General features: G+C 45.9%; 4 protein-coding genes, 1 non-coding gene and 1 pseudogene across 5 annotated transcripts; 3 read left to right on the plus strand and 3 right to left on the minus strand.

The window, feature by feature from the left end:
• Positions 1–2,545: 2,545 nt before the first annotated feature.
• LOC133892063 (anthocyanidin 3-O-glucosyltransferase 2-like) lies at positions 2,546–4,203 on the minus strand. Its single transcript, XM_062332810.1, has one exon. It carries the CDS (start codon positions 4,141–4,143, stop codon positions 2,716–2,718), a length of 1,428 nt encoding a protein of 475 aa, XP_062188794.1. The 5' UTR covers positions 4,144–4,203; the 3' UTR covers positions 2,546–2,715.
• A 7,402-nt stretch (positions 4,204–11,605) lies between these two features.
• Positions 11,606–18,068, minus strand: LOC133892122 (anthocyanidin 3-O-glucosyltransferase 2-like). The gene is made up of 4 exons (XM_062332855.1): positions 17,991–18,068; positions 16,806–17,718; positions 15,974–15,978; positions 11,606–12,163 (listed from the first exon to the last, which is right to left on the minus strand). The coding sequence occupies exons 1-4, from the start codon at positions 18,066–18,068 to the stop codon at positions 11,606–11,608; spliced, it is 1,554 nt and encodes a 517-aa protein (XP_062188839.1).
• On the plus strand, positions 12,951–13,088 carry LOC133894214 (small nucleolar RNA Z247). The gene has a single exon (XR_009905023.1). It is a non-coding gene; the product is annotated as a small nucleolar RNA Z247 (small nucleolar RNA).
• Positions 18,069–24,862: 6,794 nt separating the features above from the next.
• LOC133893489 (anthocyanidin 3-O-glucosyltransferase 2-like) lies at positions 24,863–29,481 on the minus strand (annotated as a pseudogene).
• A 3,489-nt stretch (positions 29,482–32,970) lies between these two features.
• Positions 32,971–34,705, plus strand: LOC133893522 (UDP-glycosyltransferase 88B1-like). The gene has a single exon (XM_062334551.1). The coding sequence runs from the start codon at positions 33,102–33,104 to the stop codon at positions 34,533–34,535; it is 1,434 nt and encodes a 477-aa protein (XP_062190535.1). The 5' UTR covers positions 32,971–33,101; the 3' UTR covers positions 34,536–34,705.
• Positions 34,706–36,855: 2,150 nt separating this feature from the next.
• Positions 36,856–40,285, plus strand: LOC133893394 (UDP-glycosyltransferase 88B1-like). The gene has a single exon (XM_062334403.1). It carries the CDS (start codon positions 37,268–37,270, stop codon positions 38,699–38,701), a length of 1,434 nt encoding a protein of 477 aa, XP_062190387.1. The 5' UTR covers positions 36,856–37,267; the 3' UTR covers positions 38,702–40,285.
• Positions 40,286–72,089: the final 31,804 nt, after the last annotated feature.

The raw sequence follows: 72,089 nt of genomic DNA on the forward strand, positions 1-72,089 counted from the left end.
TTTCTGTTTGGAAAGAGTTTCCGAGTCGTAGCCGTTTGTACATGAACCTAACGGGTCACACACTTAATGGGTTGGAACAAAACATGCAAATTGGATTCGTATATGGGTTTTGATTGGATTGTGATCCATGAGAAGTTAGAGTCCTAAAGGGCTTCCAACGTGGGAGCCCATTGGCGAGCTCTATATAAGGAGAGGCGTGGGTAGGGCGTTCAGAGGTTGAGCCACTCCGAAACCCTAGCCGTAGCCTTCCACACAATCTCCCAAAAACCCTAGCCACGCGTGCGGTGCTAGCACATTGGTGCTCGGCATTTCTGCCCAGTACATGTGGATACTGTAGAGGTGCTATTGCTATTGCGGCACTGATCTTCTCAACAAGTTGAACGTGACGTGGTCGAGGAGTTGGTCGAGGAGCACGACCACCTGCTCGGAGTTGGTCGAGGATCGTGACCACCTGCGTGGGGCTGGTTGCGGATCTGATCAAGAAGCTGCTCGAGGAGTTTGACGCGCACGACGTTGGATCGGTCTACTCCAACTCTTCTTCCGCTACACTGCGCGTGGAGTGGTAACAATCTATGATCTACTACTAGCATGATTTCCTAGGTGAATATGGTAGAATTTTTTTTTATTTTATTCTAGCGTAGCTTGCCCATTCTCAACAAAATTCAGTGCCATTCTTTGCATGATCTAAAAGGATGATCAATTATTCCAATCTTGAGATACGAAAGGTGTTGTCACCGGGGCACCAAAAATTGGTGGTAACTAAAGCAGAATACATCAGCATGGCAACTGGATGCAGAAGCATGTTTCTCACTTGCTCCTACTCCTACAATAATTTTATACCATCCCTTGCTTCACCTATATTCTACCAACGGTCCATGCCAATACCAAAATAGGGTTCACAATCCTAATGATATCCGATATGCATACCCAAACCGAAAAACAATAAATGATAAACAAAATCATGTCAAAAAGCCTATCTCATCTTCTTTCAGTGCAAAAATGGACACAACTATGAGGTCTTGCCAAGCTTATATGGACAATCATCTTATTCAGTACAAATGGTGAAATTATGTGCAACCATGACCATATGCTAGAATAATGATTCTTAGACATGTAGAGTTACAAGGCAACAAACACGCAAAAATATATGACCACTATCTTGATAAGCAATTAAGAATGAATAAATATCTCATATTTGAAACATCAGAAACTATGACTTTTCAATAAGGCTGCAATTATCATGTTCTTCCAATCTCCAAAACTTGGATCAATTGGTCTTGACTTTCAATCTCTAAAACTTGGATCAATTGGGGTTTGACCTTGTGACAACTTGACATGTATTTTAATTTGTCTTGACTTAAATTCCACAAAAAATCAAAACTGCCTTACACAAAAAACATCTAACATACTGTTGATGCATGGAAATACTAAAATTCGGCCATGTCAAAGTTTGTAACATAGCACCAAGGTTATGATACTAAAATTCGACAATATGTTAGAGATTTTAGGTGTTTCGAAACTGCATTACATAAAATTAAATATCTCTACCATGTTATTTGCTACTGCGGTCCAAGCTCCTAGTCCCCTTCGAACTTGACCTCATTATCGTCCCCTTTGTCAGCAAGGTGCGCGGTGGCGGCGGGGGTGGGGGCGTCGACCTCCCAACCATGGCTGCCTCATCGCTCGTCAAGATCGACGGTCGGCTCGGGAAGGCGGGGTCCAAGCTCAGAGCCTATGTCAGAGGTGTCGTGCAGTAGCTCACGCGGAGGGTGCCGCTACCATTCCTGGCGGAGGGCGTGCAGTGCTGGAAGTGCAAATGCCGCTAGCAAAGATGGAGGCACGGCGTCATCGTGTTTGCATGGCACAACATCGAGGGAGCAACAGGAAACTTATTTGGCAAGAGATGATGAAAAAAAAAGGAAAGATTGTCCATGATGAGGGAAGATAATCGGGGGCAAGGACAATATGTGGAAATAGATGGAAAGCAGTCGATATTATTTGATAGTATTTGGGGTGGGGGAGGCAAAGGGGGGTCGGGAGGGATTGGATGTGGTGCTCGACATCAAACGCATTCACATCTTTATAGTTTAGATAAGCATTTATTTGAGTTTGTACACACATGTCAAATTATTCGTAGACGTAGAACATTTTGGAACATGTCCATTTGCTGAAATTTGCACAGAACCATGATCGGCACTATCGAAGGGGAAAAAATCAAAAGGTCTGCACATGGCTTTAACATATAGGGAATTATTTGTCTTGCGCAAGTACATGAAACAACAGTTTCGCTATTTTCAAGTCCTTGAAACCAACTTATTTCTTAATTATTATACTAGGCCCTTAGAGCAACATCTGACTAATTATGGATTGAGGCCATGAAACAAACGTACGAATGCATACGGAACTAGGTGCAGATTTTGATTTGGAAACATTTCTAGCTATTACATCGCATTTCCTCGTTTGAATATTCTGTGGTGATTACTCTCCTTGTTATATTTAGTTCAAATCCCCATAATAAGAAGTGCAAATTTAGCTCTAGACCAGATAAACACATCAACGCAAACCCTTCAATTGCAGGGCAAAACAATCAAAAGCAGAGCTCCATGGAGCTCCGGATTGAACAGAGTAAATAACCGAACACGGAACACACGGATTACATCATTCCTTCGTCGATGCCGTGAAAGAATGCATCAAAGCCAATGAACTCTATCGGCGTCACTTCTTTGGGAGCACCGCGCCTTCGACGAGCGCCTCGCAGAGCCTCTGCAGCGAAACATACGACGATCCGCCCTCCTCGACGGCCTTCCGGCACGCGGCCTTCATCTCCATGGCCCTGTCCCTAACCTTCCTCGACTCCTTGCCACCGTCCATGAGAGTCCTGACCGCTCGCTCCAGCTCGGCCGCCTCCACGGAGTTGTTCCTCTTCCTGTCCACCTTCATCGCCACGGCGACCCCCATGTCAGCCACCAGCGTGAACGCATTGTAGTGCTGCTCGGCGGAGTACGGCCACCCCACCATCGGCACGCCGAACCACAGGCTCTCGAGGATCGAGTTCCAGCCGCAGTGCGTGAAGAAGCCCCCAACAGCGGCGTGGGACAGTATTTCCTTCTGTGGCGCCCTCTTGGGCCACACGAACCCTCTCTCCTTGGTCCTCTCCAAGAAACCTGCCGGTAGCAGCTCCTCGAGGTTCCCGTCCGTGGGCGCCTTCGTGCCGGGCTCCGGCAGCCCTCGCAGCACCCACAGGAAGCGGTGCCCGCTGCGCTCCAGGGCGTGTGCTATCTCGTGCGCCTGCGGCGCGGTGAAGAATCCTCCGCCACCGAAGCAGAGGAACACCACGGAGGCCGGAGGCTGCGAGTCGAGCCACCGCACGCACTCGTGCGCCTGCTCGGCGGGCGGGGTGAAAGGTACCACAGGGCCGATCGTGTACACAGTCGGGGGACGGATTCCAAGCGTGCACCGACAGCCGGCGATGGCCTCAACAACGCTTGGCTCGAGTTCGGCTATGGTGTTGATGATTATGCCCTTCGCTTCCATGTAGCGCCTACCATTGTACACGAACCACTTGTAAGTCGGGATCTTCCTGTTCTCCAGGCCCGTCGGGAGGCAGGACGGTGGCACCGGTGGGAGCCCGGGCACGTCCACGCCGCTTTCCATCTCCTCGAACTCGCCGGCCACCTCCTCGTCGAGCGCCGGGGAGCGCAGCAAGAGCGCGCACATCGCGGCGCTGGAGATCAGGTACACGTAGGCCGGCACGCCGAGCTCGTGGGTCGCGTCGAACAGCGTCGTGCAGAAGAGGTCGACGACGACTGCGGCCACCGGGCATGTCAGGCCGGCAATGGCCGCCTTGACGTTGGGCGCGTACAGCTGCACGTAGCGGGAGATGAACTCCTCGATGCCCGAGTGGTCGGTCGGGGGCTCGACGGCGGGGACGTGGAGGAAGCGCATGCCGAGTCCTGTGGCTTCCACCTTGCGTATGTGCTCGGCGATCTCGGATGCCACATTCGCGGTCGGCGCCGGCATGATGATCACCGTGATCGTGATGGGGCGGCCGCTGCGTGCGAGCAGTCGCTTGCCGACTTCGAGCATGGGCAGGAAGTGGCCGACGCCCCAGACGGGCACCAACACGACGGTTGGGTTCGCCATTTGGGGACCGGAGTACGTAAACGATTGGGACAATCTCTCTAGAGATACAATAAAGATGAGTCGAACGATACGAGCAAATTCATCGTTCATTCTTGTGTTTATAATCAGAGAGGGCAACCGAACATACAATCACAAGCTGCGGCTAACAATAGAGTTAGGTGAGATCGACGGACAGGTACAATTGTAGCTGTTGGACCACGGGACACCTAACTCACATGATCGGTCTGAGTATTAAAAATCCGTAAATGATGCGACTGTGATCATGCTGGTGATTGGTGGGAGATTCAACAGTGTAGAAGTATTACAGGCTCCGCATTGAGCATGGTGAGGCGCTTTTCTGCTGTTATAGAGGAAAACTGATCGCAATGCTATCACCCATGGAGGTGAGCGCTCTTCAGTAGGGCGCTCCGTCCGTGCTCTGGCTGGATTTCCATGGAGCTGTTTTGCTAGCTGGATTTCCATCTTGTATTGAGAGCTTAGTGCCAGACGAAGGCAGTGACCCTATGCGTAATCAGCAAAACACTCTTTACCATCGGGAGAAACAGATGACAGGGCCTTTCTAAAACGTTGTTTTGTGATCCACCGAACGCCCGAATCCAACCAGAAGCCTTCTCTTCTCTGTTGTTACTTGTCTCTCCGTTTCGCTTTGTTTGTCTATAGTAAGAGAGTATCCGTTTCAAAACATTTATCCACCTACCTTGCGGTGGCAGATCCAAAAATTATGGGATGAGTATTTGACCTTCGACGGTAGTATAAATTATTCAATGAAAAAATGAAAATATTCACAATATCGAACTCCATAATATAATATAAATTATTCATATTAAAGACAAACTCAAACAATTATGAGAAATTACACAATAACTAGTACGATCTAACTATACGCTCCTTCATTAGATTGGATGTGCGTTATAACGACCTCCTCCATGACGTGCCTAAAAAAAACTTGCACTCAATGAATGCAACCAAGCAACCATTCAACCACCGGTATTCTATTATATTTCTTAGCTTATTTATTACTAAAAATACCCTCTCAACACTAGCAGTTGTCACGAGAAGAACTAACATCAACATGAAAAGCTTCTAACATCAACTCGAGAAGCTTGTAAGACAAGCATGACCGAAAGCTCCTAAGACACTTCACCTTTCTAAATATTTTATATGTATATATATTTTTAATAAAGAGTCTAAGTTGGTAACTAAGAGATATCAAATATGTGCTTGAGAAGTTCATAGGATAAAACTGAGTAAATTTAAGCAATTGATCCTTGTGATACGCAGCAAATTGATGGGATATCTATACATATGCCACATATACATATATATACTTAATTTTTTGCCAAAAATTTTGGCATTCAGCTGAATGCCCTTGAATAAGGGAGGTCCGCCCCTGCTACTTCGTGACAATGATTGCTCTCTTGTTTCTAAGAGATCTAAATGCAAAGTGTGTCTTTTGGAGAGGAAAACCAATGCATCTAGATCGTTTAAGGTAGGTCTGCATGTTTCCAAGGGGTGAACACTTAAATGTGGCTTGATTTATCGCTTCTATTATATCAATTTTTTTTAGTCTTTTGGAGAGGAAAACCAATGCATCTAGAGCCAGGAGAGCTGTAGGAAGTAGTTGCATGATTTGACACGACTTTGTTCCCTCATCTGGTTTATGTTCTAATTAAGTCGATAACTACTGCACAGCGGCAAGACCTTTTTTGGAACATATTTCATTCTATTAATCAGATGACATAGCTAAATCGCTAGCCGAAAAACTCCAATCAAAGACACGAGCAGCGTCTACCCACACTCGGGTGCCCTGCTCTAAACCAACACCATGCTTGGCGAAAGCACGAGCAACATTATTGTACTCTCTACGACAAAACGTAAATTGTACTTCATCTAAAAACGGCATCCGACTCCAGCTGTCCAGCACACTACTTTACAATTCTCAGGCGCTGTCTCAGACTGATCCTGTGTATACGGCAGTCGCAGCAAAGACATGTCTTCGCCTCCAGGCTGTGTTGTGATATCTCCAATTGTTCCGACATTTACGTCGATTACCCAAAGGATGAAAGGATTGAAGGGGTTGTTGGCATCAGCCAATAAATAGATATGACGCCTGCCACATATCCTACCCTACCTACGTTCTGCAAGGCAGAGGGCCAGTCGGAGTCCGAAACGATATATATATTTTTATACTTAGAGTATTTCCTCTCACATATATATTTTATAACATAGAAAATATCTTATATAATAAATAGTATGTACATAGAACATACGAGTATAAAAAATTATCTAAGTGATATGTATATTTTTAGTGATTTGTACCTATTTTTTAGTATATTATATTTTATGTATAAATACGAAGATATTATCAAAATTTAATAAAGTTGATAGACTTTTTTTTCTATTTTTTTTTTATGTAGTTCACATTGGAGTATCTTAGAATGATTATATAAGTATATTTATAAATGATAAAGAAGTATATCCACTTTATTTATGTGGTATATCATAGTAAGAAATATGTACTTTCGGAGTACAGACTAGTTATCACTTAGAATAAGTATCTTAAGATACTCCAATGTAAACTACATAAAAAAATAAAAAGTCTATTAATTTTAATAAATTTTGATAATACTTTTGCATTTATACATAAAATATAATATACTCACATATATATGTATGTATATATATATATATATATATACATTATTGTTCTTGCTATTCTTTTGTGGTTGATCCTGTGTATACGATTGCCGTATTATTGATTGTTTGGTCGGCAGCACGTGAACCGACCAGCAACTGTATACATCATTTTTATTTTACCATTTGGTGTTTTCTTTTTATTTTCATCATTATTATAATATCTGCATGGCATGCATGATTGTCTGTACCGTGTAACCAAACCATCCTATTGTATCTACAAATAAGCTCCCTGTTAATAATCATACGGGAATTAAAATGCTAGTATCTTGGTTATTGTTGACATACTATGTACAGTTCTACTTGCTGCTATCCGTGTAGAGGCTCCTAGCAGTTAGCCCAAAAAATGCTATAAAAAGGTAGTGGCACTACTACATAATAGGTTGTCACTGTCGGTTTCAAATTGTAATCACTGCCGGTTTTTAAAATCGGTAGTGAATAAGCGACAGTGATAATTATAGATTATCACTATCAGCTCCAGAACTAGCAATGATACTTATCACTGTCAGTTCGTACCTAGAACCAGCAATACTAATCTATTCACATATGAAAAATAACTCTACCATAAACTTTTCAGCATAGAAATATATCTCAAGTTTGATCTCAAACTTGAGATAGAGACCTCATGCCGAAATGTTTGTGATAGAGTATTTTAAATCTAAATGAATGGCAAAATATCGGTTGGGCTTATGAACTGCAGTGATAATCTTTATCACGGCGAGCTATAACACGGATTAGCAGTGATGTAACAATGGGCAGTTATACTGGCTATCACTGTTAATTCTTAACAGCTCAATGTTAGACATGTCGGTTCAGCTTATTAACCAGCAGTGATGTTTATCACTGTTGGTTATTACTGAACTGGCAGTGAAAGGGGCTGGGATGACCCTTTCTGTAGTAGTGTGGACACATCTTTATTCTTGCTTGTGGTGTTATATTTATGCTAGATACACGCATTAGAATTACCAAGTGCACCGATGAATTCTAACCTTTCACTTAGAGTATTCCCAATTAATTTAATAATAATAATAATAATTGATAATGGGTAATATAAAACTACCGCATCTGGATCCCCTAGGATTTCCTATATTCTCAGGGTATATCTCTGTGCCTAAGAAGGGAATCCCTAGACATATGAAAACTGCCCAAAGGTACCTAGGAGATCTCGTAAAAATAGAAGTTTATCTCTAAGAATGATAAAGAAGGAGCCAGAGATCGCACGATGACCAATATATATATGGATCCAGGGGACACTTACAGAGGACAAGTCCATTCAAGTCCATTCAAGTCATTCAAGCCTATAGAAGTTTTGAGCTTTCAAGCCTTCTATATTCCAGATTTACATCAGCAACCCTCCACAACTACGTATGAGGAGCCCTTCGACTATGTTTAGATCTATCTAGGCTAACCAAGAACCTCCTTGTACATAGTCAGAGATAAATACAAGAGAAACAAGATGTGGGACAATTATTCTAAGGGAGGCTTGAACATGTATAAATCTCTATGTGTGATGTGTGATTCAACTCCTGGAAGTATCCCCTACTTCATTTAGAAGTTCAAAAGATCGGTGGTTTACAAATTGTTGATAGCTAGTGTCGTCTGTGGGGAATATGGCCAAAGACATCGAATCTTCTACAAACAATATGCTATCTGCTTCGCAAATCTGCATCAAGAACAGGCTTCTCGGACGAGGGGTTCTACAACAACTTAAACCTCTCCACCAAAAATGAGCCAGTGGTTGACCTGGTGGACCTCAACGATGACCTTACTGGCGACGAGATAAGTCATTTTATGGACCAATGAGCCAAAGATTATGGCATCGAGTTTGAACCACTCGGTGGCCAAGACGATCATGCAAGAAGCATTTGCCACAAGTTAGGATCATCCCCTGTGGCTTTTGACAACATGGATTGTCTAAGTACCTACCCAAAGATGTCCTCCGATGATAAATTCATGATGGATCTGGACTCCTCCTCCAATGGAGATTACCCCTGAGAAGTCTTCTCCATCGGACATGGGGACACTAGTTCGTCAAATCATGATTACAATGATCCCGCAAGTACACGAGACCCTACTGCTCTGGCACGGGAAACACCAACTAGCCTCCGCTGATGGCAACCCCTCCGATCCCGAATCGGACCAATCCTTACCGGGACGGCTCAGATAAAAAAGATTTAATCCCCATAACAAGAAAGTCCAGGATGATAACCAAGCGCCTAGCTACCGCAGGACCTCGCCGATCAGGATCCACCCAATAAATGATTTGCGCGAAGTCATTAAGAAATGGAGATGCTCGAGGACCCTCGAGGAACAATCGACTTCCCCTCAGTGGCCAAACCAAAGGTCATCCCAGCGTCGTTCGAGTAGAAGACGCGACCGATCTCTGATCCCGATGGGCAGAACCACCATGGGTCCTCGGATCAATGAGAGAGCCATCAACTACTGCTAAGCTTTCTATCCAGACCTATGGAGGGTGAACTGGCCGAACCAGATTCAGCTCTGTTCGATTGAGAAGTACAATAGGAGCACCAATCACATCGAGTTACTCCAGATCTACACTATAGGCATCCAAGCGGCTAGCAGGGATTAAAGGGTAATGGACAACTACATCCCCAAAGCCCTTGAAGGGTCGGCCAGGACTTGGCTGACCAATCTACTGCCAGTGATGATCTACTCGTGGGAGCAGCTCTGTGATTTATTTTGAGCCAACTTCCAAGGCACGTGCATTCACCCCGACAAGAAATGACCTTTTCTGTGTCCTGCAAACAGATAAGGAAATCTCGCATCAGTTCGTCTGCCACTTCAACAACTCCCGGAACACCATCCCAAAGATAAACTACTATAGCATCATCCAAGCGTTCACCCGAGGGATGAAGAGCCGACGTTGCATTGAGGACATCGCCAGGAAGGAGCTCGAGACAGTCAAAGAGCTCAAGAAGATTGTCGACAAGGTGACCAACGTCGAAGAGGCGCTCCTGTTCATCAAGAAAAGGGACCAGGGCATCAAGTGCCCTCAACCTGGACAAGATGATGACTCAGCAACAAGCAAGCACAAGAAGAACACCAAATGAGGTAAGGTCAAGAAAACTAGAACTGATTAAGTTTTGGCAAATCTTTTCGACACGTGTCCCGACAAGTGTCCCAGCTTGTCCCGGGGAAAGGGCCACCAGCCAGACATTGGCGAATGTGGGGGAAAACCCTGATGCAACTTCTACTAAATCGACGGCCACGACCTCCGTCAATGCAGCATCTAGTAGAAGCTGATCAAGGCCGAGGTCAACAAGGCCAAAGGAAAGAAGACCCAGGTCATGACACAGAGCAGGGACTCTAGCTCAAGTAGCAGCGACGATGACTCAGACCCAATATCATACCAGTCGAGGGAGAGAACCTGGACCACATGTTCGGTGACTCCGTGTCCTACAAGTCCATATGACAGTACAAGACGGTGACCCGAGAAGTCTTAGCAGTCGTCCCCAAGGGTCGCCAAGCCATCAAGAGGTCGAATGTCAAAATATCTTTCGGCCTAGATGACTTCCTAGAAAACTTCGTACGGCCAGGCTGCTTCCCAATAGTGGTCGAGACTACGATCAACAACTACAAGATCTCCCGAGTGCTTATTGATGGACAAAGTTCTCTAAACATCCTCATCTCAGGAGCACTCAATGTGATGCAGATCTTCCGATCTGTCATCAAGCTAGTTACTCAAGCATTCCACATCATAGTACCCAGATCATTGGCCACACCCATTGGCCAAATATCACTTCCTGTCACCTTTGGAAAGCTCAATAATTTTCGGACAGAGAGGATTATGTTCGTTGTGATCAATTTCGAGACTGCATATAATGTCATATTAAGATGACAAAGCCTAACCAAGTTCATGGGCATCATGCACTACGGTTACCACTGTGTGAAGATCCCAGGACCCGAGGCAATCATCACCATTCAGGGTTTCCCCAAGGCAGGCCTCCACTGCGACAAGCGGAGTCTCAATATGGCGGCTCAGCATCAACACGATAAGGAGACTAAGTGCTCAAGGTTGTATCCAATATGAAGTTGAAAATCGACATATGAAAGTGATCAAATATGAACTGAAAGTTGTATCCAAAGTTTTCGGTTCCAATTTGAAAGGTTTTAAATTCAAGTTGAAGGGTGAAGAAATAGCTAAATACAAATTAAAAGTCTCAAGTTTGATATTTTGGTGTAGTAAAAAAAACTTTTTCTAAATTCATTCGGAAGCTTTCAAATGTATTGGCCATATAATCAAAAGAAATTAAAAGCCAATTATATATTTAAAGGTTAGGAAGTTCAAACTGAAATTTCTTCCTAGTTGTCACAGAAAATATTCATCCTCCCATATATGTTATATTGAACAACTGAGTTTTTTTCTTCTTAACGTTGTTTGCTACCATTTGGCTCCACACAAAATAACAAACAATGCCCTATAAGGGCATGTGGAGTAAAAGTGTTCGTTGGTTTTAATATGTAGTGGGTACCTGCTTAGATTACATAAAAAAATCCGAGTACACATTTAATTAGTGCGAAGCAAGTAAATCATTAATTATAACATTTACTAACTGGAAAGACTCTTTTATAATTTAGGCAATTTTCCCAAAGATTTTGCATGGTCATTTTTGCACAACAGAGTGATTTCCCAAATTTACCACCGTTTGATCAAAGATGATTACAAGAGCACTTTATATCCAAAATAGAGTGATAGAACAAGGAAAAGAGCACCCAAGCAGGACCTTGCCCAAACACGATAACACTATCAGGTATCCAAGAACACAGAAGAGAGGGTGGAACTGCTCCTCGGCCTCACTTCTTCACCTCCACCGCCTCGCCTTCGTAGCTCCTCGGAGAGCCTCTCCAGCATAGCGTAAGACGAGCCACCATCCTCCACGGCCTTCCGGCATGCGGCCTTCATCTCCATGGCCTTCTCCCTTGCCTTTCTACCCTCCTCACCACCGCCCATCAGCGTCTTTACCGCTCGCTCCAGCTCCACCGCCTCCACGAAGTTTTTCCTTTTCCTATCCACCTTCATCGCCACCGCGACGCCTATGTAGGTCACTAGCCTGAACGCGTTCAGGTGCTGCTCGGCGTAGAGTGGCCACGGCGCCATCGGCACACCGAACCATAGGTTCTCGAGGACCGAGTTCCACCCGCCGTGCGTCACGAATCCCCCGACCGCGGCATGGGCAAGTATCTCCTTCTGCGGTGCCCTCGTCGGCCACACGAGGCCTTTATTCTTGGTCCTCTCGAGGAAACCCTTTGGAAGCAACACCGCGAGGTTCGCATCCATGGGTGCCGCCCGCCGAGTGGGGGTGGGCTGTAAATGTGGTGTAGTTATCCGGTTGTTATACTATTGTAATAGCAGTAGATATCAGCGAGAGTTTGTTTCAGTTTGTTGTAACAAATCAACCAATCACCGATGCTTTGCATCAAGTATATATAGAGAGCACGCCACAGCATTTGGCTGTGTGTGCATTAACCCTAATCACCTTGTCATCGTTAGTTTTCACATGGCATCAAAGCCTTTCGGAGATCCGCTCGCCATGACCTCTGTGAACGGTGCATCGCAGACCCCCCTAGCAGCAACGTCGCTCTCGCTAGGAACCATGATGGCTGGACTGATAGTGTTGTCCGCCTTTGCGCTCACTAGCATGCCGAACCTGGCGCAGTTCGTCAGCACCAAGTTGTCCTCGGACAACTGCATCCTGTGGAAGACACAGATCATCCCAATCCTCCGAGGTGCTGATCTGATGGGGTATCCTGATGGCTCCATCGCTTTCCCGGAGAAGTTCTTTGTCGTCGTCAATAATGAAGTCCACACACAAGTGCCCAATCCAGATTACGTCAAATGGGTGCAACAAGATCAAGCACTGATGGCTGGCATCCTGTCCACGCTCACCACCGAAGTTCTCGGGCAGGTGACTCTTCTTCCATCGGCACGTGCTGTGTGGATCACGCTGGAGCGCCTCTTCTCGTCTGCTACCACGTCCAAGGTAATGCAGCTTTGTATGCAGCTCACCCATCTACAGAAGGGAGAACTGTCAGCAGCCGCCTACTTCCAGAAGGTGAAGGGACTCACCGATGCCATGTCAGCAATCGGGAGACCGCTCGATGATGAGGAGGTGATCGCCTATTTGCTGTCCGGGCTTGATGCTAAATACGACTCCCTCGTCGACTCCATCACCGCACGTGCTGAGCCTCCATCGCTCAGCGATGTGTACGCGCTTTTTTCAGCCACGAGATGTGCGTCGAGATGCGCAACAGTGTTGTGCAGATCAATCTTGGCGCCCATGTTAACTTTTCTTCGCGTGGTGGCGGTGGCCACGGCAATAGTGGTGGTCGCGGTGGCGGCGGTGGTCGCTTCAACAGTGGGGGTGGAGGCACCCGCAATGGCAGCTCCAACAATTCCAATGGGTACAACTACAACAACCGTGGCTCCAACAATGGCGAATGGCGGCTCTAGTGGTCGCCCGACGTGTCAAATCTGCTCTCATCCGGGGCATACGGGATCGCTTCGATCAATCCTATCAGGCTGAGGACCCACGTGTTGTCAACTACACCGCCAACAACGCCGGCTACAACGTCGATAACAACTGGTACAGCAACACTGGGGCTACGGATCATATCACAAATGATCTCGATCGCCTTACTGTGCGTCAAAGGTATAATGGAAAGGAGCAGATTCAAACCGCCAACGGCTTGGGTATGTCTATTCTCCACATTGGTTGTACTCAACTGGATACACCTCATAAGAGCCTCAAATTAAACAATGTTCTTGATGCTCCAAACGCATCTAAACACCTTCTTTCCGTTCATCATTTTACCCGTGACAATGATGTCTTTTTTGAGTTTCATCCTGATTTTTTCCTCATAAAGGATCGTGCAACGAAGACGGTGCTACTTCGCGGCACATGTAGAGGTGGTCTCTACCCCCTAGCGTCTTCTCGGCGTGCTCTATTGATGAAGGCCATGCAAGCCAAGCTGTCCTCCGCCCAATGGCATCGTTGTCTAGGGCATCCATCATCGGTCGTAGTTCATCGAGTTCTACAAAATTATGGTCTTTCCTTTGTTTCGGATAGGAACAATTTTGTGTGTGATGCTTGTCAGATGGGCAAGACTCATCAAGTTCCATTTTTTGATTCCAATTATGTTGCTACAGCACCTCTTGAATTAATCCATTCCGATGTTTGGGGTCCGGTAATTGCTTCTGATGGAGGTTACAAATATTATGTGACCTTCATTGATTCTTATAGCAAATTCACATGGCTGTTTATGTTGAAACATAAATTCGATGTGACCAAAATTTTTATTCAGTTTCAGGCCCAAGTTGAGCGTGCCCTTAGCTGTACGATTCTTAATTTCCAAAGTGATTGGGGTGGCGAGTACCAAGGGCTTAATGCCTATCTCAGAAATTGTGGCATCCACCATCGTGTATCCTGTCCTCATACACATCAACAAAATGGCACTGCTGAGCGTAAGCATCGTCACATTATAGATATGGGTCTTGCACTTCATGCACACTCTTCATTGCCATTAAAATTATGGGACGAAGCCTTCCTCACATCGTGTTATCTCATCAATCGCTTGCCATCTCCTACCATAAAAAATTCTACTCCACTTGAAATTCTTTTTGGTACCAAACCAGATTATGATTTTCTTCGTACGTTTGGTTGCGTGTGTTGGCCAAATCTTCATCCTTATAACAATCACAAGCTGTCTTTTAGATCCCAACAGTGTGTGTTCATCGGGTATAGTCACATGCATAAGGGCTACAAGTGCTTGCACATTCCTTCTGGTCGTGTTTACATTTCCCAAGATGTCACATTTGATGAAAATTGTTTCCCCTTTGCTCTGCGTTCTGTATCACGTCCGCTGTCTGAAGTCACCGAAGTCGCCTTGCTTCCGCTATACTTCCCACTCAAACCACAGGAAACTACATCGCCCAATATGCCTGCACCTTTGCATCAACTTACTCCTCTGATGTCTCCATTTGCTCCGACCGCACATCCAGTTGAGGAAAGCCAGTCAGAGGATATGACTAACCCTAACGTTGTTGCTCCCGAGTATGTTGTTGACGTGTAGGTACCTGATCCCGCGGCAGCACCGGAGCTTGAACGTCGTGTTACACGGCTTCAGAACAACATTTGTGTTTCCCGAGAACTAATGGATGGGACGATCTTCTACGACCCACGGAAACGCGGTTTCGTCGCCAGCACAGCCTCCATCGACGAACTGGTCTCCCATGAGGACGCGCTTGCTCAGCCTGACTGGAGGCGCGCACCGCTATGCAACAGAACCGCACCTAGCAGCTGGTTCCTCATCGTCCGGGAGCCAACGTCATCGACTGCCGCTGGGTTTTCAAACTCAAGCGATGAGCTGATGGCACCATCGAGCGGCATAAAGCTTGCCTTGTTGCCAAGGGCTTCCGGCAACGTCACGGCATTGACTATGACGACACCTTCTCGCCGGTTGTCAAGCCGGACACAATTCGTTTTGTGCTCTCTGTCGCCGTCTCTCGTGGATAGCACATTCGTCAGGCCGATGTCAAAAATGCCTTCTTACATGGCGTTCTTCATGAGACGGTGTATATGACTCAGCCACCCGGCTTTGAAGATAATCATCGTCGTGATTTTGTATGCAAGCTTGAGAAGGCCATATATGGCCTGAAACAAGCTCCGCGGGCATGGTTTGCCCAGCTCAGCTCCAAGCTCCAAGATCTTGGCTTCCATTCTTCGTCCTCCGATAACTCATTGTTTGTTTGTAAGGCTCCAGACACCACTACCTACGTGCTTGTGTACGTTGATGATCTCATCATTGCAAGTTCCTCCACTTTGGCCATTAATGTACTCCTGCAGCAACTTCATCGTGCTTTCGCCATCAAGGATCTGGGCTCTCTTAACTACTTCTTAGGCATTGAGGTTACCGCAGATCCAGGGGGGATTACTCTGTCTCAGTGCAAGTATGTTCGTGATCTTCTTCGTCGCACCAACATGAACAACTGCAAACCTGTAAGCACCCCCATGTCTAGCACCAAGAAACTGACCAAGAACACTTGCACACCTCTCTCCTCTGCTGATGTGACAAAGTACAGGAGTACCGTGGGAGCATTACAGTATCTTTGCATCACGAGGCCTGACATTGCATACTTCGTTAACCGGGTATGTCAGTATATGCAAGCACCCACGGATCTTCATCTGGGAGCAGTCAAGAGGATTCTTTGTTTTCTGAAGCATAGCTCCACAGATGGCCTTCGCATTCATCGGGCCGGGTCTCTGTTGCTGAGTGCCTTCTCTCACATAGATTGGGCTGGCTGTGCAGATGATCGTCGGTCAACTGGAGGTTTTGCAGTCTTTCTCGGAGCCAATCTCGTTTCTTGGAGTGCTCGGAAGCAACCGACGGTGTCAAGGTCGAGCACAGAGTTCGAATACAAGGCTCTTGCAAATGCTATGGCTGAGTTGGTATGGGTACAGACTGTTCTTCGTGAGCTAGGAGTTCCTCAGCCAAGAGCTCCATCGCTATGGTGTGACAATCTCGGAACTACTTACCTTTCGGCAAATCCAGTCTTCCATGCCCGTACCAAACACATAGAGGTGGATTTTCATTTTGTTCGAGAGCGTGTTGCACAAAAGGCTCTAGAGATTCGGTTTATTCATTCCAGAGATCAGCTTACGGATATCTTCACCAAACCATTGCCAGCTGATGTATTCTCTCGACGACGCTCCAATCTCAACATAGTTACATGTAGTTGTGATTGAGGGGCCTGTAAATATGGCGTAGTTATCCGGTTGTTATACTATTGTAACAGCAGTAGATATCAGCGAGAGTTCGTTTCAATTTACTGTAACAAATCAACCAATCACCGATGCTTTGCATCGAGTATATATAGAGAGCACGCCACAGCATTTGGCTGTGTGTGCATTAACCCTAATCACCTTGTCATCGTTAGTTTTCACACGGGCCACGCAGCACCCAGCGGAAGCGGTGCCCGCTGCGCTCCAGGCCGCGGGCTATCTCGTGCGCCTGTAGCGCAGTGAAGAACCCTCCGCTCCCGAAGCAGAGGAGCACGACTGAGGCCGGAGGCTGTGTCCCGAGCCATCTCACGCACTCGTGCTGCTGCTCAGGAGGTGGGTTGAACGAGATCACCGGACCTATTGGATAGAGCGTCGGGGCACGGACTCCGCGCGTGCAACGGCCATCGGTGATGGCAGCAAGCACGCTCTGCTCGAGCTCGGCGGCCGTGTTAACGATGATCCCGTCGGCTTCCATGAACCGCCAGCCGTGGTACACGAACCACGTGTAATCCGGGTTCTTCTTGTCCATCACCGCCAACGGAAGGCAAGACGGCGGCACCGGCGGCATCCCGGGTATTTCCACCGCGCCCTCCATCTCCTCGAACTCGACCGTCACCTTCTCATGGAGCTCCGGCAAGCGCAGGAAGAACGCGAGCATGGCGGCGTTGGAGGTGAAGTAGACGTACGCCGGCACGGCGAGCTCGAAGGACACGTCGAGCAGCGAGGTGCAGAAGAAGTCGATGACGAGCGCGGCCACGGGGCACGCCAGGCCGGAGATGGCCGCCCTGACATGGGGCGCGTGCAGCTGAACGAACTCCTCCAGGAGCACGTGGTCCGTCGGGGGCTCGACGAAGGGGAGGTGGTGGAAGCGGACGTCGAGGCCGGAGGCCTCCTCCCGGTTTATGTGGCCGGCGACGTCCGACGCGAGCTGCTCCGTCGGAGGCCGCATGACAATCACGGTGAGCGAAAGCGCGCGGCCGCTGCGGCCGAGCAGCCGCTTGCCAGCTTCCAGCATGGACATGAGATGGCCGGCGTCCCACAGGGGTTGCCATGGACGGATCAGGAGACGGCCTTCGGCTGCCTACTCTTTCTTGAATTCTTGGAACAGGATGCTTTGAATAGAAAAATAAAAGAAAGTGCGATGAACTTTACGAGTGCATGTTGTTTTTAAAGCAAGGTGGCAAACACGGTGTCGCATTCTGGGAAACATTTTCTAGTCGGGCCTGAAACACGAGCGCATCTAAATAATAATAGGGGATGTGCTATACTTCAGCGGCCTAGAAAAACACTTCTTTCGGACGACGGATTTGAGTTGTCCAACCACGACAGGACTGCCCAGAGATCCACTTCAACCTCCAGATGAGGCTTCTCTTCTCTCTCCTTCTCACTGTTAGAGCTGTGCTCGACCCCGTCCTGGCCTCCTCCACCCATCTTCGCTGGTGGGTGTCTCGCATACACACATGCATGTCCTACGGAACACACATCCACGTCATACGCCTCGGTAACGTGATCCTCCGCATTATAGATAGTACATCTTCTATATACGTCTTTATGATACGATTCAACTCTATTACATCATAATATGTATATTCCTATATATATCTCATGGTATGATTATTTTCAGTGCATTGTTTATTAATCCGAATGTTACGCGTAACCTCGTGACAGTCTTGACCTTATTTTCTCTCTGAATCTAGTTCTAATCCTTATTACCGATCAGATTCATCCTCAGGACACACTTACATATGAAACAAAATAAACAATCAATTTCGAGCACAAGTTTCTTCAAACTTGATGTATGTCAATCCACACAATACCACCCACCTAAGTGTATTGTATATATCAAAATCACAAATATTACTATACAACCACAAGTATATCATTTTTGTCATAATATTAAATCACTTTACTTTACCAATTTTATATCTAAACCAATTGCCATCATAAATGATCTCATAGATTTGAAACAGATCCGGTCCGTGTGAGCATGGAGGTAGTAGAGGACCAGTCCGGTGAGCTCTAAGGTCCAACCATGACCCTAGGTTCTTTGTCTACACTATCTTGCTGAAAGACAATTGCATTAAGACAAAAAAAAGTTCTTATCAGGATAATTCATACAAATTTTATGGCCAAAAAAATTGATATTTATGATTCCAACAGTTTGCTGCACCCACGAATCTAAAGTTAATTCCAAAAAAAAAAATAGGAGAAACCCTCTACTGAATTAAGTAAAAAACAACGACATTGACTCACCGGAATGAGATATATCAAAATGATTGTGCACATACATCCCATGACACTACTATAGAACAGTACATCACTATGAGCTTCAAAATCCATTTCACTACTGGTTTTGGAGCCGGCAGTGGGTAATAGGCAGTGATAGTTAGGGACTATCACTGCTGGCTCTATAGACCGGTAGTAAAAGAGGTTATCACTGTCAGCTGAAGGATTCGGCCGGCAGTGATTCCCAGGGTATTACTGCCGGCTGGTGGTTCCAGCCGGTAGTGTTGTGCCTCCCCCCTTCTACTCCGATTCTGTCCTCCCTCTTTGTCCTCTCTATCCTCCCTCTTTCTCCTCGATCTCTCCATACATGCATATAATGAGACATATGTAATATAAATCAATAATAAAAGCACCTTCATTAATACATAGTAATTCATGTCTCACACACACACACACACATATATATATATATATATATATATATATATATATAATAATTCTCACAGGTTACCCCCCGAAAAGTCGGTCGAGTTGAGCCAGTTCAGTATCCTCTACCTCTCTCATGCGAAGAGTACTGCGTCTCTGCACGGATGGCTGATGGCGTGTGTACGTACTGGGACACGAGGGGAGGGGACGATGGTGATGGAGAGGAGGACCCAGCCACACCTGATCGACCGCAGCGTCGCCTAAGCTCCAGGCTCGCCGGCGTGTCAAAGATATCGAAGTCCAACTCCTGAATGCTAGTACGGTTTGAGCATTCGGCCTCCTCCGCAACGAAATACCGGGCCATCATGTCATCCTCCTCCTCCTGTGCACGCTTATGGGACGCTGCTTCTTGCTCCTCCACAGCACACAACTGACAGGCCAGCCTCTCATCCTCCTCCTCTTGGGCACACTGATGGGCCACTGCTTCTTGCTCCTCCTTCGCATTATTATTGGAAGGCCATTCTGTCAAAGAACCGTTCGACGGTACCAACTCTAAAATACACATTCATTAATACATAGTAATTTATGTCCTATATTAATACATAGTAATTAATTTTCTTCTTTAAAATAGTGTCATTTGGGGATATATAAGCCGTCTAACCCTCTGGTAGACTTTCTCCTTGTCGCATACTCTGTATTAGAAGGTACGGTGTAATCTAAAGGTTTGTCACTGGTCGACAGCATGATCGGTTGATGAAACTCGTCGTTTGAGTTGATAATATGTTCCATGAAGAACCCGGTGATTTGTTCTTGAGGAGCATTTATTTCTACAGATTGTAACTCTTTTGTGTATAGTTTGGAGCACTGCGTTTGAAGAGTCGAAAGAATTAGTCCTTGAACACGTGTAGAAATTAAAAAGAAGGCATCGATATGTTATTTCATACCTCAAGATCATTGAACCTGACAGCGTCTCCATCCGGGCTGAACTCATGCATGAACGTTAGAACATAAAACGCGCAGAGATTCGTGCTGGGTGGCTGCCTCATACTCTCAAGAGGAAATAATTCGTCAGTGGAACGAATTGAACCTTTTTATTCAAAAGGAAATGCAAGACATGAAAATTCCGTGCGTACCGAAAAGTTGGTTTTTACATTATACTCCTTTTCTTAATGGAAAGCGAATAAGACTCTTTTACGGTATCTTGTGTACGCCCTGTACATGAATATGAATACCAATTAAACTTAGATGCAATCGTCGAGATGATGAAATGATTGAGTTTACCTGTTTAGCATGCCGATGAGGTTTTGGTAAGTCATCTGAGCTCTCTTTTGTGAGTCAAAGACAATGATCTTGCTCAAGTCTGGGTGATGACAAGGAGGATCCAATGAAAGCTGCAGGAATATTATGTCACCATAGCAAATTAATACTAGAATTGAGTTACCCATAAAAGCAGAACGCCCTGGCGTGCAAGCACGTACTCATAGATGTAGTGTAAGAGTATGAATTTTTTGTATTGATGGTGAAGTAGACACTTCAATATGTAGTTCTCGGTGAAGTCTGGACCTCCCTTACAAGCGTCTGGTTCACAAGCCCAGGATCGATGAATCCTACTTTACGATCAAATTGTTGTTTGCATGTACGGTTCTCCATTCTACGAAATAGAGAAGTTAGCTATGCAATTTCAAGGTACAAGATCATATAACGTGATTTATATGCATAAGTCACTTACAGAGTCCATGCTCTGACTATAGCCACGTCGAGGGCATCTTCCTTGTACAGTTCATACAAGTCCTTGAAATACACCTAAAAGGAGTTGTCCCTATTAAGGAAATATTCATTTGTGTATCTTACGGGGGACGCCTGCAAACCCTGTCTGGATTGCTCCAAGTGACACTGATGTAATCGGCGCATTTGAGTTGTAAGGTTTCTTTCTATATCTGGTTTGACCAAAGGTTTGGTCAACTCAAACGGCCATGTAACATCCAACTTTGCAATATTCGCTCCTACAGTCTTCTGCTGATAGTCCAAAAGTAGTCAAGAAGTTCTCAATCAGACAGTTTCCCACTTTCACTCCTCTACGCACGACACATCCAGTGAAAATCTTCCACTAAAAAAATAGTGATAATGTTCCCACTAAAAAAACCGATGAAATTGAAAATCAATCAAATGTAAAAACAAAAAGGAATAATCTAATGAAATTACTATTCCATCACATTCTGATTGCATCCAATACATTTTTCTTTTTGACTGGAACGCATGAAATGATGACTTTGCCCTATTGCCCTGAATATGTGCCTCGTCGCCTCACAACAGGGGGTTCTGAGGAGCTACATGATACCACCCGTTGCCTTCACTTCTAACCCAAGGGTTTACAGTTTTAGAGTTTAACGCAAGCGCCATCATCCATTGCAGCCCTCATTGGTCGCCACCGCGGAATTCAGTTCAAAATTATGCATAAGATCCAACACTAGTGCAAACAACTACAACTTGCATACTAGTACCACGTTGCCTGTGCAAGTGGAAGAAACCTATTGTTGGATTGGGACGATGGTGAGACCCAATCCCGAATGATTCCATAGCTGCATAACTAGTACCTTGTTGCCCATGCAAGTGGAAGAAACTTGTCACCACAACCATAACCATATATCTCCTTGATACAATCACTACCGGTGCCTTAGTTGATGCAAACTCCATATAACACACTGACACCAATAACCAAAACAACCCGCATTGCAGCTGACGCGGATCGTTTGACTTAAGTCACAGGCATGCAATAGCTTGCATCCACCGTTTGCTCGATCCAACGCTGCTCCAGCCTCGTGGCTTCGTTGTTGGCTTTCCATGCGGCCCAGTCTGTCCCAATCGCACAGCGTGCCGCGGAGCTATCGCGTGGAGGCAAAAACAGCACTACACAGGACAGGGTGGAGGGAAAACATTGGTCGCTACTCTGTTTTGGCTCCGGAAAAGAATACAGCGATCTTTTATCTCCACTTATCCCTACCAAGAAGAATACATGGAGATGAGGCAAGGCAAGTAACAAGCGACGAATTGAAGACCCAGTTCTTTGCGATTGATCAAGTTCTGCACACATCATAGGATGGAAGAGGGAAACCAAAAGCACCATGGTTTGAACAAGTAAGTGACACTATTCCATGTTTGTTCGATCTAATATGAGATCACAAATTTATGTGTTCTTTTGGGTCCTGGCTTCCAAATAGATGTAAACCAACGATAGTATATGAGATCAAAATTTTAAGATCCCTTTTAGTATTGTTGCTACCGGTCTTTTCTTTGCACTTACAAAAGTCATCTACTCATCTTATTTCAGAGAGAATGTGGTGCCTAGTTTGATACATTATGTTGGGATGAAATTTAGAAATGTGGATGAGGCTTGGAAGTTTTGGGTAGGCTATGGAGGTCATATAGGCTTTGAAGTAAGAAAAAGGTACATAAATGAAAGTAAGCTTGATGGCAATGTTACATCATGTAGATATGTTTGTTCAAATTAGGGTCATCGAGCACAAGACAAAAGAGATCATCTAACTAAGTTTCCTTAAGCTGAAACTAGAATTGGTTGTGAAGTGCGCATGGGTCTTAAAATGGACCGAAAGGTTGGAAACTATATAGTGTTTGATCTAGTTCTGGAACACAATCACACCCTTCACTTGCCTGAAACCTTGCACTTGATGGTATCACAAAGGAAAATTTCAGAAGTACAGGCTTTTAAAATCGAAACAGCTGATGATAGCATCTACAAGTTGAAAGAAAAATAGGCCGTGTGCTATATGAAGGGTGTTTTCACATTGGGAATGAGAATCACACAATTAAGTGAAAGTTGAACAATGACTTGAAAAACTATTTGAAATCAAATTTTGATATCATCCAGTTTCTAAAGCATTTTGAAAGGGTAGTGCAAGGCAAAACAGGTAAGGAACTAGATTCCGAATTTGATTCGAGGAAAAAACAACCTAGAATCAAAATGAGGATACATGTGTTGTTGCAAGCAAGAAAATTGTACGCACTTGTTATATTTGAAGTTTTTCAGGCTGAATATGAGAGGTCCATGGCATCATGTAGTGGAGTATTTGATGGAAATAATGAATATGATAGGTCCATGGCATCATGTAGTGGAGTATTTGATGGAAATAATAAATATCTTGTTGCCCTTGGGAGTCTTGATGAAGATGTAACATTTGAGGACAAGTACAAAGTTATTGGTAATCCCTCGGAGCAAACAGCTTCATGTACCTGCGAGCAATTCAACATGATTGGAATATTGTATGGTCTTGCCTTAAAAGTTCTTGATTTGATGAATATTAAGTCACTGCTGGCACATTATGTATTAAAGCGATGGACACATGAGGCACAGTGTGGAACTATACAAGATATACAAGGAAGAAGCATAGTTGAAAATCCAAGGTTGGATGCTATGCTTCGCTACAAATTTCTCTCATATAAATTTCTCAATTTGGCACATCAAACAGCTAGCTCTCCAGAATGCTGCTTGTTAGTGGCCAACACACTTGACATCCTTGGTAAGCAAGTTGAAAAACAAATCAGTGGATGTAGAAGTACTTTTGAGGATCCATGCAAAGTTCAAGAGGATGTTCAAATAACAAATGACTTGCTGAGTAATGCTCGTCTAAAGAAAAAGGAGGTTCTGACAAAAGGTTCAAAGCGAAAAAGAAATTAGCTTGATAAGAGATGCAAAGGAAAACAGGACAGGGTAAAACTATATCAAAAGTAGGGAAATCAGTAGTATGTTGTTAATAACAATTGCATTCTTCTGTTATTCTTCAATACCAAGTTTCCCTGAATCCTTTGATTTTCTTCTGTTCACAGATACAAGAGGCTGGGAATGATGGTGTATAAGCACAAGTAGCAGATGATAGGACTTCCACAGACAACAGGAAATGGTTTGAAGCATTTAGGGTCCTAGTACCTTCACTGAATTTTTGACAGTAATCTTATTCATATGCTAATTTTACAAATTTAGCAACGATACTACTCTATTAAGAGTTCTTACTTGTTCTTTGATTATGTAGGGACCAAATACCGATGAACTTAATATTAATGAACTATTTTCGTAGTGGAGCTTGTCGTATCCTGCAGCAGTACTTTTGTTCCTAGTAGAACTCATGGAGCATGTATTATGAATGTTTTTACTTGAAAACTCATCTGTTGCTTTTGTAAATTTTAGAACTCGATATCACTATGCATGAATCTTAGCTACTTTCATTGTTGTGTGTCAACTTGGAGTATTTTGGAGACATTCAGTATATGTTTTTAGTGTCAGCGTGCAGGCTATTTTCGTTCAGAAGTTTGCAATTTTCGCTCCAGTATTGCAGGCTCAGTGTAGCAAGCAAGCAAGAAACAGAATAGGCCTTCATAGACTGTTCGACAGCTTGGGTCTGCAAGAGTCCAAGTAACGTTCGATGGGATTCGTTGGTGGCCGAAGCAGCGTCGGATCGAGCGAACGGTGGATGCACAAGCTTCCCATTGCAGCCAGATGAACTTTGAACTGAAGCGGAAAAGAACCTGCTTTTAAACCAAGCACAAGACTGCAGCAGCAATTCTGCAATTGGCATCTAGCTTTGCGACAGACTGATAAAATTGTGGGCACAAACACGAAGTTTATTGATCCATCCATGGCTCATTGTGTCATGATCACACTGTCGATGGACAGTTGCATAGCTACGCTGCTGGGCTTCACTTGTTCGGGAGCACCGCGCCATCGTGGAGCGCCTCGGAGAGCCTCTGCAGTGCGGCGTACGACGACCCGCCCTCCTCCACGGCCTTCCTGCACACGGCCTTCATCTCCGTGGTCTTCTCCCTCGCCTTCCTCCCCTCCTCGCCGCCGCCCATCAGGGACCGCACAGCTCGCTCCAGCTCCGCCGCCTCCACGAAGTTCTCCCGCTTCCTGTCCACCTTAAGCGGCACGGCCACGCCCATGTCGGCCACGAGCTCGAAGGCGTTCAGGTGCTGTTCGGCGTACAACGGCCACGGCACCATCGGCACGCCGTACCATAGGCTCTCCAGCACCGAGTTCCAGCCGCCGTGCGTCACGAAGCCCCCCACGGCGGGGTGCGCGAGGATGTCCTTCTGCGGTGCCCACGTCGGCCACACGAGACCCCTTCCCTTCGTCCTCTCCAAGAAGCCCTCTGGGAGCAGCTCGTCAAGGTTCACGTCCGTCGGGTGCTCCGAACCGTCCGGAGCACCGGAGCCCGACTTGGCGGTGGGTGGGCCCCGCAGGATCCACAGGAAGTGGTGACCGCAGCGCTCGAGCGCGGCGGTGATCTCCACGGCCTGCGGCGGCTCGAACCAGCCCATGCTCCCGAAGCAGAGGAACACTACCGAGGCCGGCGACTGCGCGTCGAGCCACGAGATGTCACACCCGGTTTTAAAGGAAACAACCAGATGTATTCCACATGTATGCCAGGATCAAGTTTTACATACATGCAACAACATCATTAATGATAACATAAACTGTGTCTTAAATAACGTAAACATTCCTTACAAAAGGACCCGAAGGTCTGAAGGAAAATACTAATAAATCTTCAAATGACAGCTGAACACCCATCCATCCACAGGCGTTGTCCGGGGGAAACACCAGCCTAGGATATGGTCTTCAATCAACGCCTTCTTTCTTCTAGAATTCAGCGTCCTCGCCCAGAACTTTCTCGAAGACTTCACCTTCTGAGCAGCATCCGAGGGTAGGGAAAAGACAAGCGTGAGTACATAAAGTACTCAGCAAGTGGAGAAAAAATATGACATGCAGGCTATTAACAAGGAAAAGTCAACTTGGGGATTACTGCGACTATGCTCAGCTAAACCAGACTCAAACAACCTAGCAATCCTATTTACTAGATTTTTATTCCAACAATTTAAGAACATAACTTATCGGATTCCATCCGACTACCAGACTCACCAGATACCCCATATCCAGCTACCGACTCATCGGGAGTACCACCACCCGACTACCCAAAACCAACCCTTAAAGTTCCCATCTAATCCTGAAGAAGTCCAAGCCGCTCTTGACCGTGAGCACGGCTGATCGATCAGTTTCTTTACTCTGCAGAGTTTGCACACTTTACCCACGAGTCGTGATTCCCTTTTTGCCTTACACTTCCGGGGTGTATGGCCGGGGTCTCACTACAAGGCTGTTACAAAGTATCTCCACATCTATAAGCATCCACTGAGGTTTCACCGCTAACAGGGATTCCATCCACTGCAGAGGCCCCCTCTTGTGCTACTGAACCAACCATTGGTGCGTACAGAATGTGAAGAACACTAATTACTTAGCCAGGCCGTACCCATATAGGCCTCATGGTTGTGCTGTTTTGCCAGGTTATAGGCTCCAAGAACCGGTCCTTAGGATCCCACACAAGAACGTACACAAACCCTGCTGTGTAGCTCCACCACATACTAGCCATCCAGTTGGGATCCCTAAATTCAAGTTACTACAAGATTATCAATTCTCCCAAGTACTTGTTTCATAGTTATTAATCAAAGTTCATAATAATTCTAATCCCTGACTGCACTAGCATGACTACCCTTTTATATGACCCAAAAACCCCAAAAGAGGCTACAAGGAATGGTCACATAAATTCTAGTAAACCCTATTCATGGGATTTCAAAATTAGACAAGCATGCAACTAAGGAAAAGTAAACTATAATGATCTATGGTTAAATCAAGGTGATCAAGGACACTTGCCTTCGTAAGTTGGCTGCTCGGAATCTTCGAAAATTTGGTCCTGAATGCTGGCACTCTGCTCTCCTCCTAAAGCCGAAGCGCACACACCGGAAAGAAATAACAAAACAGCTAAATACATCACACTAAATAGAAGAAACTAACTCTAAAAAGGCTATTAACGGAAAGTACACGCTGCTACGATCTCGGGAGCGCGAAAATCACCTAAATCGGAGTTCGTATGAAAAAGTTACACTAATTCTACTCTACAGGGGCTTTTCTGAAAGATTGCATGGACTAAATTGTAAAAACAGAAAGTTCTAGGGGCTTAATTGCAATTATTCTAAAGTCCAGGGGCCTAATTGCAATTATCCTAAAGTCTAGGGGCCTAATTGCAATTTTCTAGAACTATCTAAGGGCCTTTATGCAAAAACAGTGAAGCCTAGGGGTCTCCTTGCAAATTTCCCTAATTTCAGAGAATAGGTGGAATTCTTTTTATACTAAAAATCCTAATTAATGCGCAAGGCTGACGTCACAGGCTGACTGGGCTGCTGACTGGGCATCCAAGGCTGACTTGGCTCTGCCACGCAGGACAAGAACGCCCACGTGGCACGCTGACGTGCCTCGGCTGCTGACTGGGTTAAAGAGGGACACGTGGCGCGATCTGGACGGCTAGCGAAGGGGTACTTTGCGATCTAATCAGGGGCGTTCAAAATAGATCCGATGGCTGAGTTTGATTGGGGGAAAAACAGGCCGGCGGCGATCGGAAAACGGCGGCGCCGCCTCGGACTTCACCGGAAGATCGCCGGAGACACGCGATCTTGCGCTACCGACCGCCAAATCCTTCGGGAAAAGGTGCAACCGAACGAGGAGGGCACGGGGAAACTCACCGGAGGCTTGTCGACGGCCGGGGAGGTCTTGACAACGGTTGGCGACGACAATGGCGAGCGGCGGCGCTCGGAAATCGACGGGTGCCTGGCTGCAATGGCGGAGAGGCGAATCCAACGGGCGGGGAAGCTTCCTGGGGGACATAAGGTTCTGGAGGGGGGGTTAGTTGACCGCGGGGACCTTCGGGCGATGCTAGCGACGGAGGAGGGCGGCGGAGATTACCGGCGATCGGTGAGAGCTTGGTTCCGACGGCGGAGATGCTTCGACGAGCAGTGAAACGGGTTCCCCACGCCTCGGCGAAGCTGGCGACGAGCTCGGACGCGAAGGGAGAGGCTCGGCGCGGCGGAATCGTTCGGCGACGGCAGCGGCTATGGCGCTTGGCTTTCTCGGGTGTTCTTGCGCGTGTGCAGGGGGAGAAGGCGGCGCTGCTGGGAATATATAGGTGGAGGCAGGCGCGGGTTGTTGCGCAGGAGCGGCGCGAAAGGCGGGCGGGCGGCGGACTCGGATTCGGCGCGGCAGCTTCGGAGATCAGTTCGGATACGGCGCGCGGGCGGAGCGGGCGCGGCGGGGACGAAGGTGCTGACGGGCGGGTCCCACTGGACAGCGGCGCGCGCGGGGCGGGCTGGGCCGAAAGCAGGCGAAGGCTGGGCTGGGCCGCGGCAATAAAATGGGCGTCACATGAGATGCACTCGTGCGGCGGCTCGGAAGGATCTTTATTGGCGTTGCCGTCGCCAAGCGATAGCACGGGGCCGATCGAGTACACTGGAGGCGTGGGGCGCCCGGGCATGCAGCGGCCCTCGGCGACGGCCGCGAGGGGGCCCGGCTCGAGCTCGTCCGCGGTGTTGGCGATTATGCCCGTGGCGTCCATGGAGCGGTCGCCGAGGCGGACGAACCACGTGTAGTTGGGGCTCTTCTTGTCCACCACCGGAACGGCATGGACGCCGGCGGCACTGGCGGCAAGCCCGGCACGTGCACGTCCCCCTCCACCTCGTCGAGCTACACCGTGACAGCCTCGTGGAGCATGGGCAGGTGCTGCATGAGCGCGAGCATGGCGCCGGTGGACGACATGAACACGTAGGAGGGCACCCCGAGGTCGCGCGCCACGTCGACCATGGGCGCGGCGAACATGTCGAGCACGAGCGCGGCGACAGGGCACGCCATGGCCGCCACGGTGTCCCTGACGTGGGTCGCGTGGAGCTGGATGTACCGCGCGATGAACTCCTCGACTCCCCTCGCGTCCGCGGGGGGCTCCACGTCGGGGAGGCGGTGGAAGCGGATGTCGAGGCCCGAGGAGGCCTCGCGGCGGACGTGCGCCTCGACCTCGGAATTGGCCTCGGCGGTGGGCGGGCGCATGACCAGCAGGGTGATGGAGAAGGCCCTGCGGACGCCGCCGCCGCGGAGGAGGATGCGCTTGCAGGACTCGAGCATGGACATGAGGTGGCCGGAGCCCCACTCCAGCAGGAGCACCAGCGCGAGTGGCGTCTCCATTGAACTTGTCACTGTAAGCTCACTTGTTTGCTCTGTTTGTCTGACTCTATAGACTATAACAGTAAACCAGTAACAAATTTGCCACTCTAAACCAAATGCCCCTCGCACAATTGGAGTATCTTGCTAACACTCTGAAATTATATGAGATCAGGTCTCACAGAAAGACTCTCATCTCTGCGTAACACGTGTCCTGTATTTCTCTCACATATATTCAATCAGACCGTTGGATCCAGAACGAACGGCGTGGATCAGGATCTCACAAAGACCTTTCTACAGAGGATCTCATATAATTTTCTTCCAATACATACTAGCTTTGAATGTGAGTGCTTTGCTTGCTTTAGGAAAAGTCGCCAGACGAACGGTGGCGCCTGTACGTACGAATCGAGGAATCGAGATAGTGGATGGTGATTGGCACATGGGCTGGGCAGTGGTAGACTGGTAATTCTCTGGTTTTGCTTTGGCAAAGTCAGATATACTATAGTAATTTATAGTAGAGTTGTTACAGTAATTTGTAGTTGGTGTTGCTTCGTCCGTCCGATCACCGATGAATCTTTTTTAACAATATTTTTCAACAGTATTTGGTACAGTAACTATCGTGTTGTTTTGCTGCAGTAAGTAACTGCATTTCACTGTTTATATACTCACGAATTACTGTGCCAACTCTGAGAAGCGGATCGGATAGATTTGGCATCAGTGTTTCGAAAAAAAAAAAGTTTGGCATCAGAATTCAAAGGTGTCGCGATGCCGCTGGAGTGGCGCCGTCCCAAATCCAATTTGGACCATCTTAGTAGCCAATGGTCATTCCCGTGCATGCTTTTAAGCACTAGAAATTTAGTACTTGGCAACGTCTCGGTGCTCTGTTCAGTGCTCATAGGTGCTCGATCAATCGTTGGTAGTAGTCGTTTAGTCCTCGCGTCTTTGTCGAAACGTTTCCACGGAGATCTTTCATAATATAATACTAAATCTGTGTGCCTTTAAAAATTTAACACTTATATTACAATAACATATGAGGTTACTTAGGTCAATAATATGTGAGGTAGGATGTTAAATCTGGAAGGCACACAAATTTCTCGTAAATGTCATCCGTTCGACTAGCCAGCGTAGAATTTTCGGAGATAACTGCCGGCACATATCGAGCGAAGAACCGGACACGACCCGACCCTGACGGAGACACTTCAAAAAGCGTATCGTGTCGTGCGTAACTACGTGCGTGTCACGGGTGCTGATCCCGACATCACGCCTCATCCGCTCCGAAACTGCACGGCACACCTCACCAAGGATTACGGTGATGCCATCGCGGGGCTCATCCACGCTTCAGCAAGCCGGTAGCCTATTGTTTTCGGGGGCAATCGCTTTTTTCCACCATACCGGATGACGACCACCAAAACACCATCCTACCAAATATTCTCACCCAAATGCCACCCAGCACTGTTCAACCCCTGTTTCCGTTATGCATAGTAAGTTTCTCGTTGCGAATAGTAATTATGAGCTAAAAAAAAAGACGTAAAAAAATGTGTCAATTTTTTTATATGCTCTATAATTTATAAGCAACCCATTTTAACTAGATTCACTAAAAATCTTATGTACAATTCAAACTAAAATACCTCAAAAGGTGCTATTTTTGTAACTTATAGCAATTTTTAAATCCTCACAAAAATTCCAAAAAATCTGATAAAATTCACTAATATTCCTCTAATGTTATTTAATAATTTATAATATTATCTCTCACCCTAGGTTATAAGGTGAAAAAGTGAGTTACTTTGTAATACCCACCTTTTAAAGAATTTTAATTTGAATTGTACATAAGATTTTTAGGTGAAACCGATTAAAATGGGTTGCTTATGAATTATAGAGAATGTACAAAAATCGACACATTTTTGCTCCTTTTTTAGCTCAATTTTACTGTTCACAATCGAGAAACTTACTGTTCACCCGAGTTATTATTGACCAGTTCGGTTTAAAAAATAAGTGATCTTCTATTTCTCTAAAAATTTTAAATTTTTTATGTGTTTTATAAACTATGTGCAACCTATTTTAATTAGATTCACTAAAAACTTATGTATAATTTAAATTAAATTTTTTAAAAAGTTAATTTTATAATTTCTAAAAATTGTTAAGGTCTTAAATAAAATCTCAAAATCTAAAAAAAATCACTAATATTCTTTTTATGCGATGGATTAATTTATAAAATTATTTACATCTCTAGGTTATATGATAAAAAAATGAGTTCTTTTGTAATATTTTATTTCCATCTATTATATCATGCTGCATATAAATGTAGTATTATATCACGCTATATATAAATAATTTATAAAATTATTACATCCCTAGATTATATGGTGAAAAAGTGAGTTTCTTTATAATACTCTATTTACATCTATTCAATCACACTGCATATAAATATAGTTACAAAGTAACTCATTTTTTTACCATATAACCTAGGGATGTGAATAATTTTATAAATTATTCCATCATATAGTAAGAATATTAGTGAATTTTCTCAGATTTTTAGGATTTTATTTGAGATCCTAACAATTGTTACAAGTTATAAAAGTCTTTTTGGAGAATTTTAATTTAAATTCTATATAGGTTTTTTGGATAAATCTAATTAAAATGGGTTGCACATTAATTATGTAACATGTAAAAAAGTTTTAAGATTTTAGAGAAACATAAAACCACTTATTTTTGGAGAATCTGAACTGGTGAACAGTAACTCAGGTGAACAGTTATTTTGATGGTTGATTCAGCTAGGTGTAACGGAATGGTATAGAAGGAACGAAATTTTAACGAAAGTTAAAATAAATGGTAGGGAAGGAAGATTGAAAATTCCAGTGGCATAGAAGGAACTTGAACTTTTTTCAATGCCATATAGGAAATTCGTTCTGAAAGAAAAGGGAGGCTCGCACTCGCGGCTTAAAAATAACGTTGAAGCTTCCTTCTTATCCCTCAAAAGAAGCTTTTGGGTGAGTTTTTTTAGTATAGGGCATGTTTAGTTGTTGTCAAACATTATCACGCTAAACGTTAAGTACATTATAGTTTTTTAGACGAGTGTTTAGCTTTCGTACCTTCGCTAAATATTGTCTAAGGTGCAGCGAACAAATTTGTTGACCACTCCTAAACATTGCCTAGGATGCAGTGAACAAATTGTTGATGGCATCTTAGATATAGTTGGACAAAGATACGTATCAATGTGTGGTAGTGAATCAACGTCACTTGAGGGACCGATACCTCCTTGTATTACTTTAGAGCCTCGCCGTTCAGACTTTCAGATCCTTATTCCTGAGATGACACCTGTTGGCACGGCTCAACGTCATCCGCTTTGGTTCCCTACGCACACCGCGGAAACGTGCGGCAAATTTAGCAAGTTACGTATTGAAGTAGGTCTGTTTTAAATTCTAGTAAGATTAAAGTTTAATATTTAGGGGTTTTGTTTTTTTATATACGGAGGAGATTTTTTATTATAACATATAGAAAAACAGATCAATAAAAAATAAACAGATTGTTTCCTTATTTGGTATCTCTTTTTTACGATCGCTCTCGAGAAACCGTTGACAACGCTCGATACCAACAGTTCCTAACGCTCGGTAACATCGGTTCCTCGGTATAAATAGCCCACCGGTTACATCTACATGCACTAAGACAGAAGACTATTCGTCCCTTCCGCAGTGTCGATAGTGGCTACTCGCTAGAATCTTGCAGCTTGCAAGCTGTAGAACAGTCGACAAAAGCTTTGCCAGGACAGTGCGATGGCAATGGCGAATGTTAACGTCCTCCTCCTCCCTGAACTAGGCTCCGGCCACTTCATGTCGCTGATCGAAGCCGGGAAGCGGCTGCTCGGTCACGGCGGCGGAGACGACGACCACCGCGAGATCACGGTGACCGTCCTCGTTGTGCGGCCACCGACGGCGGAGTCCGCGTCCGAGGTGGACGCGCACATCCGGCGCGTTGAAGCATCCGGATATGACGTCCGGTTCCGCCACCTCCCCGCAGTGGAGCCCCCGACGGACTGCGTCGGCAACGTGCAGGAATTCAAGTCGCGCTACATGGAGCTCTACAAGCCGCACGTCTGGGCCGCGGCGCGGGAGCTCCGCGCCGCCGCGCTCGTGGTCGACTTCTTCGCCACCACCGTGCTCGATGCGGCCCGCGAGCTCGCCGTGCCGGCTTACGTGTACTTCAGCTCCACGGCCGCGCTGCTCGCGCTCACCCTGAGGCTGCCGGCCCTGGACGAGGAGGTCGCCGTCGACTTCGAGGCGTTCGAGGGCACGGTGGACGTCCCGGGCATGCCGCCGGTGCCTGCAGGGTCCGTCCCAGGGTTCCTGAGCCGCAAGAAGTCCCCGAACTACACGTGGTTTGTGCACCACGGCAGGCGGTTCATGGAGGCCAACGGCATCATCGTTAACACGGTGGCCGAACTCGAGCCGGGAATTCTCGCCGCGATAGCCGAAGGCCAATGCGTGCCGCCACGATCGGCGCCGCCGTTGTACCCGATGGGCCCGGTGATGAACCTCGGTGTCAAAGAGTCCAACGAGGACTGCATCCGGTGGCTCCACGCGCAGCCGCCGGCGTCGGTGGTGTTCCTCTGCTTCGGGAGCATGGGATGGTTCGACGCCGCGAAGGCGCACGAGGTCGCCGCGGGTCTGGAGCGAAGCGGCCACCGTTTCCTGTGGGCGCTGCGCGGCCCTCCTGCCGCCGGCTCGTGGCACCCGATGGACGCCGACCTAGATGAGCTCCTCCCCGCGGGGTTCCAAGAGAGGACGAAGGAGAGGGGCCTCGTGTGGCCGAGGTGGGCGCCGCAGAAGGAGGTCCTCTCCCACCCCGCAGTCGGCGGCTTCGTGACGCACTGCGGGTGGAACTCGACGCTGGAGAGCCTGTGGCACGGCGTGCCGCTGGTGCCGTGGCCGCTGTACGCGGAGCAGCACCTGAACGCGTTCGAGCTGGTGGCCGTCACGGGAGTGGCCGTGGCGATGGAGGTGGACAGGAAGCGGGACAACTTCGTGGAGGCCGCGGAGCTGGAGCGGGCGGTGAGGTCACTGATGGGCGGCGGCGAGGAGGGGAGGAAGGCGAGGGAGAAGGCCGCGAAGGCGAAGGCCGCGTGCCGGAAGGCCGTGGAGGAGGGCGGATCGTCGTACTTGTCGCTGCAGAGGCTGCGTGATGCGATTCGCAGCGGTGCAGCAGCGTAGCTTGATCGTTTTTTTTAACAGACCAGCAAGAGATTTACCGGTTTTTATATTGATAAAGAAACTGAAAAGTTAATATCAAAAGAGAACTAGACCGGCTAAAAGGACAAAAATAAAGAAGTAGCCTAGAGAAGGCTCAAAGAACTAAATATGACAAGAAATTATGTCTCGAAGTCTCTTTGCTCCTGCTAACATTATGATCTCGCTTTATCTTTTTATATGTGCGATGATAACTTCGGTTGTGGATTTTTTTCACCAGAAAACTCTGGCGTTGTGTTCCTTCCAAATTTCCCACGTCACTAGTAGCATCATGGAGCGAACCGCTCTGATTGACACACCAGAGGCAGAGCCATTCATGTGCCACCAATGCGCTATGGATTGGCAATTTGACCACGTGCTCACTTGAGGGAAGTTTCCGGCCATCCATCGACATATCTCTTCCCAAATTCTACGGTTGTAGCGGCACTATGTAAGGAGGTGGATTGTTGTCTTATCGGTCGAGCGGAATAGGGGGCAAACACATTGATTTGGCTATCTGCGGGCAGCGAGTCGATCAGTCGTCCAAAGCCGGTTCTGGTAGGCTAGCCATGCAAAAAAACTTGCACTTTGGTGGTGCCCATATGTGCCAGATTAGCCTGTCCCGATCAGTGTTGACTGATCCAATAAACAGTGCCAAGTATGCAGATTTTGTGGAATACTCGCCATGCACATTTAGTTTCCATGTGATCTGATCAGGTGTGTCCGTGACAAGCTGCATCGGCTGCACATGTTCCCACAAGGTGACGAACTCAGTTAGATGCTGCATCCAATTGATGGCTGTGATGTTGAGGTCATGAATCCAAGATTAATTGGTGAGCGCTTGCTGCACTGATTTCTTTTTCTTCTTGCTAATGAGGAAGAGGTTTGGGGCCAAGTCTCTAGGCGCAACACCTTGTAGCCAAGCGGACTGCCAGAATGACGCCTTCGCTTTATCACTGAGGGTGATGTTTGTTGCTGCATTGAAGAGCTTGCAATCGATTTCATCACAAGGGATCTCCATCCCAACCAAAGGTTTGTTTTCAGACTTCCAAGCATGCCAAAGTCATCTGATGCGAAGCGCTCTAGAAAATTTGCGAAGGTCAAGGATTCCCAAGCCTCCCAAGGAGGTGGGGCAACAAACTCGATGCAAGTTCACTTTGCATTTGCCACCTGTAGTCCTATCTGTGCCAGGCCATAAGAAACGCCTTCTTCTCGCATCAATTTCTTCAATGACATCCTTCGGAAGTTTCAACGTTGTGAGGAAGTATATTGGTTGCGATGAAAGCACCGATTTGACAAGGGTATTCCTGTCGGCTTAGGTTAGGAACTTTCCTTGCCAATTCCCCATGCGTCCTACCGCTTTATCAAGTAGTGGCTAGCGGTCCACCTTTCTCAAGTGTGTCAGTGAAAGAGGTAGCTCGAGGTATTTTATTGGGAAGCTGGTTCTCATGACTGGTAGGTCAGCGAGGACGGTCGACAGGTTGATGTGTTGGCAACGGATTGGTGCGACTGCACTTTTCTCCAAATTTGTTGCAAGGCTTGTGACATTGCTGAAGTGTAGCATGATCTCCTTTAGCGTTGTGACATCCTCTAAGGTTGGTCATAGGAAAATCACTACATCGTTTGCTTACAGGGAAACCCTAAGCCATTCATGAGTGGCTGGAGACGTAGAGCCATTCATGCTAAGCCATTCTTGAGAAAAGCACTTTATGATTTTTGGAGAAACAAAAGGCCACTTATTTTTGGAGAATCTGAACCGGTAAATAGTAATCGGGTGAACAATAATTTTGATGGCTGATTCAGTTGGATGCGAACGGAATGGCATAGAAGGAACGAAATTTTAACGGAAGTTAAAATGAATGGTAAGGAAGGAAGTTCGAAAATTCTAGTGGTATAGAGGGAACTTGAAGTTTTTTCAATGGCCTACAGGGAATTTGTCCTAAAAGATAAGTAAGAGAGGCTCGCACTCGCGGCTTAAAAAGTTTCCTTCTTATCCCTCAAAGCAGCTTTTGGGTGAGTTGTTTTGTATAGGGCATGTTTAGTTGGTTGCCAAACATCATCACGCTAAATGTTAAGTACATTATAGTTTTTTAGACAAGTGTTTAGCTCTCGTACCTCAACTAAATATTGTCTAGGGTGCAGCGAACAAATTTGTTAACCCCTCCTAAACATTGCCTAGGATGCAGTGAACAAATTGTTAATCATATCTTAGACATAGTTTGACAAAGATACGTATCAAATGTGTGATAGTGAATCAAATATGCTCTAAAACTCACCACGGTATGAGAGCCAGAGTTTCAAGCTAGAAGCCTTAACAAGTGTGATTGATGAAAGATGAAAATAGTGCCCACTTCGAGTGATGCGTGCCCACATTGCTAGCGAGAATATGACTTCTTTCCGAAATTTGTGGGCTCAAATCGCTTCATAAAACACACCGACTGACGGCCTGAGGGACCGGTAGCTCCTTGTATTACTTTACAGTCCTCGCCATTCAGACTTTCAGATCCTTATTCCTGAGATGACACCTGTTGGCACGGCTCAACGTCATCCGCACACCGCGGAAACGTGCGGCTTAAATAGCCCACCGGGTTGCATCCACATGGACCTAAGACAGAAGACTATTCGTCCCTTCCGCAGTGTCGCTAGTGGCTACTCGCTAGAATCTTGCAGCTTGCAAGCTGTAGAACAGTCGAAAAAAGCTTTGCCAGGACAGTGCGATGGCAATGGCGAATGTTAACGTCCTCCTCCTCCCTGAACTAAGCTCCGGCCACTTCATGTCGCTGATCGAAGCCGGGAAGCGGCTGCTCGGTCACGGCGGCGGAGACGACGACCACCGCAAGCTCACGGTGACCGTCCTCGTTGTGCGGCCACCGACGGCGGAGTCCGCGTCCGAGGTGGACGCGCACATCCGGCGCGTTGAAGCATCCGGATATGACGTCCGGTTCCGCCACCTCCCCGCAGTGGAGCCCCCGACGGACTGCGTCGGCAATGTGCAGGAATTCAAGTCGCGCTACATGGAGCTCTACAAGCCGCACGTCAGGGCCGCGGCGCGGGAGCTTCACGCCGCCGCGCTCGTGGTCGACTTCTTCGCCACCACCGTGCTCGATGCGGCCCGCGAGCTCGCCGTGCCGGCTTACGTGTACTTCAGCTCCACGGCCGCGCTGCTCGCGCTCACCCTGAGGCTGCCGGCCCTGGACGAGGCGATCGCCGTCGACTTCGAGGCGTTCGAGGGCACGGTGGACGTCCCGGGCATGCCGCCGGTGCCTGCAGGGTCCGTCCCGAGGATCCTGGGCCGCAAGAAGAGCCCGAACTACACGTGGTTTGTGTACCACGGCAGGCGGTTCATGGAGGCCAACGGCATCATCGTTAACACGGTGGCCGAGCTCGAGCCGGGGCTTCTCGCCGCGATAGCCGAAGGCCAGTGCGTGCCGCCACGATCGGCGCCGCCGTTGTACCCGATGGGCCCGGTGATCGACCTCGGTGTCAAAGAGTCCAACGAGGACTGCATCCGGTGGCTCCACGCGCAGCCGCCGGCGTCGGTGGTGTTCCTCTGCTTCGGGAGCTTGGGATGGTTCGACGCCGCGAAGGCGCACGAGGTCGCCGCGGGTCTGGAGCGAAGCGGCCACCGTTTCCTGTGGGCGCTGCGCGGCCCGCCTGCTGCCGGCTCGTGGCACCCGATGGACGCCGACCTAGATGAGCTCCTCCCCGCGGGGTTCCAAGAGAGGACGAAGGAGAGGGGCCTCGTGTGGCCGAGGTGGGCGCCGCAGAAGGAGGTCCTCTCCCACCCCGCCGTCGGCGGCTTCGTGACGCACTGCGGGTGGAACTCGACGCTGGAGAGCCTGTGGCACGGCGTGCCGCTGGTGCCGTGGCCGCTGTACGCGGAGCAGCACCTGAACGCGTTCGAGCTGGTGGCCGTCACGGGCGTGGCCGTGGCGATGGAGGTGGACAGGAAGCGGGACAACTTCGTGGAGGCCGCGGAGCTGGAGCGGGCGGTGAGGTCACTGATGGGCGGCGGCGAGGAGGGGAGGAAGGCGAGGGAGAAGGCCGCGAAGGCGAAGGCCGCGTGCCGGAAGGCCGTGGAGGAGGGCGGATCGTCGTACTTGTCGCTGCAGAGGCTGCGTGATGCGATTCGCAGCGGTGCAGCAGCGTAGCTTGATCGTTTTTTTTAACAGACCAGCAAGAGATTTACCGGTTTTTATACTGATAAGGAAACTGAAAAGTTAATATCAAAGAGAAGACTAGACCGGCTAAAAGGACAAAAATAAAGAAGTAGCCTAGAGAAGGCTCAAAGAACTACATATGACAAGGATTTATGTCTCGAAGTCTCTTTGCTCCTGCTAACATTATGATCTCGCCTCATCCTTTTATATGTTAGATGATAACTTCTACTGTGGATTCTTTTCGCAAGAAAACTCTGGCGTTGTGTTCGTTCCAAATTTCTCACGTCACTAGTAGCATCATGGAGCCAACTGCTCTGATTGACATACTAGAGGTAGAGCCATTCATGTGCCACCAATACGCTATGGATTGGCAATTTGATCACGTGCTCACTTGAGGGAAGTTTCCGGCCATCCATCGACATATCTCTTCCCAAATTCTACGGTTGTAGCGACACTATGTAAGGAGGTGGATTGTTGTCTCATCGGTCGAGCGGAATAGGGGGCAAACACGTTGATCTAGCTATTTGCGGGCAGCGAGTCGATCAGTCATCCAAAGCCGGTTCTGGTAGGCTAGCCATGCAAAAAACTTGCACTTTGGTGGTGCCCATGTGTGCCAGATTAGCCTGTCCTGATCAGTGTTGACTAATCCAATAAACGGTGCCAAGTATGCAGATTTTGTGGAATACTCGCCATGCACATTTAGTTTCCATGTGATCTGATCAGGTGTGTCCATGACGACCTGCATCGGCTGCACACGTTCCCACAAGGTGACAAACTCAGTTAGATGCTGCATCCAATTGATGGCTGTGATGTTGAGGTCACGAATGCAAGATTGATTGGCGAGCGCTTGCTGCACTGATTTCTTTTTCTTCTTGCTAATGAGGAAGAGGTTTGGGGCCAAGTCTCTAGGCACAACACCTTGTAGCCAAGCGGACTGCCAGAATGACACCTTCGCTTCATCACTGAGGGTGATGTTTGTTGCTGCATTGAAGAGCTTGTGATCGATTTCATCACAAGGGATCTCCATCCCAACCAAAGGTTTGTTTTAAGACTTCCAAGCATGCCAAAGTCATCTGATGCGAAGCGCTCTAGAAAATTTGCGAAGGTCAAGGATTCCCAAGCCTCCCAAGGAGGTGGGGCAACAAACTCGATGCAAGTTCACTTTGCATTTGCCACCTATAGTCCTATCCGTGCCAGGCCATAAGAAACGCCTTCTTCTCGCATCAATTTCTTCAATGACATCCTTCGGAAGTTTCAATGCTGTGAGGAAGTATATTGGTTGCGATGAAAACACCAATTTGACAAGGGTATTCCTGTCGGCTTGGGTTAGGAACTTTCCTTGCCAATTCCCCATGCGTCCTGCCGCTTTATCAAGTAGTGGCTGGCGGTCCACCTTTCTCAAGTGTGTTAGTGAAAGAGGTGGGCCGAGGTATTTTATTGGGAAGCTGGTTCTCTTGGCTGGTAGGCCAGCAAGGACGGTCGACAGGTTGATGTACTAATTTATAAAATTATTTCCAATCCTATATTGTATAGTAATATTGTGAGTTGCTTAACAATGCATTAATTAACATTGATTTTTACAATTTATGTTTAATTGAAAAAGCATGTTCGTAATTCACCAAAATAATTAAGCATGATGCCAATGATGTTTATGATGCTTAATGACATGCTTAAGCCATTTAGGCTGTTATATCTGGCTTCGAGAACTTCTTATCATTTCTGCAATTGCGACATGGACAACATATTGTCGTTTTACCATGATCTTTCATATTCTCTGAAACAACACCCATAAAATATTTCATCCCGCTCAAGTATAGACAAGTCCAGATCTCAAGGTGCATTCAACTTATGTTCACCATCTATAATATAAAAACATTCGTTCTTTATTAACAATTACCTTCATTACGTGGTTAAGCATGCGATTAAAAAATTTATACAATTAACTAGATATGTGGCATCTCATAGTAGATCGGGCAAACCTAGTACCAAATCTAACATAAATACAACTCACTTGTAATAAGATTTTGGCTAAATATGCAAAATGACTGATTACAACTCAAAGCACAATAAATCTAACAAATAGGGATTGAAGAAGGAGGAAAGGGGGAGATGCAAACTTTCAAAGACTTAGCACCAATTCAAATTTTAATCAACAAAATATTAGAGAGTCTCTAACAGAACCAGAGAAAATGGCCAATCTACTATGCACGTACAGTGCTAAATAGTCTCTAACTGTTGGACGCGCGTACAGTGCTAAACAGTCTCTAACTGTTGGACGCGCGTACAATGCTAAACGGTCTCTAACTGTTGGATGCGCATAGTAACAAGCCAGATCTTATAACAGATCCAAGTCATAAGTGATGAGTTATAAAATTACCTGTCACTTATGACTGGCGGTTATGACAAATCGTAATATGACCCATCATTTATTACTTGTGCAGGAAGATCCATCATCTATGCTAAGTTATAAATAATTGGTCGTAATATGACCCGTCACTTATTACTTGTGCAGGGAGACCCGTCACCTATGATCATGTTTTAAGTGATGTATATAGTTATAACATGTCACCTATATAATAAAAGACGGACAATATTATAACTAGTCACCTATAACCTACCATCAGTGACGGGTCTATATCCAGTTTCGATCGAAGACGATATAAATGACGGATCGTATAATAATCATTACTAAATTATATCTACTTTTTCCCTTTTTCACATAGTGTTACTCGACGAGAACTTTCTGTTCTATAGATGGATTTCTCTCAATTCGCAGAAGTTTAGGGCGTCTCGAAACTGTGCCATCAAGCTACGATTCAGATTCCTTTTATTCTTGCCTCTTACTCGGTAGATGACATTGAAATCCCCCAAAATAGCCATTTCTGTTCTGGTTCTGGACGCAGTGCCTTCATCTCTTCGAGGAAAGCCGGCTTCCGAGAGTCCCTAGACGGGTCACGGTTGTCAGCCGGAAGGAGGTGCCGCAGCTGCTAACCACTGCTGTCGCAGAAAGCGTGTATCGGGTGGAAGCATTGTCGCTCATCTCGACGGAGTCATCCCAGAGGATGAGGATGCCTCCCCGAGTTCCAGATGGATCAGTAGCTGGAGAGAACAGGAAGTTGTTGAGTTTGTAACCACCCAAGTAAGAAGCTAGTCTTTGGTCAATGTGGCTAAATTTGGTCCCCTACAAGCAAGCAACATGTGTGGTTGTTGAGGAGAGGATGTCATGCACAATGGATCTTCTCGCTTCTGAGTTGAGACCTCGCACATTCCAGCAAACAAAGTTGACGTTGGGCCCTGTTAGGGAGGACTGCAGGAAGCTCTAGTACGTATATGCAGACAGCAGATTGCAGGGCAATGTCGATGAAGAGTTGGTGCGTGCAGTGGAGTAGAAGCGGCGCGCAGGCCAGCACACACAAAAATATGAAACCTGGGTAGTTCCGAATAGCTCTGGAGCATAGATGCATACAGTCTGCTTGAAAACATGCTGAAAAACACTGAAATTAGCTGCTGATTGCAGCATTGACTGACAGATGAGGTGCTATTCATGTCAAAAGAAAGCACACTCTGGTACTGGGTGGTAGGCTGGTGCATCAGGCCTGGATGGCGTCGCCAGGGGCCGCTGCCTCGTTGAGGTGGTCAACAGCCGCTGCACCACCCAGCTGAATAAGAGCCTGATCGCGGGCGTTGAGGCTATCATCGTTGAGGTTGAAGAGGGCAATGAGAGCTGCTATGATCGTCGGTGGAAGAGGTCCGTCGAAGAGCGCGAGGTACTCCTGGAGTGCATGCTCGGTGGGGTTCTGGCCCTCCGCGGTGTAGCCGAGCTTCCTGCAGAGGTTCCGACGCGCACGTTCCTCCATTGGGAGGCATCTCAAATGGCTACGATGTTGTCGTTCACTCCGGCGCAACTTGGAGTAGTCGATCGCCCTCTGTTTGCGCCGGTTTTTTTTTTTTTTTGGCAGCTGTGGATGAGGCAGGGTCCCAGGTGCAGGCTTGGTAAAGAGGGAAGACACCCTGGGTGTAGCAGGGGAGCCAACCGCCTCGACAGGTTCACCGGTTGAAATCAGGCCAGCACTTGTTGCATCGGCCTGCAGGATGTTGGAGTGGACCGGCATGGTTGTTGGTGGTGCTACGGTCTCTTCTGCAGAGGCGACGTAAGCAGTTGGTGGGGTAGGCACAGCCGTGTCGGAGCCGTCGCTTGTTTGGACGGGCGGTGTAGTGGATGCCGGCGCCATCGTGGCGCTGCTGTCACTTGGTGGAATGAGCGGTGTAGAGGGCAGTGCGGAGGATGTCTTTGTAGCCATGACGATGTCGTTGCTTGGTGGAGCAGGAAGTGCCGGGGAAGCCAGCGCAGTCTTTGCGGTGTGATCGCTTGTTGGAGTAAGCGGGGAAGAGGAGGTCGCAGCGATAGCCACCGCCCCTGAGTTCGCTTCCACTTGCAGTGTCCGGTCGAGGTGGTCCAGGGCCTCAGTGTCAGTGACCACTTGCACAGATGGAGCAGAAGCAGTCGCTGCCGACGAGACTTCATTCCCGTGCACCTGCGCGCCCAGGTTCGCGGAATATGGCAGGAGAGGTGCAGAGGAGATGCAGAGTCGGTCAGCAAAGCGGCATGCCTTGATGAGGTAGTCCTCTGCCCCTTCCAGCCAGCAGGCATTGTTGTCCTGTAGAACCTGGAGATTTGTATTGAATGGAAGGAGCGCTGCCTGAACTTGGTCACGTACCTTCTCTCTCAGGAGGTTCTGGAGCTCATCCCTCAGAAGGGAAGCTTGGGAAGCAAAGAGGTTTTGAAGATGGGCCACCTCCATTGTCCTGAGCTCTTCGTGTGACGGCAGCTTTGAATGGAAGTCGCGGTTGTTGACTGTCGCCGTTTGAGGCGGGTACAAGGCTGTGTCCTGCGGCCCATCCTCCCTGCGCCGCCCGCCATGGTGACCGCTTCCCACGTCGCGTCGCCCTGGGGAGCGAGTACGGCCACGATGAAAAGGGTCTTGAGCGACGATCTTGGAGTGAATGCGAGGTCGACGCGCCGGGTCGTCACGGCCGTGGCGATCACGGTCGTCGTCGTCGCGGCGCCTTCGAAGATGATCATCGGGGTGGTCGTCGTTGTAGGCGCGCCGGCTGCTGCGTCCACGCTCATCCCGTCGTTCTCTGCACCTGTGGTCACCACGCCTATCACCGTGGTCTTGCGGCGGGATGTTGAGCTCAGGTGGGTCAGCAGCACGGGCCGATTCACCATCGACCACACCGTAGGTCCAGTCGAAGCGGTGACGCGTTAGGGTGAAGGACGGCGCCGCGGACCTTACAGCGTGGATGTTAACCGCTGCCGCTGAGTAGTCTTCAATCAGATGTATCATCGCCGTCCGCTTCATCGCCGTCGGGAGTCGAGACACGGCATGCATGATCTCCCTGCCTAGCACGTTGTAATCTGCTCTTGGTGTCTTGTATCCTAGTGTAATATTAGGTTCCTGCTCGTGCGATCGTTGTGTGTTTTGCCCTCGTTATCTATCATCTATCTCCTTTCTGTAGGGTCGAATTCTTCGCTGAACTCACACACAGAAAAAAAAAAAGAACGATTAGCACCTAGCCTCTCTCTTTCATTTCATCACTGAAGAATCTGAAAGAGAACAGGATCGGGGAGCAGTCGCATGTACATGGCGATCCGTACACGACTAGTAATGCCGTATTCACAACAGAAACTGCAGCCGGACAGCTTATCGCCTTATCCCTGCAGACGGGCCTAGTACGAAGAGGGGCAAGGGTGGCAGCATGGGACTGAGATCCTCTAACTTTACAGACACCACGTTACTGTAGCAATAAAACTCGATTGTTTGTTCTCGATCAACAGCTTGCGGAAGGGCTAAAGTCATGAATACTGTAGCGCGGTGACTTTGCTCTGTAAAGGTAGAGGATCTCAGTCTGGCAGCATGCTGCTAGACTCCACATTGGTGGCTAATTCTCATCCGTGGTCCGGACGCTGGGCAGAAGGCCAGATCTCGGCTTTGTGTATAGCTGGATGGAGACTTTTTTATGATAATTTTTTTGGGACGGGTAAACTTCATAATATACATGCTTTTTCAAGTGCTTAAAGCAAACTATTTTTCAATCAACTTCCTAGTCCCTCGGATCAACATTTAAGTGTTGGATGTTGAATGTTGATACAGGAGACTTGGATAGAGATTGAAAAATAAGATGGTTTTAAGTGTTCCGAAACCTGCTGTGACCTGATCCAGAACGTAGAGAAACAATTATTCAAGCGTGGATAGAGACAAAAGTTTAGTCTACAAATCCATCTCGTTTTATTTATTTCAATGATGCGAGGGTTCTCCACCCCTTTATTTATAGGTGCGGTGTGCAGTGTATACAAGTCTTGGGCATGGATATGAACTCCTCCCTGGTATACTCCATGTTGGAATTCTCTGGGGACTCTTTCCTTTCTTTGATTCCTATTCTATTATGCTTAGGCAAATATCCACACAACAGGCAATAGCCTAATTTCATAATGTTAAGCAATTGAAATATAGTTAAACCTTAAACTTTAACATGCTTTCCTTACTATGGAAATTTTGGCGAGGCTTTGGGCCTATTTGGATGGGCCGAATCCTGGCATACCCGCATGGATTGATCTGGCATATGAGCCATCCAAACATGCCCCTTAAATATCCACCAAATAAACAGGCACCTTACCACTACTACACTACTAGTTAAACAGGCACCCTCCTCTCAAAAAAAAAAAAAAAGTTGAACAGGCACCTTATTGTTGATAAGAACTGCTATGGATCACTTGTTATGTTACTCAAAGTCTAGTAGGCACAAAACTGTGCTTATTTCAGTTGCATCGTCTGTACACTGTACATCAGCAAGCGTTTATTTGTTTTTAACCATCTAAATCGTATCGAAATTCACCTACTTTTTTTTCTCCATCCACGAATCACTTCGGTGGCACCGAAGATGAAATATAGACCGATATCCTTGTGGTTAGTGGAGAAAAGCCATCGGACTAGATTTGTCATTTTTTAAAAACATTCAATAGACATCAAAACGGCTTTTCTTTATAGAAACCTAAGTTAAGGCATGTATGTGATACATCCTACTGGTTTTGATGATCCTAAAGTATGCTAGGAAGTTATGAAAGCTTCAATAGTCCATCTGCGGATTGAGTCAAATATATCATAGTTGGAATTTTCACTTTGATGAGGTGGTCAAAAGAGTTTGACTCCATCAAGAGTGAGTAAGAAACTTGTGTTTATAGCAAGGCTAGTGGGAGCACATTTGTGTTTTTTATCGCATAATATGTATGACATATTATTGACTGGAGTGACAATCTAATGCATTAAGTTTCTCAAATCTTCATTGAAAAATGGTTTCAAGATGAAGTTGTGGGAAAGACAATATAGGGCATAAAAACATATAGAGATAGATAAAAGGAGGCTGAAGTGTTGGCACTTGCAAGAATCAGTGTGTGATGACACATGATGGGCATGATATCCTGAATAAAATGCCTAGAAAAAGGCTAATAAGATTAAGCCAAATAACGCACATTGATAAGGTATTAAAATAGTTGAATATGCAGGATTCTAAGTAAAGTTTCTTGCTAATGCCATGTAGCGTTAGTCTTTGTGAGACTTAGCGTGTTGTGACACCTGATGAGCAAGAAAATCTTGTTTTATATCAATCACAAGTCATATTGATAGTCATTAGGAAAAATCATCCTCCAGTACTGATAAGAACGAGGATGTGACTATGGTTTTTGGAGGAAAGAAAAAGATCGTTGTAAATGGTTACATCGATGCTAGATTCCAAACCAACACAAGAATCATGGTGTAGACTCTGGTTTTATGTAAATGATGGAACAGTTTGCTACAAATATTCCATGCAAGAACCGTTGCCTACTCTTCAACTATTGCTAAGTACATAACCGCTTTTGAAGTCGCAATGGAAATTGCTTGGATCAGAAAATTATTTTCTGAGTTATGTGTAGCTTGCAACGTGTTCAATCCAATGGATCCCTATTGTCGATAGTTGTCCTATTGCCCGAGCACTGGGTGCATTAGTACCACCATAATTTCGAGCATATACTTTAGCATGGATACATCATTTGAATTGAATGGAGAAGTGATGTAAATATATGCAATTGGTATTGGATACCTATCAGATTGGACCCGTTGGACTGTCTTATCCTACATCCCGAAAGAAGGTGCACTATCGAGCAATATGTATTGGATAGCTATGTGGCTGGCTCTAGTGTAAATATAAAAGTTTTGGTGATATGCCGTAATGGTGATCATGGAGATGATTGTATCACTTCTATGTTTCTATTGTCTCGAGTTATTTGTTACTCTGTTCCTTGAATGACCATTATAGGCATTGATCAGCAAGTACATAACTTTCTCATGAGACAAATTGTTTGATGCCATTCTAATATGGTTCCTGGTTTCATATCATCATGTGGACCAATGATGATTCACATACCAGCATATGTATTGATTGATGATCATGTTTCATGGATCATAGATATGGATATCAAATCAATAATATGGGTACATGTTAGCGAACATGGTATTGGATAGACCCACCTTGAGACACTGCTGGGATAGTTATATGAAGTGTCATCAGTTGTGGTCTCGAATTGTGTACCTGCAGAATCCTTTGACCTGAGATCATCATTGATTCCAGAATATGTAGTAACACATTTAGGAGCTCCCAAATACTACTCTGTAACTGGGTAGTTATAAAGGTTGCTTTCGGGTATGTTATGAAACATGTCGTGGGATGTGAGTGATTAAGATAGAATTTATCCCTCCTAGATAGCGGGAGAGATATCTATGCCCCCTTGAGGCAGTTGAATTGAGGAAGTGCATAGCCATGCCAATATGATTAAAAAGTTAATCATAATGAATCCACTATTTGATCGAGTGAATGTTTGAGCTATCACAAGGGTGGCACATATCTCGCCTTGAGCTTGATTGGTATCGTGTGGCAAAGAGATTGGTGCATGTGTATATCAAGGTTCAGCCGATATGATCATTATGTGTGCTCGGGAGTCAATATGTGCTGCTAGGTACCACTATTGACTTGAAATATGGAAAGGGTTTCTGAGTCGCTGCCATTTACATATGAACCTAACGGGTCACACACTTAAATGGATAGAATTTTAAACTGGCATGAATTGACTCTAATGCAAGTGGGAGATTATTGGTGATATGCTCTCGAGGCAATCATGTATACAGATTGTGATTTTGATGATTAATAACAACATAGTCATTGAAACTAACATGTTTGTCAAGAATATATGTTAGTAGATCTCATGGATGCAATTCATCAAGAAATCACCGTAGCTAGGACAAAGGTTGGTTGAATTGGAGAAGTCCAACGAAAATATATCATCGGATGGTCCGATCCTGGAAGAATTGAATGCAACGGAGCTTTGTGTCTAGAGGCAGCTTTACCTCATCGGATGGTCCGATATCAAATGGGCAGAAGTAGTGGAGCATTGTTGACAAAGGAGAGAATACAGATAGCCTCACCAGATAGTTCGGTGAATAGGACATGAGACCACCTGAGTGTTTCTTACAAAGGGGGAGACGGTTGAGAACCTCACCGGATAGTCCGGTGATATACACTGAGTAATACTGGAGTATTTTCTGCAGAGAAGAATGCAAGTATAGAAGACAAAAGATCAACCCACCGGATGGTCCGGTGCTTGGTTTGTGCACACCAGATTATAGCACCGGGGCATTTCTTGCAAAGACGACTGCAAGTGCTGAAGAATGAAGAACAACCCATCGAAAGGTCCGGTGCTCTGAAGATCAATGCATCGGTACTTTTCTTGCAGAGAAGAAGTGGCGTGGTCTAGCTCAAATTTTCTCACCGGAAGGTCCGGTGATGGAGATGAAGATCTCACTAGATTATCCGGTGTTCACAGAGGTTTTAAGTGGGGGTTCCAATGACTAGTTTTTGAAGATGTACTCACCGGATGATCTGATGTTAGTACTACTATTCTCAGTGGATCATCCGGTGTTAACAGCTTTTCTAAGTCGTTACAAAAATGACTAGTTAGCACGTTTGAGGCTATAAATACCCCTCCACTCATTCATTTGACGGTGTGGCATACTACTAGAGTCCAGAGAAATACATAGACACTTGAGAAAATATCCAAACCACCAAAGTGCGTAAAGTGATTATCCAAGATAATCAAGCATAAGATTAGTGAGTGATTAGTGTTTATAGGTATAGAGAGAGTGTTGCTAGTGATTGCTGCCTAGAGAGTGGATCAAGGAGTGATTCTAGCTTGTACTAAGTGGTATGTCGACGTCTTGGAGTCTTGATGACTCGCTGGCAACTTGAGCTGGAGTTGCTCAAGCTTGTTGACCCTCTGACTTGGTGTGGAGCGGTAGCAAGACACATGTGCGGGGATGCGGAGACCCTTGCATTGGAGGCTCAAGCTCCGAAGTGATCATGGTGGTAAGTGACTAGAAGAGAGGTTAATGGTGAAGCTTTGCCTTTGTGGCTTGCGGCTCATCCAGCATGAGACCTTGCCTTAATGGCTTGGTGATCCAAGAGTCGTGACCGGGTGTCGTCTAGGAGCATATCCTTAGTAGAGCTCCAACGTGGACTAGAGGTGACATTTATGTTATCGATACCACAAGATAAAACTCCCTTATGCCGAGTTTGTCTCTCTACCTCATTTACATTTCCGCATTTATATTCTTGCAATTTACTTTTGTGCATTTAGTTTCCTAGAGTATTTTGCTAGGATTGGCTATAGGTTGCAAACTTTTGGAGCGATATAATAGACACACTAGATAAATCTAGAGCACATTTAGATGGAAATTAATTTAGATTTATCTTGTAAAGTTTTTGGAGCCAATTAGGTTAGGTTTCTAAGTGTCCTAATTCGCCTCCTCTGAGGACGTCACCGATCCCTACATCGAGACTTCCTCTTCGTGATCGCGGATCGTGCCAACGCTGCTAGGAGCTTGTCGAGGACGTGACATACCTACTTGAAGCTAGTCGAGGATGCGATGCACATGGTCAGAGCTGGTTGAGAACGCGTGCGACGTTAGATTGGACTATTCCAACTCTTCTTCCGTTGTGTTGCGTATCTAGTGGTAACGATCTATGATCCCCTACTTGCTTGGTTCGTTGGTTGAACGTGGTAAAGAAAAATTATTTTATACTAGCGTAGTCTACCCATTCCCCAACATTATAATTGTTGTCGGCTACGTTCCTGGATCCTCAAAGCTCCAGAAGGAGCTAGGTGAAGTACTCATGGGATGGCTGGGTTTTCTATTCTGGTCCATCTACGAGTACTTCTGAGGGGCGTAGTGCGACCCTAGGTGGTGTCGACCAGGAATGGATGAGTTCAATGGAAGAAACCTCCATGGTGGGAAAACCGCTTCTTATGGAAAGTGTGGATTGGGTGGGGATGGCATCAAGTCCGCATGGCCCTTATAGGCTGGGCCACACACGTGCTACAATGGCAATGACAATGGGAAGCAAGGGTGTATGGCAGTGAATCTGGAAAGATTACCTCAGTTCGGATAGTTCTTTGCAACTCGGGAACATGAAGTTGAAATCATAAGCAATCGTGGATCAGCATGCCGCGGTGAATATGTGCCCAGGCCTTGTACACACAGCCTGTCACACAATGGGAATTGGTTTCGCCAAAGCATCGAACCAATGATCACCCATGACTTATGTATACCACTAGGGCCACAAAAGGCCTTTTGTGGTCTTATTGGCTCATACAACGGTGGAGTCTTCAACAGGGTGAAGTCGTAACAAGGTAGTCATAAGGGAACATGTGGCTGGTTTTGAATCCTTCGTGATGGAAATGCCCTCGCCTACTTGACTAAACTAAGGACCTCAATGGAAACTTATGTAGATTTCTACTTTTCCATTTTCCTTCTTGTTTATCAATCACCAATCAAGACAAACCGGGCACTACGGTGAAACATGAAAACACCTGATCCCATTCCGACCTCGATATATATATATGGAATCGTCTTGTGCCATATGTACTTAAATTGTTCGAGAGACTTGGTCAAAGCTCAAGTTGAAGCCCCTAAAGTGGATTTCTTTCAGCCAACATCCAGCCTCAGTGGCCCCTCTCTAATTAGGTTTTACCATATCAAAATATGCAGCAATCGCCAGGATAATCTTGGTAGACTTTTAGCATTGTGACGGGCAATAAGTTTCATCATAACAAACACTTTGAATTACCATGAAACTTGTCACCACCAATCGTGCTATACAGACGCGAACATTTCCATCAATGTCTACCCACTTTACTTCAAACCCATTTACACTCAATAGTTTTTTACACCATTGGGTGGATCGACCAAATTTCAAACTTGGTTTTCTCGCATGGATTCTAATTTGGATCTCAAGTCATCAGGATCGACCAAGTTTCAAACTTGGTTTTCTCGCATGGATTCTAATTTGGATCTCAAGTCATCTCTCATAGTCTGGTCCCACCATTGCTTCCGTATAGTATTTGAGCTCATTATTGTCCAACAATAATACATCGCGCTGCTCCGTGGTTAGGAACATAAACCTCTTAGGTACACAACTGACACTTTCCGACCGACGTGGGGCTGGTGTCTCCACAACATATTTTGCAACATCCAATGTGATTCAGTAGGAGCTGAAATATTTTCTGATGGTTTCTAAATCTCTTTGAGTTGTACTGTGCTTTCATTGACTTCTTTTGAGAGAAACTCTTTCTCCAGAAAAACACCATTCCGGACGACAAACACTTTGTCTTCTTCCCTGTTATGGAAATAATATCCTTTAGTTTCCCTATGATATCCCATAAAGAAGCATTTATCTGATTTGGGAGTGAGTTTATCAGACGTCAAACATTTTACATAGGCATGACAAACCCCAGATCTTAAGGAAAGACTACACAGGACACTTCTCAGCCTATATCTCATATGACGTATCCTCCATAGACTTAGATGGAACCCCATTTAATGTGAAAGCAACAATTTCTAAAGTGTATCCTAGAAAGACAATAGAAGATCAAATTGGCACATCATACACCGAACAATGTCCAACAAAATACAGTTCATCCGTATAGAAACCCATTTCATGGAGGCATGTCATGTGGAGTCAACTGTGAAACAATTCCATATTGCTTTAGATGACCATCAAATCATGGCTCAAGTATTCATCTCCACGATCCAATAGCTGGAATGTAATTCTCTTGCCCGTATGATTTTGTATCTCATTCTGAAACTCCTTGAACTTTTCAAATGGTTCAGATTTGTACCGAGAACCACTTTAAGCTATAGAGCTCCTCAGCCCGCATACATCTATATGTGCAAAAGATAATAACTCGCCCTTTCTCCTAGACCGGTGAAATGCAACTTAGTCATCTTGCTAAGTTAACAAGATTCACACATGTCAAATGATTCAAAATCAAATGAATCTTGAAGACCATCTCTATGGAGCTTCTCCATGCGTCTCTTATTCATATGACATAAGTAACAATGCTAAATAAAAGTGGGGCCAATCAATGTTATAAACTCACATATCCTCAAAATCCATTCACCAATGGATCATGACTGGACCAAGTTGCTAGAAAGCTAAACAACATTTATCCACAATCCTCTACTTTCAAAGAAGATTTTATGGTCATAGTCAAGTTAAGATCGGAATAACAATTATTCCATTCAAAACTCTAAAGGTAATAATGAAGCTACAATGCCAGTCGGCCAACACAACAACCATTTTCTATATTGCCGATGTATATATTAACTTCACATTTTTCCAAAAACTCCAGTTTGGTTCTAGTATCAACTACCCAAGAGAAAATGGAAAGATCCAAGTCTATATCATTGGTATCTAGGGCTAGAAGTCATACTTCCTTTCCTTTTCTCAAGAACTTCCAAGTATTCCTAGTTTTCCTTTGAACTATCATCGTATGACTACAACTTTTCAAGTGCTATACCCCACTTGCTGAACATGTACACAAGCGAGGCTTTCGTGATCAAGTATCATTTAGCCAAGCTTGATTCTCCACAAAACAATATGCCCTTCAATCATATTGAAGTCATATTCAATGTGAGGCAATGGACATAAAGTGAGTAATCATGATGTTACTCATAAACTCCATGAGTTACAAGATAACATCTTTGAGCTAGTTCATCAGGACAGGAACCTCTAGAACATCCTTTGCATCATTGAGTGAGAACAACTCTCTATTTAATTTCATATCAATCGTTACAACTTAATATGAAATTGTAAGGGGAACTACTTCCAAAATCTATAATACAAATATATGTAACGCTTTCAACACCATGTTTGTGTGTATCTTCTAATAAATAATTTATCAAAAGATACTCCCACTATGTGTTTTAAAATTGTTTCCCTCTAACACCAAACAATGGGATAAGATCCATATTCCATTAGGTTCTAGTGAGCTTTGGCATTACTGCTAGAAACCTAGGTGATATAGGTAAGCAACACATTGCTAATCGCATCTCTATATGACTTTTGTTTGTTGGGTCACATCTAATGCCCCCCGCCAAACACCATGCCCCAAGCCCAAAACCGTTTTGATGGCTTGTTAAGTAAACCAATACTATGCGTATAGATATTTGAGATCCACCCTAACTGGTTAAGATAAATGATGGCACCCTGCTTTGGCAGACCTACCAAACAATGATCAAAATCTCTATATGTGTAGTTATTGAAAGGGCATCAATTACTCTTAATTTTTCTGAGGGAAGCTATTCTATTATGGTAATCATATCCACCACATATAAAATATGAAGGAATAGTATGACAGAAACATAGATAAACATCACAGACAATCATATTAACTGTGACATGGTATGGTCCCTTCACATGGTGATCTTCATTGCCATGGTCCATGTCCTCTAGGTCATCATACTTCAAGTCTCTATTATCATGTACTAGATTACTACACTTAACAGCTAGCAACAAATACATGAGAATATGAAGTATCACAAGTCGGCACGCAGACCATTACAATAACATGACAGCCTTGGCTGCAATTAACCATGACATGCAAGCCATGAAAATTACAAACATGCATCATATACACATAAAGATCATACTATTCACATCACTCCCTGCAAAAATAAGTTAAGCGCATAATCGAATTCTAACGACGTGATGTAAACATGTTACCCTTAAAAGCCCTAGGCTCGGATAGAACGATGGTCCTGCTAGCCTGTTAGCGAGTGGGGGGTTGAGGGGGAAGCCGCCACTTGTGGGTTTCAGGGTAGTGCCCTGAAAACCTCTCAGAAATACATATATATGAAATCGCTATAAAAAATCTCATTGGTTTGATCATATCAAGCCAATTCTGAGTCATTCACAATACCTCAATTTTCACTAAGTGAATCATATTGATCATCACGTGAGGTTTTTCAAAAACAACGACAACACACACAACCTCGATATGCTGCTCATCCAACCATGCAGCAACGCACGCTGTTGACTCTGATGGTGAATTCGACCGGTAGGGGCAAGTCGCACGCGTGGCTAGGTGGGAGATCGAGCTAATCTTTTTGGTCGTGTGATTCCATCAACTCACACCTCATTCTGATCCCAATTTTACCAAACCATGCATCGACCGATCCATCACATGAATCAATCACAAGAACAATAATAGATCATATCTATTACTACCACATATCTATATGTGACTGATCTAGATCAAAAACTACGCATGTAGGCTCTGATACCACTGTTGGGGAACAGGTAAGCAACGCTAGCATAAAATATTTTTTTCTCTATTGTGTTCAACCAAGGAACCATACGAGTAGGGGATCATAGATTGTTACCACTAGATGCGTAGTGCAACGAAAAAAGAGTTGGAGTAGTCCAATTAAACATCATATCCATCCTCTACCAGCTTTGACCACGTGCACCACATTCTCGACCAACTCTGAGCAGGTAGTCACGTCCTCGACCAGCTCTGAGCAGCATTGTCATGATCTGCGACCATGAAGAAGAAGCCTCGATCACGTCCTCGATCAGGAAGAGGAAGTAGTCGATCTCGTCGACCAGGTACTCACACTCCCCAACCACCCCCAAGTAGGTGCGTCATGCTCCTCAACTACAGAGCACGACTAGCAGTGCAATCTTCGTACCAAGGAGATCAGCACCGTAATAGTAGCAACGCCTCTATAATATCCACATGTACAGACGTACATAGATGGAACACCATGCACTAGTGTGCTAGAATCATGCGCCCAACTAGGGTTACGGAAGGAGTTAAGGAAGAGGTGGAGGCCAGGGTTTTGGTGGCCAAAAAACTCATGCGCCCACGGCTCCTGCCTCCTCTTATATATAGTACACTAGTGTGTATTTAATCACATTAAAACCCATTATGACTCTAAACCCTAATAGATATTTAATCATATTGAATCACATTCACAGATCCAATCTGCTTACATGATCGTCTCGAGAGCATATCATCAACATATAATTGCTAAGCTTACCCCTATCATGGCAAGGGCTCCCCAGATAATGGTAGTTTTGCCCCCTTTTTGGGAGGAAGAAGAGGTGGCAAAGGAGTAGGTTCTCATTCCCCCCAACTTCATGCCCGTACTCAAAGTGAAATGTCTTGTTTTTGGCCGATCCAAGTTCATCACTGGGATTCTTGGCCATTCAAGAATTGTTTTCGTGATCAAATGACAAAATAGATATATGAACTGTGTATGATCATTCATGGGGATTTTGTATGTTTCCTGAAGAAACATTGTTAGATGGGGCAAAGTCAGCCATCAACTTCACATAGCATGAAATGTGACCACCAATTGCAAAATTGCATCAAGCTTCTAACCATCAACTGCATATTTTTTAGGCTCGCTGAATTGTTTAGTCCTTTTATATCGATTTATGGAATATGCCATATTAATTTGGTTGAATTCATGCTAACTTGACCAAATATTACCTTTTCTTCATTTTGGGGAAAGAGAAGAGAATAGTAATTAAGTGGGCTTGTAACATGTGGCTCATCACACTCAGGATTGCCACATTTGTGAGTTGCCACACCCAGTCCTTTTTCCTATTTATTTTAATTCGGAAAAGTGGTAATTTTGCATTTTAGCCATGAACTTTTTGTTTTCACCTAAAAGCTCTTATCTTTTTACAGTTTAGTCCCTAAACTTTATCATATTTACAAATAGATTCTTCTGTTTTTACAAAAGACCCCTAAACTTTTTGGTTTTATTCAAAAAGGCCCTTAACCCTAAACTTGTTTTTAACGTAACTTTCTCATTTCTAGCTCCGATTTAGATAATTTTCGCGCTCTTGTAGTCGTAGCAGCGTGTACTATCTTTTAGTACCTTTTTTATATATCTTAGCTGTTGTTTGGTGTACATTTCTTAGTTAGTTTTGTTGTGTATTTTCTGATGTGTTTTGAGAGCAGACGAGGAGCAGTTCGAGAATCTCCAGAACCAAGTCTTTGAAGAGTCTGAGCAGCAAGTTGGAAGAGCAAGTGTCCTTAAACATTCTGACCCTAGATTTTCAAATGTGTTCTTTATTTCAAACATGCATGCTGTTAGTTCTGAATTCTATTTACTTATAGTACCCTATTCTATATATTCCTTGTCGCTTAGTTGTCAGTAGTGGTTATGTTAGGTAGCTTATACTTAGCTTTGCACATGGGTATGGATGGGTAGTCAGTTGAACATGACTAATGATCTATGCAACTATGAGTTGGGAAATTTTGGTAATGGTATAGTAACATGGAACCTTAGGTCTTGAGCAAAAAGGTGCTAGTGATGGTGGTTACAGTTATGTTGTTGATTTGGCGATTGCTCAAATGACCTAAGTAAGGACTGGTTCGTAGAGCGACAACCCAAGAAGTATCATACCAATCATGAGACCTGATATAAGACAGGCTTGACCTATTAATTAGTGGATTTTAGTTTTATGCGTGCCAAACCGTAAGAGTGGATGTGTGGGGATGGCTAAAGCCAGAACCATTTGGTTAGTAATATGGATTGTGTAGTGAAAGGGAAGAGTGAAATCTTGTTGAAGCTATAAGGCGTAAAAGGGGCTTCTGGGTGGCATGAATACCACTTTGACGGCGGTGAAACCTAGCGGGCATCCATATACTGGATGAAACTTTGTAACAGCCCAGTAGTGATTTTTCAGACGACAAACCACAGGTGTGTGTTAAGTGTATTGCGGACACGGCAATAAGGAAAACACGACTCGTGGGGAAAGCTGGACAACCTCTGCAGAGTGTAAAATCTGATATACCAGCCATGCTCATAGGCATGAGAGGCTTGGATTCTCACATGATTAGTTGGTTTTGATTAGTTCATTTGGTTGAATGGTTCTTGGTTACCTATGGAGGGTACCAAGTCGGATGGTTTGGGAACCGAGAAGTGGTTTTTCAGGTAGTTGGGGAAACATGTGGAGATGTTTCTAGGAGTTGGAAGTCTAGTGATGAATCACATAGTTAAATAGGTTGCTTTTCTAAACTCTACATTAGCATAGTTGGCATTTATGCAAATTTACTTGTTATAGCCTATTTTCTTTACTTAAGCTTACATGTCATTTATTTCCAACACTTGTGGAGTACAACATGTACTCACACTTGGTATTTCCATCCAAATGTACATCAAACACTGCTCAAACAATGAAGGAGAACTAGACTACTACATTGATTAAAATGAAGATTGCTAGGCTAGTGGACCCCCGGTCAATTGCATGTGGAAGATGGGAGCTACGTTGTGTTTTGCTAGTGTGTTAGTTAAAGACTTTGAGATCTTTCTATTTTGTTTAAGTTAAACATTATAATAATGGCATTCTGTGTGATACATTGATGAAGTCGCTACATCTATGAAACTTTATCCTAGCATACATATGGTTTACATCTGATTTTGTCTCTTTGTAAAACCAGGTGTGGTAGAGGTGGTATCAGAGCCGTGTTAACCGTAGAACGCAAGTCTAGTTAGAATGGTTGACCCTTAAGGATTATTTTGGTTAAGAAAATTATTTTCAAAAACCCTGTCTTGGCTTTTGTATGCTTTCCTTGCTTGAACTTGTTTAAACCCTATTACTGACTTCTTATTTCCCTTTCAAAATGTTGTAGATAGCTCATACCCATCTGACTAGATGCAAGAGCATAGGTGGTTGTCTCCCTGCATGACCGTTGACCCAACCTGTTCTATGGCTTTTTCAAGACCGCAATTGCCCCATGTTCAGCATTGGAGCCATGTCTATCACTCAGATGGACGTCGCGCAAGATGGTTCTCCACCAAGCTTTGGGAGATACTTCACAATCTAGGATCCGAGAAGGCACATGAGTACACAAGAGTAAAGACTGAGTATGCCGATGCTCCTCCTGAGTGGAAAGTCGAAGTGGTGATCTACAGTTCGCTACTAGAGCGTGTAGCCTACGAAGTGACGAGCATTCACTACGCCATCTCACCAAGAACTACCTTCGAGGCTAGAATCTGTGATGCCACATGCCAAGCCCTTCTGGTTCTCTACCACCGCCACAACGATGAGCTGATCTTCACTCAGTTCATCCAGTACTCTCAGCGCATCAGTGACCTCACCAACATCACCTCTCGACCTGTCATCGCAGAAGGCACTACCAAGCTTGGAGAGCAGACCACCCTGGCTTTGGAGCTGAGTCGTGAGCTAGACCATTGTCACACCCGGTTTTAGAAAGGGACAAAATCATATGTAAACCACATGTATGCCAGGATCAAGTTTCATACATGCAGCGACTTCATCAGTGTATCACACATAATGTCATTATTACAACTTTTAACTAGAATAAATAAAAAGACCACAAAGTCTTAAACAAAAGCACACAACTAAACTCCGTGAAACTCCAACTTCCACAGGCAATTGACCGGGGGAAACGCTAGCCTAGCAGTCTTCATCTTCATCAACGAAGAAGTCTAGATCTCCTTCAATGTCTGAGCAACGCTTGGAGGACATTTGGGTAAAAACAAAAAGTGTGAGTACAACTTGTACTCCGCAAGTGTGGGAAGATAAAATGCCATGCAAGCTTAAACAAGGAACAAGCTGTAACAGTTAAAGTTTTGCATAAAAGAAAACTATGCTAACGAAGTATTATGAAAGCATCCTACTTGTCTAGGTGAATCAAAAGCAGACCCCCAACTCCAAGAAACATCACCACATGTTTCCCAACCGCCTAAGTCCCACATCAGGCTCCCAAAAGACCAAAAAACCCAAACCCATTTGGCTAATCATGTGAGGATCCAAGTCTCTCATAATCGCAAGCACGGCTATTATATCAGTTTTTACACTCTGCAGAGGTTGTCCAGCTTTACCCACAAGTCATGATTTTCCTTGTTGCCGTGTCCGCGGAACACTTAACACACGTCAGTGGTGTGTTGCTCAGAAAGTCACTACAAAGCCGTTACAAAGTTTCATCCAGTATGTGCATACCCGCTAGGTTTCACTGTTGTCAAAGTGGCATTCACACCACCCAGAAGTCCCCTTTTGCGCCTTGTAGCTCCGGAAAGTTTTCACCCTTCCCTTCCACTACACCTTTCATACTACTAACCAAATGGTTCTGGCCTTTGCCGTCCCTACACAACCACTCTTCTGTTTGGCACGCACAAAACTGGAATCCACTAATTAATAGGCTAGGCCTGTCCCATACCAGATCTCGTGGTTGGTACGATATATCTTGGGTTGTCGCTCCACGAACCAATCCTTACTTAGGTCACTTGAGCAAACACTAACCCAACATCATAACTTCATCATCATCATCGACCCAACATTGCTCAAGGCCTAAGGTTCCATATTGCTAATGCCATCATTAATATTCCCAACTCATAGTGGCATAAATTTGTTAATCATGTTCAACCCTTAACCCTTCCATCCCCTTGTGCAAAGCTAAGCATGACTACCCATCATATCCTCTACTAACAACATGGCAACAAGGAATAATATGGAATAGGATACTATAAGTACATAGGATTCAGAATTAACAGCATGCATGTTTGAAATAAAAGAACGTATTTTAAACAAAATTGGGATCAAAATGTTCAAGGACACTTGCCTCTCCCAACTTGCTGCTCAGACTCATCAAAAACTTGGTCCTGAAGATTCTCGAACTGCTCTTCGTCTGCTCTCGAAACACACCGGAAAATATACAACAAAACCAACTAGGAACAGTATACCAAACAATGGCTAACATCTATGAAAAAGGTACTACAAGATAGTACACGTCGCTACGAACACAGAGCGTGAAACCATCTAAATCGGAGCTAAAACAAGAAAGTTATGCTATAAACAAGATTAGGGTTAAATCTGAAAATAAAAAGGATTTAGTTTAAATAAAAACAGAGAGGTTAGGGGCCTTTTGCAAAAATTGAGGGACTTATTTGTAATTATGCAAAAGTTTAGGGGCTAAACTGCATAACTATAGGGTCTTTTATTTAAATACAGGAAAGTCTAGGGGCTTATTTGCAAAATTTCCATTATTCCCGAATTAAAACAAATAGAAATTATGATTGGATAAGGTGTGCTAACGTGGCACTGCCACGTTGGCTAAATCGATGAGGTGGCTGGCTTATGCAAGCGATGACGTGGCCTGACTTGCTGACTAGGATTAAGTGGCTACGTGGCAGCATGCAATTGGATGTCGAAAGGGTATGCAAAGCTTTTAATCGTGGCCATCCAAAACAGATCTAACGGTTGATGGCGAGGGGGGCTTATTTGATTGGCTCTAGAGAGGAAAGCGGCGGCGGACAGCTCAGCGCGACGGTGTTGTCGCCGGAGAGATGGCGAACCTCGTCGCCGGGCACGGGGGTCAACAGCGAGCGGTGGCAGAGGGAGAAGGGGACAAGGGGAATCCATTTTAGCACTTACCTCGTGCGGTGGGGCTCCGAAAGGCAGTCGGCGACGGCCTCGGGTGAGCTACGGAGAGGGAGCTCCAGTAGCCAAAACGCGATGCGGACGGCACCGACGCGTCCAGCTGGCGACGACGAAGTTAATGGGCGGCTCGGCTACGTCAAGCAGCGACGATACAGCTGACGGCGGAGCTCGGGTCAGCCGGCAATGGTGGCGGGCGGCGGTGGCTTGCGGTGGCCGAGAATAGATGGGAAAGAGGGGGAGGGCTCGGTTGTTTATATAGGCGGGGCACGCGGTTGGATAGAACCGAGGTGGTTAGGATTCAGACTTGGGGAGGGAGGCACACGGTGCACGGTTTTCGAACTCGAGTCCGGCTCGGCAGTGTCCGGGGTGGCTATGGGAGGAAGAAGGAGACCGGGGGGGTGCTAGCGTGCGGGCGGAGGCGGAAACCGGCCAGGTGCCAACAACGGAAGGGCTGCGCTGCTGGGCCGTGGCCTCCGGCCGACCCAGGCGGGAAGGCAGGAGACGACTAGCGCTCGGCCCGGAAAGGAGGAAGGCCACTCGGTTCAGCCCAAAAGAAGGATTTGGTTGGGCTGCGAAGGAAAAAGAAAAGGGAGAGAAAGAGAAAAGGAAAGGAAAGGAAGCCCAAGGAAGAAAAAGGGCTTTTCTTTTTAGGGAAAAAAATTTGCAACATTTTCCAAAAACTTAAATGGCACGCCTCGAGGTTTTCAAAACTTATTTTTGCACAATAAAAACCCTAATGCAGCTATTTCGGCATGAATGCAATCAAACTATAATATAGCCTAGGTTAATTTTCTAGCTTTTAGAAAATAATTTCTTTCTCCTAAGATTTTGAGGCAAAGAAAAACACCCTATTCTAAGGAAAGAATATTTACTACTATTTCCAAAAAGTTGAAAAAAACTAGGGTGTTACAAACCGTACCGCTGAGGAGTTGCAGTACGTCAGAGGCAAGCTAGCTCAGAGTGAGCTACGCAACAAGAAGCGCAACCACTCGGACTGCTGGGAATCTTCTTCTTCTGACTCCGAGTCTGAGGAAGATACTCCGTGTTCTCCACCCCGCCTCAAGGCCCGTCATTTCGTAGCACCAGCACCCTGAGGCTTCAGCAGAGTTATGAGTTCATCTAGGAGGTTACCCGTTTAGATGTTATGAGTTGTTAGAATCATGTTCTAGTTTAGTGAGATGGTTGAGTTTGGTGGTGTGCTATGTAATGATTTAGATCTTTGTTTGAGTGTGTGATGTATTGTGAAGAGCTTCTCACAAATGCATCTTTATAATAATAGTAATATATTAGTTAATTTGGGTATCTATCTATGTTAATCTTGTTCGTTCTTGCTATTATTGTTCTATCTTTCTCCCCTTCTCATCTTCTCGTCTCTATGTCAGATGGTGAACCTAAGGAACTGTGCCAACGCTAATGGCAATACTTGTGATGGACAAGGCAATGATAATCCACCTCCACCGCTGCAGCCTTCCCTCGAGCAGCTTCTGGCAGTGCAAACTCAGATTCTACAAGGAGTGGCCCAGACAATGGCCCAAATGCAGCAGAAGCCCCTTGGTGCCACCCCAGCACCGCCATAGCAACCCCGTGACAAGATTGGATAATTTTAAAGGACTAAGCCACCCACCTTCTCTTATTTTGTTGAACCTACGGACGCCGATAAATGGCTCAAGATCATTGAGAAGAAGCCTTCAGTCGCTCAGTGCAACATCAGGGAGAAAGTTTTGTTTGCTTCACACCAGCTGACGAGACCTGTCACAGACTGGTGGGATGACTATGTCACTGCTCATGAAGAACTTGACAGCATCAATTGACAGGAGTTCAAGAATGCTTTCCGTGCTCATTATGTACCACAAGGAGCTATCAAGATTAAGAGAAAGGAATTCCTAACACTCCAACAAGGAGGAATGTATGTGAGTGAGTATGTCACTAGATTCACTTAATTGTCCCGGTATGCACCAGAAGATATGGATACTGATGAGAAGAAGCAAGATTTTTTCTTGGAAGGACTGGATGATGGGTTGCAGTATTCTTTAGCTTCTCGTGATTTCAAGAACTTCCAGGCCCTTGTAGATAGTGCTCATATCTTGGAGCATAAGAGAAACAAGATTGAGCACAAGCACAAGATGGACCACCCAGGTAAGTCAAGCAGCAACACCAGGCCCCGTTATACTCTTCCCAGTCTGGATCTATAAATCATTCTGGTTAGCAGTACAATTAGCCCAGGACCCAATCTACAAATCAAAGTTCCTCCAAGAATGCAGGACAGTATTAGCGCTCCAACTTTCAAGCACCTCACACGTCAAATCAGATCCCTCAAAGGAACGACTACACTGGCAACAACACTCAAGCCTCTGCCAAAGGAAAACCGTGTTTCTATTGTGGAGTAGAGGGACATATTGCTTTCCATTGCCCTCAGAAGTGTCCAAATCATCCACCCGTCCAAGATGCAAACTAGCAGAACCGCAATGGGAATCAACCCAAGAATCAAGCAAAGCAGAATGTTGCTAGAGGCCATGTGAACCATGTGGCAGTTGATGAAGCTCAAGATGCATCAGATGTCATGATCGGTATGTTTCTTATCAACTCTAACCCCGCTATAATGTTATTTTATTCTAGAGCATCACATTCTTTTATATCAACCAAGTATGTGGCAAGATACAATTAACCTATATCTCTTATGAAGCATAGAATGATTGTTAGCTCCCCAGGTAGAGAAGTGAAAGCAAGATATGTATGCCCTAACCTTAGTATTAAAATAAGGGGGATAGAATTTCCTGCAACCTTATCATTTTGGAATCCGACTAGATAAATATCATACTAGGAATGGATTGGTTAAACAAATTCAATGGAATTATTGATTGCGCAAGAAGAGCGTTAATTTGTCTGCTAAAGAAGGAAAAGAAGTGGAATGCATTGCAGAAGTATCGCCAATGGCCAGAGGGACAGTCAATCAAGCTGATGGAAATCCAATCAAGAGCATTCGAGTCATATGCAAATATCCGGATGTATTCCTACAAGATTTGTCAGGTATTCCCCTTGACCGTGACATCGAGTTTGTTATAGAACTAGTACCTAGTACGTCTCCTATTTCAAAAATGCAGTATAGAATGGCTGCTAATCAATTGGTAGAACTTAAGGGACAATTGCAAGAGTTGTTAGACAAAGGTTATATCCGACCTAGTTCATCACCATAGGGTGCACAAGTAATTTTCGTACCCAAGAAGGATGGTACCCAAAGAATGTGTATAGATTATCGAGCCTTGAATGAGGTAACCATCAAAAGTAAATACCCTCTTCTTAGGATCGATGCTTATTTGATCAGCTTAGAGGTGCATGTGTGTTCTTCAAGATCGATCTTTGCACAGGATTTCATCAGGTGAAGATTTGAGCATCAGATATCCCTAAAACTGCTTTCATCACTCGTTATGGACTATATGAGTATACAGTCATATCTATCGGATTGACCAACACCCTTGCCTACTTCATGTATTTGATGAACAAGGTATTCATGGAGTGCCTGGATAAGTTTAATAGTCTTTATCGATGGCATCCTAGTTTTCTCCAAGAATGAAGAGGAACATGCAGAACATCTGAGATTGGTTCTACAGAAGCTTAGGGATAATCAGTTGTTTGCAAAGCTGAGCAAAGGAGCAGAAAGGCAAGTACAACAGATCAGGGAAAATTTGAGAACTCAATCACGACAGAAGAGTTATGCCAATCATCGATGTCGTGAGTTGACTTTTGAAGCAGGTGACTTCGTATATCTACGAGTTTCGCCGATCAGAGTTTTTTTGTAGATTTAAAGTCAAAGGAAAATGTGCACCCAGGTTTATAGGACCTTTCAAGGTGTTGGAAAAAGGTGGAGAAGTAGCATATCAATTGGAGCTACTGCCTCGGCTAGCAAGATGTTCATGATGTTTTCCACATGTCACAGTTGAAGAAATGTCTACGAGCTCCCGAAGAGTAAATGCCCCTAGAGGAAATAGAAGTTGGAGAGGATCTCACCTACATGGAGTATCCTATCAACATTCTAGAAACGTCAGAGTGAATCACTAGGAACCGAAGAATCCATATGTGCAAGGTGCAGTGGAAACACCATTCTGAAGAAGAAGCGACATGCGAAAGAGAATCTGATTTGAAAGTTGAGGTTTTCGTAGCTCTTCCTCAATCCTTCCGAATCTCGAGGGCAAGATTCATTCTAAGGGGCTAGTGTATGATGACATTTTTGCCTCATACATGTGCGATCCCCATATACATACATATATACATAAAAAAGAAAAGAAAAAGGAAAGGAGAGAGACAGAGAGAGAGAGAGGGAGAAGAGAGAGCAATGGTGGCCGACCTCTTTCTTTTCAGGCTGGCCCAGCTCCCTCCCCCTTCTTTTCTTTTGGCCCAAGCCGGCCTCTTCCCCTCCTCTCTCTCGGTCGGCCTAGCCCGCTGCCCCTCTCCTTATCCCCTCACCTAGCTCCACTTGCCCTAGGGGGCACCCAACTGCCACTGTTGTTCCTCCTCCTCTCTCTCCCCGTGACGCCTCTCTCCCGCGCCCCTTCGCTGCTTGCTCGACCGCCTCACCTACAGTCCCGAGCCATGCTACCAACCAAGCGGGCCCGCTCCCCCTTTCTACTCCCTGGGCAGAGTTGCACGAGCATGCCACTCCAGCTACGCTCGAGACGCGCCCGAGCCGCGCTGCCCCTCTCCCATACTGCACGTGCTCCTCTCCCCCTCTCCTCTAGACAGTGGACCACGGCCGCGCATGTCAATCCTCATCTCCCATTGTGCTTATCCTCTCCCCTAAATTTGAATGGCCCTCGATCTGTTTCCTCCACGAGGGAAGCCCAAGCCGCCACTATAAGTGGTCGGGAGGGGGTTCCCACGGAGGGGGGGAGATAATGAGGGAGAAGAGGCCGGATCTAAGAGTAGAGAGAGAGTGAGAGAAGAGAGAGCTTTTGCTGCATCTAGCCACCGCTTTTGCCGTCGTTGTTCGTGCTCACCGGAGTGCCATGGCCATCGCCGTTGCCAGTGGGTCTTGACAATAGCCCACCTCATTTCCCTCCTTACTGTTACAGGGCGTCGGTCGTGGCCTAGTGCCCGTGCTGTGCGAGCAGGTGTCGGTCGGCTGGTGCTTCGGCGCCGTGTCCATGCAAAGCAGGTGGTCGGTCGATACTTCAGCCTCGTGTTCGTGCAAAGCAGGTGGCCGATCGTGGTGTTCGCATCGTGCCCGTGCATGTGGTTTTGCCGAGCCGGCGTTCATACCACGTCCATGAGTGTGTTTTTGCCGGTGCCTTCATGCCTGCGCGATGAGCAGATGGATGTACTTTGTGCTGTTTCTGGTGTTGTGGTGTTTGTAATTGAACCCAATGAGTTGTGCTTTGATGTGATGGTCGGCCGGTCTTCGTGATGTGTCTGTGCAGTGGGAAATCCGGCTTGTTGGTGGCGCTATTGATATGCGACATGGTGTTGTGACATCCCCTTTTGTTGATTAGGTTGTAAGCTTGATCATCTCTTTTGGGCTTGAAGTTCTAAAGCTCCCCCCTGACACCATGCTGGTTGATCTGTGGCCTTTTTGCTGCTGTTGTGGCCTATTGTTTTGGCCCTGCTGTTGAGGACTCGGTGACGTGATCAGATTATCTGAGGCCTTTTTTCGCTGCTTTGGGTGATGGTCTAATGATTATGTTATTAGATGGCCAATGAGGATTAACGAGCTTGTTTAGTTTGGTATTGTGTCGTGGCCGATGATGTACAGTGAGGCCTGACAATGTGATGTCTTTAGCGGCTTGTTGCCCTTTTGCCTGTATGGCGTTACCTTTCTAGTGTTAGCCTTTGTGGCTCGGTTGCTATGGCGTGAGGTTAGAGGACGTAGACAGTTCACCGGGATCCCGAGAAGTTGTAGTTGGTGAATTGATGTGTAGCTAGACTCTCTCCCTCTGTTCCCTTGTAGTGTCTGAGGTCGAGGTCGATGATGACGGACTACTGATTCTGAAGCTTTTAGCCGATGATGACCTGAGATATATCAACAGTCCATAAAGGTCACGCTAGACGGTTTGTCCCGCATTTTCCTTTTATTTATTGTCTAACGCTCACTTTGCTTTGTCTTTGATGCGTGTGTCTACAGCCTTGTAGACTCGGTGATGATCTTATGACGATCAGTGGCAGCTTAATCGGAGGTTGTTTGGGAAGCCGGACATAATTAATCGGAGGTCTTGCGAGACCACGGGAACCAGAATCAACTATCACCAGAAGAAAAATAGTCGGTAGCGTGTGTGTATGTGTGTATGTGCGATATAGTGTATCTATGAAACTGTACTTTATGATTTCAATAATGAATGAATAAAGTTACGTGTTTCAATTACATTTTATCTTCGGTTCTTTCGTATATGTTGGTATACTGGCACACCCGTGATACATATACAGTTATACAATACAACAGTTTGAATACATAAAATGGCATGTTTCGGATCCGCAAAATAAGTAGGTTTATAACACCCTAGTTTTTTATAATTTCCTAAAATTTACCTGGAATTTAATTAGAGTTTAAATGAATAGAATAGGTTAAAACCTATGTTCTAAAATAAATTTAATTTGTGATAGGTTATATCTTGGTTGAAGTGCATTCATGTTGAAACTAGGCATTAGGGTTTTATAGTGTGAAAAAATAATTTTTGAAAGCACCGCAGAGCACTGTTTAAAATTGTGGAGAAAGTTTGAAATTAATCCATAAAAGAAAAACCTTATTTTTCTTCTGTGGACCCATTCTCCCCCTCCCCCTTCCTTTTGATTCGTTTTCTTTTCGGCCTGCCATCCTTTTTCCTCCTGGGCCAAGACCATCCCGCCACCTTTTTTTTCCTTCCCTCCAACGCCTTCCTCTCTAGTCAGCCCAGCAGGCCGCCCCTCTCCCTGCTCCACTCCACCTCCGCCATCATAGGTACCCCGCGCCTTTGCGCTTTCACCACGCCACTAACAGGTGGGCCTCGTTTGTCAGCTTCGTCTCCGATCTGAGGTCAGACCACTGTCACGAGTCCGTTTTGGACTCTAACCGCGCTGCCGCTAGGTCCACGTGCCGTTCAGGGTCCCTACACTGCCCTAGCATGGACTCCAAGCCGAGCCGCCAATATATAGGGCCCATGCTCCCCGTTTTCGCATCTTGGCACAAACCCTAGCTGCAGCCGCCATCGCCATTGACGTCATGGCCAAACTCACCGTTCGCCACTCCCGCCGCCTCCCCGCCGCATCTATGCACAGCTCCTGCACCGCACGCTAGCGAGGTTTCGATTATGCCGCTCCACATCGCCTCTCCGTCATTGAAACACCGCCACTGATGAGATCTCGAGAGCCTTTGCTGCCTTACTTGCCGTCGACTCGTCTCGCCATATCTCGGAGCCACCCAATCCTCTAGGTGAGTTCGCCATGCGCCCCTCGCTCTGCAACGCCGATCGCCGTCGAGTCCCAAAGTCAGTGATGAGGTTCTAGCCTCTATCCGGTGAAGCGTCGCCGTGCCCGAGCCGCCGCCGCCGACAAGTTAGCCTCGCCCGCACGCCACAACCGTCTAATCTGAAACCACAGGCCAAGATTAGATCTATATGTACCCCTTCGTCGTCCCATCAAAAGCCACCACGTGTTCGTCTTTTTCCTATTTATTTTAATTCAAAAAAAGTGGCAATTTTGCACTTTAGCCCTAAACTTTTTGTTTTTACCTAAAAGCCTCTATCTTTTTATAGTTTAGTCCCTAAACTTTATCATATTTACAAACAAATTCCTCTATTTTTACAAAAAGGCCCTAACCTTTTTGGTTTGCACTTTAGCCCTAAACTTTTTGTTTTTACCTAAAAGCCTCTATCTTTTTATAGTTTAGTCCCTAAACTTTATCATATTTACAAACAGATTCCTCTATTTTTACAAAAAGGCCCTAACCTTTTTGGTTTTATTGAAAAAGGCCCTTTTCCTTTTTAGATTTAACCCTAAACTTGTTTTTAGTGTAACTTTCTCGTTCTAGCTCTTATTTAGATGATTTTCAGTCTCGCAATTGTAGCAGCGTGTACTATCTTTTAGAACCTTTTTAATATATGTTAGATATTGTTTGGTGTACTATTCTTAGTTAGTTTTGTTGTGTGTTTTCCGGTGTGTTCTGAGAGCAGATGAGGAGCAGTTTGAGAATCTCCAGGATCAAGTCTATGAACAGTCTGAGCAGCAAGTTCGAGAATCCTAGCTTTTTAAATATGTTGTTTTTTCAAACATGCATGCTGTTAGTTCTGAATCCTATTTACTTATAGTACCCTATTCTATATATTTCTTGTCGCCTAGTTGTCAGTAGTGGTTATGTTGGGTAGCTTATACTTAGCTTTGCACAAGGATATGGATGGGTAGTCAGTTGAACATGACTAATGATCTATGCAACTATGATTTTGGTAATGGTATAGTAACACGGAACCTTAGGTCTTCTGCAAAGAGGTGCTAGTGATGGTGGTTACAGCTATGTTGTTGGTTTGGCAATTGCTCAAGTGACCTAAGTAAGAACTGGTTCGTGGAGTGGCAACCTAAGAAGTATCGTACTAACCACGAGACCTAGTATGGGACAGGCTTAGTCTATTAATTAGTGGCTTCCAGTTTTGTGCATGCCAAACCGTAAGTGTGAATGTGTGGAGACGGCTAAGGCCAGAACCATTTGGTTAGTTATATAGGATGTGTAGTGGAAGAAAAGAGTGAAATCTTACTAGCGCTACAAGGCATAAAAGGAGCTTATGGGTGGCATGAATACTACTTTGATGGCTGTGAAACCTAACGGGTGTGCACATACTGGATGAAACTTTGTAACAATCTTGTAGTGATTTTTTGGGCAACACATCATGGACGTGTGTTAAGTGTTTCGCGGACACGGCAACAAGGAAAACACGACTCGTGGGGAAAGCTGGATAACTTTTGTAAAGTGTAAAATCTGATATATCAGTCATGCTCATGGTCATAAGAGACTTAGATCCTCACATGATTAGTTATTTTGTATTAGTTTGTTTGGTTGGATGGTTCTTAGTTACCTATGGAGGGTATCAAATCGGATGGTTTGGGAACCGGGAAGTGATTTTTCAGGTAGTTGAAGAAACATGTGGAGATGTTTCTAGGAGTTAGAATTCTAGTGATGAATCACCTAGTTAAATTTGTTGCTTTTATAAACTCTACGTTAGCATAGTTGATATTTATGCAAATTTAACATGGTATAGCATGTTTCCTTTATTTAAGCTTGCATGTCATTTATTTTCCACACTTGCAGAGTATGACATGTACTCACATTTTCTATTTCCATCCAAATGTACATCAAACGTTGCTCAGACAAAAAAGGAGAACCAAACTACTACATCGATGAAGACGAAGATTGCTAGGATGGTGGATCCCCGGTCAATTGCCTATGGAAGATGGGAGTTTCGTTGTGTTTTGCTATTATGTTTTAGTTAAAGACTTTGAGGTCTTTCTATTTTCTTTATGTTAAATGTTGTAATAATGGTACTGTTTGTGATACACTGATGAAATCGCTGCATGTATGAAATTTTATTCTAGCATACATGTGGTTTACATCCAATTTTGTCTCTTTATAAAATCGGGTGTGACATTCCCCAATCTGATTTTACTCCCTCAACTTACAAACCAATATTGGACACCCTCAGTTATCAAAACTAGACATTTTATCCCCGTTCAGGCCAAACCACAGTGGTTTTGATGATGCGTTAGTGGTTTTACTGTGTGAACATTTGATGTGTTACATAACATGGCAACCACTAGGCAAAAAAAGTTATTTTAGGACCCCCATGTCATCCTCTAAAAGACCCACCTATCATAATCCACCTCATATCTTCTTCCTCCTTTCCTCTTTCTCTTCTCTCTCTTCCCTCACACCCCATATCTCACCATGACTGGCGTGGGGTAGCTCAGCGGTTTCAGGGGATGCGACGAGGAAGCAAGGGCGGGTGTGGCTAGTATGCCACTGCCAGTGGGCGGCCACGGGGCTGACAGAGCACATGGAGGCCTCGCCCCATGCAGGCCGCAAGAGGAGGGGTAGCATCCCGGAGCCCAAGGACTTCCTTGAGGTGAATGCAAGGGCGTGCCACGGGCGGCAAATGGCGGTGAAGCTAGAGGTGAGGGAGCCAGAGAGGATGACCACACAGAAGATACAGAAGAGGATGTCGTCTGGGAGGTGGGCCTAGTCGACCTCGCTCTTCCAGCTTTTGACCTGGTAGCTCTCTTCCTTACATCTGCTCGTGCTTGCTACCAGTAGCGGCTCTGGCATCCTCCACTGTCATTATGAGGTGCGCACTTGCAATGAAAGGTGATGGAGATTATAGGTGCAGTGGGCTAGAATGGATCTACACTTAAATACTCTCCATTTCAATTTGGATGCTGGGAGAAGTCAGAGCTGAAATCTAGGTTGTCAGACTAGTACTTGCTACCATCTGCTCCGTCGATGGACATAGGAGAATATTTTCAGTACCCAATGACTGGAAGGGTGTCGGTGTATCAAGAACCGGGGGGTCCCTGAGTCCCGAGGCCAGGCCAGCCATCCGCCACATGGCTCCATCCCGCGAGATCCCTCCTGTAAGATGAGAAAAACTCAAGTCCCGGGAGAGGGTGCTCGGGGCCACAATCCGTGGTTCCCAAGCACCCCAGTTCCCCGATGATCCACGGAGTCTAAGTACCGGGAAGGAAGTGCTCGGGGAGGTGCCCGGTCACCCCCGAGCGCCCTAGTCCCCCGACGATCAGAAGAGCCAAGTTCTGGGAGAGAGTGCTCGGAACTGCGTGTGGCAGCTCCCGAGTGCTCGGTTCCCCGAGGATCCGCGTAAGAGTGCTCGGGAGAGAGTGCTCGGGGCTGCACGTGGCAGCCCCCGAGCACTCAGTTCCCCGAAGGATTGGGCAAGAGTGCTCGGGAGAGAGTGCTCGGGGTTGCACGTGGCAGCCCCCGAGCACTCGGTTCCCTGAAGGTTCGTGCAAGAGTGCTCGGGAGAGAGTGCTCGGGGAGGTGAACAGTACCCCCGAGCACCCGGTACCCCGAGTACAAGGATAGGCATTCTCGGGAGAGAGTGCTCGGGGAGGTGAACAGTACCCCGAGCACTCGGTGCCCCGACGACCCAGAAAGACCCCTGAGGGACCCGCCGATGAGGTGTCAATCAGTCAGAGGTCCGAGGCCGCATTTAATGAGCGTGGGTGGCCTGACATCCCCAACTGCTCCCGCCGCAGTGTCAGTTCCTGCCATGTTTTGGCAGAGAGGCGTGGGGCTATTAATTGCACGGGTCCCGTCCCGTATCATCCGGCGTGTCTCGGGATAACATCACCACGATCAAGGTGTTCCGTCTGCCGCCCTGTTGTGGCAGAGGAACAAGACAGGGCGGGCACGCCGGGTTGCTCTGCAGCTGCCCGGTGAGCCCTCTCTACGGCGCCCGTTGCCAGGGCGTTTATGGTGACAGGTGACCGGGCGTGCGGCGTTTTTTCCACCCCCGGTCACTTCACCCAGAAGAAATGATGACGCCTTTCCCAGTCGCGGCGCCTTGAA

Source organism: Phragmites australis, chromosome 15, assembly GCF_958298935.1.
Source record: "Phragmites australis chromosome 15, lpPhrAust1.1, whole genome shotgun sequence".
In the NCBI taxonomy this organism is placed as follows: Eukaryota; Viridiplantae; Streptophyta; class Magnoliopsida; order Poales; family Poaceae; genus Phragmites; species Phragmites australis.

What these genes read in the sequence shown, in the direction of transcription:
- LOC133892063 (XM_062332810.1), bottom strand. Translation starts at nt 4,143, where the DNA reads ATGGCGAACCCAACCGTCGTGTTGGTGCCCGTCTGGGGCGTCGGCCAC.
- LOC133892122 (XM_062332855.1), bottom strand. Translation starts at nt 18,068, where the DNA reads ATGGGTGGAGGAGGCCAGGACGGGGTCGAGCACAGCTCTAACAGTGAG. An exon ending in AAGAGAAGCCTCATCTGGAG is followed by an intron (nt 17,719 to 17,990) that starts GTTGAAGTGGAT and finishes AAGAAAGAGTAG; the next exon opens with GCAGCCGAAGGCCGTCTCCT.
- LOC133893522 (XM_062334551.1), top strand. Translation starts at nt 33,102, where the DNA reads ATGGCAATGGCGAATGTTAACGTCCTCCTCCTCCCTGAACTAGGCTCC.
- LOC133893394 (XM_062334403.1), top strand. Translation starts at nt 37,268, where the DNA reads ATGGCAATGGCGAATGTTAACGTCCTCCTCCTCCCTGAACTAAGCTCC.